The sequence below is a fragment of the Staurois parvus genome, unplaced genomic scaffold (genome assembly GCF_062004578.1).
Source record: "Staurois parvus isolate SC_StPar_1 unplaced genomic scaffold, SC_StPar_1.0 ptg000255l, whole genome shotgun sequence".
Classification (NCBI taxonomy): domain Eukaryota; kingdom Metazoa; phylum Chordata; class Amphibia; order Anura; family Ranidae; genus Staurois; species Staurois parvus.
The window spans coordinates 1,960,247-2,032,335 of record NW_028318051.1 but is presented as its reverse complement, the minus strand read 5'-3'; the positions used below and the strand labels follow the sequence as shown (position 1 = coordinate 2,032,335).

Here is a 72,089-nt window from a genome sequence, read left to right as displayed (position 1 = left end):
TAGTACCACTGGATTGGCATAAAGCCAATGTGGTGCCAATATTTAAAAAGGGGTCAAAATCTTTACCAAGTTATTATACACCTGTTAGTTTAACTTCTATAGTTCTTGCTGGAAAAAAATATTTTAAGCAACAGACAGCATGGATTCATGACAGAAGTTTGCAAACTAATCTGATTTTATGAGGTGATGAGCAAAACCTTGGACAGAGGGTTGGTCGTGGACAAGGTATACTGGGACAGAGGGGTGGTGGCCGTGGTATACTTGGACAGAGGGGTGGCCGTGGACGTGGTATACTTGGACAGAGGGGTGGCGGTGGACGTGGTATACTTGGACAGAGGGGTGGCCGTGGTATACTTGGACAGAGGGGTGGCGGTGGACGTGGTATACTTGGACAGAGGGGTGGCGGTGGACGTGGTATACTTGGACAGAGGGGTGGCGGTGGACGTGGTATACTTGGACAGAAGGGTGGCGGTGGACGTGGTATACTTGGACAGAGGGGTGGCGGTGGACGTGGTATACTTGGACAGAAGGGTGGCGGTGGACGTGGTATACTTGGACAGAAGGGTGGCGGTGGACGTGGTATACTTGCACAGAAGGGTGGCGGTGGACGTGGTATACTTGCACAGAAGGGTGGCGGTAGACAGCACTTCAGCCAAAGTGTCCATTGGTATGAGAGTTAAATCTACAGCCTTCTGCTCCATGCTCTCAATAAGCAGGTGAGCAACACAGCAGTGATTAGATCTCTTATGGGATTTGGGCACACAGGCATAGTTTGACAAAGGAAAGTCACAACCAGGATTGGGTGAAAGGCAGGACCCACCAGAGAGAACAACCTTTAGAAAAGGCTTCCATCTGCTTAATCAGTTGTGCCACATCCTTCATCAAAATAGGAGGTGTCTTGTTAGGGCAGGCCACGGCCAGATCCACAATTGAACAGACAAAATCACTCAATGGATATAAAGCTAATAAGCACTGGGGAAGGGGGCACAAATAACTTGTGAGTATGCTTCCAATCTCTATAGAGGAATAGCTGGAAAGGCAGGTGCAAAGGGAAAACCATTGAGGCCTAAGGGGGCTGCTCTGTGCAAAATCATTGTACAGAGCAGGTAAATATGTTAGTTTTGAGGTTTTTTTAAACAGTATTATTGCAACATACCTACCACAGAATGATGCACTGAGGTGCCATTGACTGTGGATGGACAAAAAAAATTGGATCTGCACCGTTTTTGCCAACAGAGCCCATCATGACACATTGGTGTGGTGCAGGTTCAATTTTCAGTCCCTTGAAGAACACTTCCCATTACAGGTATCTAAACTCTTACTTTACACAGGTGGTTTATTAATTTATATATAAATGTCATGCCCCTATAGCCCATCCACTACCCGCATTGTCATGTTAATAAACTTTTCTATCTTTGGTCACAGAAAAAAGAAAAACAAAAAAAAAATTAAAAAAAGGGGTCAACTTGATTGACCACTCAGTCTTTTTTCTGAAGTCACTTTTAGGTTTCTATTATCTTTCACTCTTCCTATTACATTTGCTACTGTTTTGGAAGTTTTCCTTGTTTCAATATGACAATATTAACCCAAATAATGACCAGACATTAACAAAGCAAAAAGTCTGATTGGATTGGCTACTGCTGAAGTTTAGCATTAACGTCTTAATCGCGTGCTAAGCTGTTTCCGGCCACATAATCACAGTCACAAGGGTGAACAGCTCTAAAAATATTATCCCCAGAAATCATTTGTCAGGGAGATTGGGAAATAGATTAAAATAAAAAAAATGTTTAATATATTGCCAACTGGATACTCTAACAGACCAGAATGTTGGCTAAACAGTAACCAGCTATTAAAGTATCTCTAGGCAAACCTTTTTTTTGGATGAAGTTTGGCAGGGTTAGGCTTTAAGTTTTTTAATGTGCCCGCTGAGGAGATTTACCCCTCTATTATATATAGTCTCTCATTGATGGTCATAAGGGGAAAATACAAATTGTTAAGAGTGTCTCCTGAACAGAAATAGAGGTGAATCTACAGACTCCACCTCCGCAACATCGCCAAAATCCGCACGTTCCTAACCCCAGAAACCACTAAACAGCTCATCCACTTCCTCATCATATCACGACTTGACTACTGCAACTCCCTCCTCACTGGCCTGCCTCGCCGCTGGCTATCCCCTCTTCAGTCCATCCTGAATACGGCTGCCAGACTCATTCACCTTTCCAACCGCCACCCCCCTCTGCCAATCCCTCCACTGGCTTCCGATTGCGCAACGGATCAAATTCAAAATCCTAACGCTGACGTACAAAGCTGTCCACCATACTGCCCCGAACTACATCACTGACCTAATATCCAAGTACCAGCCAGCACGCACACTCCGCTCCTCACAAGACCTCCTTCTCTCTAGTTCCCTGGTCTCCTCCTCCCATGCCCGCCTCCAGGACTTCTCCAGGGTGTCACCCATTCTCTGGAACTCCCTGCCCCAACCCATCAAATTATCACCTACTCTCCTTTCCTTTAGGCGCACCCTGAAAACCCACCTCTTCAGGGAAGCCTACCCCACCCCCTGCTAACTTGCCGACCTCCTCCACTCTTCCTACCATTCCATCCCCCACAGCTATCTCCTCCTGTGCCACCATCCCCTCCCTCCTAGATTGTAAGCTCGAAAGAGCAGGGCCCTCGATCCCCTCATGTTTTGCATTGTATTGGTATTGTTCTGTCACATGTTCTGTCCCCCTTTGTAATGTACAGCGCTGAGCGAACTATTGGCGCTTTATAAATACTGGATAATAATAATAATCTTTCAAAATAGACACTTGTTCCAGGGGATTTCCTATAACTTTTGCATTTTTGAGGCAGGATGTGAAGGGAAATGTGCCAATGGTGCACAGAAAACTGAGACAACAGGTAAATACAGCATGAGTATCCTAAACACAAACTACATTGTTTTGGGGGCACATTTTTAAACTTTTCAATATCCCACACATACAGCATGTACACAATCATTGCTCTGCACATAAACATGACAAAGCCTTTCTAGAGCATTAGTCAAAAATTAGAGGGAAAGAAACGGGGAAAAGGTTGCAAATGGACTTTAAAGGCACAGAAATTCCAAACATATTAGTAAAATCATTTGTACTTTAATATGACAATAACTCCTAGATTGTAAGCTCCCAGGATCAGGGCCCTCCTATCCCTCTTGTATTGAACTGTATTGTTGCTGTATTGTCTCCCGTTATAGTGTAAAGCTCTAAGCAAACTGTTGGCGCCATAAATCCTGTATAATAATAATGAAGAAACATCTTGCAGTATGCATGTTTCGTGACAATGATCGCTTCTTCAGGTGCTTAGTAGTAAAATCTAAAAGAAATATACATAAATTAAATTTAGGATATTCAGTTTTCTCATATCTATAGACATGTGCTATTGCGATTCCTTTGGGTTGAATCCTAGTATACACTATTTCTGTCTCTTTTCTTCTACTGGTGGATTTTAGACCATTGAGGTTTTGGACTAACAGCCAAATTTTGTGCGCCCCCCCTATCTGGCCTTCTGATTGGCCCCTTGCCTGGTGGAACACAGAGGAGGCCTACTCCCAGTACATGGAGGGTGTTATAGCTGTATGGTGCATATTGATATCATATGTAAGTCATTATGTTAAGATATGAATTTGCCTTTTTCTTGTATTCACATGTTGTAATTTGATATATTTAATTTATGTATATTTCTTTTAGATTCTACTAAGCCCCTGAAGAAGCGATCATTGTTGCGAAACATGTTGGGCCATTTTCCTGCAACTTAATGTCTCGCAACCCCCCCCCCCCCCTTATAGGATCCATTTGGTGGTCTTTACATCCTTAATCATTGTGTTCCTTGTACACGGTGGACTGTGGGACATTGTCTTCGGGGATAGTGTAACTATGATCTTGTAGCCTCCCTAGCAGTCTTGATTATGGCCATATTTCTGTGCTCAAAGAAGTACTTTTTTTTGCATGGAAATATGTATTTTTTTTATTGTAGGCCTGTAATTTTTAGGAATAACTCACTGAAATCTAACAAGAGTCTAGTAAACATTCCAGGTATGTTTAAATTGGAAACACAAATTCATAAATTATAATTTAATAATCATAAAAATATAATAAATTTAATTCAATAATATAATCAAACCAAAAACACTGAAATTTGAAATATAGCGCCAAGTTCGCACATCACTGAGCAAAGTCGCAAAATCGTTTTCAGTGTCTGATGAGGAATTTCCCCACGAATCATTATCACTCAATTCTGCAAGTGGTTATGATTTACTATCGCTGTTCTCTAGCCGGTCTAAAACCGCTTTTGACCTAAAGGGACGCTTTTTGGACGCCATGGACGTTTCAGTTTCCAGGCAGAAAGAAGAGTAAAAATGCAGGCAGGGCGCCGGACAAAGCACTCGGGACAAAATGTATGTGAAATGGTTTGATACAGTAATGTTTTACTATGTGAATTTAGTGAATGTCACTTTTAGAATTTTCAAATTGCCAGCCAGTTCTGTCCCCAGTACGTCCCGACATCGCAGGGGACAAAACCCAGAAGACAGATGCCGGCATCGGCCGGAGGACATTGCAGGGGGGACATAGCAGGAGAGCAGGACAAGGTAAGTGAAGAAGAGATCCCGGAGCAATGCTGCGGGGTATTCCCGAGTGTAGCTCGGGGTTACCGCTTGTGGTTCTGAAACTTTACCCCGAGTGTAGCTCGGGAATAGCGCCAGGGGGGGGTTAAACTGCAAGATGTTTTTTCATGACTTATTGTCATAATAAAGTACAAATGATTTTACTAATATGTGTTTGGGATTTCTGTGCCTTTAAGTCCATTTGCAACCTTTTCCCCGTTTCTTTCCCTCCAATTTTGGACTAAATATATAGGATGTGGCACCAAATATTACCCATTCTTTTGGAAGTGATCTGGCACCCAGATACACTCCATTCCTTTCTTTTGTTCGTTCTAGAGCATTAACGTGGAGCTTAATTTAAAAAGTAAAGATTTTCTATGTTACAGGGAAAATTTATAAATATTGACAATGTCTAGGCATTACCCTGAAAATGTATCTTGTCAGGAAAGCTTCCTGAAAGACAGCAGTGAATTTCATAGTAAGCGAGGGTGCCTAGGCACTCTTGTTTTGTAGTGGCTACTGTGTAGCCTTATAGCTGTACTGTATATCAAACTCAGACACTGTTACCTCTGACTGCTAGTCTCGGGATATTTGCTTTTCTCATGAAATCATTACTGTTCGGCTTACTTTTCTCTTTGCTGGAGACTCTGACATAAGGAAGCAAATCCCTGCCTTGACCAAGAAGGCTACCTCCACAAAGAGGCAGTGCAGAATAAAATTGTCAGTAATGGAGAATAGATCAGCTGCAGGGAGATTACAGGAAATACTGGTAAGTACTCCTTCTGTCCTCTGCCTTTTTGGGGTACAGCTTCCATAGTTCAGTTCCTCTTTTAAAGTGATTGTAAATGCGAGACATTTTTTACCTTAATGAATTCCCTGTGGAAGGGAGGCAACTACTGACCAAAAGAGGGAATAAAAAAAAATTAAAAAAAAGGAGAAGATGGAGAGGGCTCTGCAATTCCAGCTCATAACCTCAAGCCAAAATATTGCAGAACCACTCAAAGAAATTTCCCCCTGCCAAACAGCTGTGAGAGTGTGCAATGGTCATCCCACCTAAGGGAGTGGAGGTGCCCCTTTACGCAGAGAGGAGTCGTTTCCTGGCTTAGAAGACTTTGGAGTCCATTCTTCCAAAACTGGGTTCGGGATTTAGGCCAAGAGTCCGGGGGCTTACAGTTGTTGAAATGGCAGGTTTTTTTTTGTACTACGTGCTTTGACTTCTTTTTAAGTAGTAACGGGGTTCTATCTACTTTCTACAAGGCAACCCTCTCCTCCTTGTACCCCACAATCCCTGCCATCTGACACATGGCCTGCTGTATAGGTTATGCCCCTAAAGAGAGAACTCCTGCCTTCAGTGCTAGTGAACCACTGCCAAAAATACTTAGCGGTGGTGTAGCAGTATACAGAGGCTAAAATAAACATTGAACACGTCACCATTTTTCTAGGTAAATATATTTCTAAAGGTGCTATTGACATTCAATTTTCACCACATGTTGGTAACAATCCATGCAATCCATACATACAAAGAAACCAAAACAAGTTAAGGGGCAAAAAGGCATAGAAAGCCAAGACACCAGCTGAAATCTATCAGTAATAAGAAAGCAATCCTGCTCTTTGTCAGCGCAAATTAATATCAGCTGGTTCAGTCTTATCTGATGGCCTATAAAAAGGTGTTTCATTACCAAGGTGTCGCACAAGAAAAATCTCATGACAGGTTAAAAAACAGAGCTCTCTCAAGACCTTTGCAACCTTATTGTTGCAAAACATACTGATGGCATTGGTTACAGAAGGATTTCTAAACTTCTGAATGTTCCAGTGAGCACTGTTGGGGCCACAATCAGGAAGAGGAAAGAACATAATTTCACCATAAACTGGTGCTCCTTGCAAGATTTCTTACAGAGGAGTGAAATGAATCATCAGAAGGTACAATTGTAAAAAAAAATAAATAAAAAACAATTGTAATGTATTTAACTGCCATGGCCTGTATGCACGCACACCACTCAAGACTCCATTACTGAAGAAAAAGCATGTTGAAGTTCGTTTAAAGTTCACTGCACAACATTTAGATTAGCCTGCGAAATACTGGGAGAATATAGTCTGGTCAGAGGAGACCAAAATTGAACTCTTTGGATGCCATAATACACACCATCTTTGGAGATCAAATGGCACTTCACATCACCCTAAAACACTATCCCAACAGTGAAGCATGGCAGTGGGAACATCACGGTGTGGAGCTGTTTTTCAGCATACGGTACCGCAAACGTCATGTCGTTAAAGGAAGGATGAATGGAAGAATGTACCAAGACATTCTCGATAAAAATCTGCTGCCATCTACCAGGATGATGATGAAATGAAGGACATTTCAGTAAAACAATGATCCCAAACACAAAGCCAAGGAAACTCTCAATTGGTTTCAAAGAAAGAAAATAAAGCTGATAGAATTGCCCAGCCAATCACCTGACTTGAATCCAATAGAAAATCTTGGAAAGAACTAAAGATCAGAGTTCATAGAAGAGGCCCACGAAATCTTCAAGATTTGAGGAACACGTGGAAGAATGGGCAAAAATCACACCTGAGCAATGAATGTGACTAGTTTCTCCATACAGAAGGCATCTTGAAGCTGTCATGACCAACAAAGGATTTTGTATGAATAAATACATTTCAGCGAACATGTTCAATACTTTTTCCCTGTGTCATTCCATTTTATTACACAACTTATTTCTGAACTTATTTGTTTTGGTTTCTTTGTATGTATGGGTTATTACCAACATCTGGTGAAAAATTCAGGTCAATAACATCTTTAGAGATATTCACTGAGAAAAATGGTGACGTGTTCAATAGTTATTTTACCTGCTGTATATATTCTTGCTGGGAGTTTGCCTGTGGCTGCTGCTGGTTGTGCACGTTATCCAAGATGATGACTGCCAATAGGTTTCAACTCTCTATGACATAGCTGGGCCACACCAATTCCTGCAATGTCGAGACACAAAGGTTGGGCGCACAAGCAACGATGTAGCGGATAAAATCCTTTATTGGAATCCTTCACAATGTGGTAAGAACATCACAGCTCCAAGACTAGACAGAGACAGCTCCAAGACTAGACTAGACAGTAGACATTAGTCATTACTGCTTTTCATTTGTCAAAAGAATGTTTAAATAGCATGTGACAGCTGATTACAATTAACAATTGAGCTTTAACTCAGAAATAACACAGCATGCAATTAAGACAACACATCATTAAAAACATAATGCAAAAACTGAGAAATGAAAACCACCTCTGATCTGTGCCATACCCGCTGAAAAACATAAATGTAAACTCACTTAGTCAACAAGGATACACAAACACCTTCAATTTATTCAGTGTAAGCAGGAAAGGGAACTGGCCCAAAGATATAAAGAAAAAAGATATCTATCTATATATATAAAGAAAATGAAACAGATGGTACACAAGTGTCCAGTACAGGGTCTAGGTACCACAATTTTCCCCACCTGAGAAGAACAGGACTCAAACCTGATGTGACCCTTGAAGGTGAGCACTCCTACCGGAGTAGTGGTTTTCCTATTGCCATTCCTGGAAGGTATACAGACCACTGCTTAACAAATTCTCTATATCACAAAGGAAAAGTTTCACCACTCACAGGAGGGGTCCAGGACTCATCGGGGTGCTTCCATTCCAAAGAAAAGAATATCTCAAATAGCAAGTGCAGAGGAAAGGTCTTTGCAGCTGTAACATCCTGAAAGACCTAAGGCTGGGGACAGGATGATCCTCCAAATGCAGGGTAGTACACACTGCATCAGTAAGGTCTGAAACAACCTCTTGTAATTCTGAGATGAGATTAGGGCCTACAGGTGATTGAGAAAACCTTACATAGTAGATCAATTAGCAAAAAAAGGACACAGCGAGTTCATAATGACACGTTTGAAGTTTTTATTGCCACACAACAAACTTCAAATTTAATGGCAAACACTATTGCCAGGCCCAAGGCACAGCTATGGACACTAAATGTGCCCCGGCCTATGCCAATCTCTGTCTTGGGGACTGAAAGTCTTGGTTATTTGCGGAGGGGTGTCGCCAGTGTGTCTGTCCGGGATTTTATCCTGGTACAGGTACATCGATGACGTCCTCATTGTTTGGACAGGTACGGTAGAAGAGATAGGGGAATTTGTGGGAAACTCTTGGCAAACCCCTATACCTTCGCTTTACAAGTGATTGGCATCAGAAAAGGGTCACGTTTCTGGATTTGTCAATAGAAAGAACTCCACAACTGCCAATTCAAACTACCTTGAATAGAAAGCCAATAGCTACAGTTTGTTACATGCCAAAAGTTTTCACCCACGTTCCCTAGTGAAGGGCATTACCGTTGGGCAATACTTAAGAGCTCAAAAGGAACTGTACAGATTTGAAAGATTTTGAAATCGAGGCAAAGGAGCTACGAAGTAGATTCCATAGAATATAGGACAATTTGTTAACATCCGCTTACAAATGGGCCAAGGAGAGTGATCGAGAAAAGCTATTGTTTGGACAACACAAACAGGCATAAGTGGGGTCAAATTATGCTTTTAATACACAGAATTAACAGACGGGGTGGAAGTAGTATGTGCCAAGCATTGGCACCTATTATCTCAGAACCCCCTAGTGGGAAAACTGGTGAACACTAAATCAAAAGGCCCAGTCCCTTCCCTGGGAGAACTTTTGGTCCATTACATGGAGACTCCGTACTCAGCCTAGAAGAGCAGGTCTATTTAGGTGTGGACGATGTGAGTACTGCGTGTACATTGTAGAAGGTGACAGGTTGGTCTTGCCCACTGGCAGGACCTTCAGGTGCAATCGGAGAGCCACATGCGATACCACTGGAGTCATTTATATCATAACCTGCGCCTGCAGGTCGTAGGTCGGCAAGACCCTCAGATCAATACGTAGACATTTTCAGGATCACATTTATGATACTTACACATATCATTTGAGAGCCCCTTTAGCACAACACATTTGTCTGGAGCATGATCGGGATCCATCCTGTCTTAGATGTTGGGTTGTCGAAGGATATGGAGCACTGAGGGGGATAAATTAAGGCGTTCCCCTTTACAGCCACATCTATAAATTCTTTTTTATATATATATATATATTTTCATTCAGGGGGCCTTTGTCTGTTCTGATAAAGTTACTACTTTCTTCTTGGTCCATCTTGTGGTTTAATATGGGCATTACATAAGCTGTTTAAGGCATTTTTCTAATTACAAAGAAATCTGCACCCCCATGATGTGCCTCCTTTGTAGAATTGATTTAGGTTATGGATAATTTGTTGCGAGTCAACGGTATTTGGTTTAACAATTTTTTTTCTTATTTTTTGGCTTTCCAATCTCATTTGTTCCATCTTTCCTTTTTCTTTTCAAGCCAAGGTCAGGTAGACCAAGAAAGATTGAATCCCCGACAATTCTTCTGTCAGTTATGGCTGTAATCTTGGTCTACCTGACCTTGGCATCAAGAGATCCCCAAACTTTCCACTTCTTAATAGGTGATTTAACAGTACTGATTGGCATATTCAAGGATTTGGATATCTTATGTTCTTTTCCATTTTTTATAAAGTTCCATTACCTTGTTACGCAGGACTTTTGACTGTTCTTTTCTGATCCCCATGGCTCAGTATCTAGCCTAGTCAGTGCTTCCACATAAGAGCTAACAAACTCATTGACTATTTATACACTGACACTAACTGCAATTTAAAAAGCCACAGATGTGGAACATTAACCTCTAATTGGCATTTTAACCCGTGTGTGTCACCTTGTGTGTCTGTACCAAGGCCAAACATTCCAGGGTATGTAAACTTTTGATCCGGGCCATTTGGGCAATTTCTGTTATTAGGATTTAAAAAGGAGCCAAACAACTACTTGATAATAAATGGCTTCATATGATAGTTATCCTTCAATAAGAGCGCATTTTTAGTCATATTTTCAATATCAATGCCAAAATTTCACAATTTCTGCCAGTGTATGCAAACTTTTGAGCACAATTGTATGTATGGTATGCAGTAGCTGTAAGAAGTGTGAGGGAGGTTTGTGTCTACACAAGGTGTTTTTGGGTCAATATATACCCTTATTACTATTACACTTTTCCTCCTCCGGACCACACACAGATATTAGTTTATTACTTAGACGTCTGTGGCTGGATTACATATATATTCGTCTACAAACAAGTCCGTAAAGCAAAATTACACCTGATATCACCTTTAGTACAAAAAGTGTATTGGGACTAATTTGGCTCATCTATCTATGATATGCTATGAGACCCGGAGATTCAGGCATTCAACCGACATAAAATCTTGTGGTCACTCAGTTTATCCTTATCTGTCCTCTATGGCTGTCCTTTTTCTGAGAGCTCTCAGCTTTGGTATTTAATTGGTCAACTATAAAGATATAACAAATACATATATATTATTTGGATTAAATTGGATACCCAATTGATCTTGCGACATGACCCATGACACTTATGAGCATTTATGTGTTCGTGTTTTTAATTAATAAAAGATAATTGTAAGTCAATTAAAGCGGTTGGTATATACATTTTTTTTCCCACTTTTTGACACGACTCTAGAAAATCTTATTTGGGCTGAGGTATTGAGCTAAATCCATATACTTTATATAAGAATTTTTTTTGGCGTACAAAAAAATTCCCCCCCCCATATTAATAAGAGCGATACCTGGTAGGATCATATTTTCTTAATTCTGAGATGACTGCAGTGCTTCATAGACTCTTCAGAAACAGAGTGTAGGGACTCAAAGTAGATGGTCACAGCAACCAGGGGACAGGAAAGTCCAGAAGAAGGTGCTGTGGCAAGCTTAGAACCTCTGGGGGAAGTAATGTGATGAATTGGGTGAATATTGCCACAAATTCATGAGTGACTGGAGTAGAGGTCTGTCACGGCCATGTAGGAGAGTCAGCCTCACCCTGAAGGAGACTCCAATGGTTTAGACCATATGGGATCCAAGGAATCAAGATTGCAGGTGTCGATTCCATCAGAGAATATCAAGTAAATGCCCCTAAAACAGTATAGGCTAAGGTTACTCAGAGCAAACTGTCTCCTCTGGGTCTATGTGCAGACAAGTTGCACCTGCATGACAGAAATACAATTTGGCGCAAAGAGTCCTCAAGCACCAAACAAATGCAGGAAGGTGACCAGAGTCACTGTAGGCAGATAGTAGGAACAAGTCGGAAATAGAAGTTCCATGTTGTCCTTGAGGGGTAGGAGCAGTAGCAGGATACTACTTTAATGCTGATTAACAAGACAAAGATCCGCATGCATGACACCCGAATTAAGTGGATGTATGTCAGCGCTCGGTACCTCAGTCTTAACCCTTAGTACAGTAAAGCTGGTGATGGTGGGAAATTTAGAGCTGCTCAGTGGTCGAAATGATGAGGTATCGCCTGATGCTCAGGCTGAATAGCCTACTGACAGAGCAAGTCTTCAGGGACAGGGCAAATGCTGAGACAATGTGCCAGCTCTGGAACTAGCACCATGACTCCTAATCCAGTGGGGTCTGGATAAGGCACTTCAAAGCCAGGTTGAGGAAAAGGCCTAGCAAAATCTAGTAAAAAGCCTGGACTTTTCTCAACAGAGCTGAATAAAAGAAAGTCACATTTCTCTTGCAGTGTCCTATAGAGTCACCCTTGCATGCAGAAACTAGAGCCGTCTCCCTATACTGCGTGCATCCATTGAAACACACATCCCTGTAGCCTAGGATGGCAAAGCACCCCTCTGCACTTCTCCTTCCTTCATCAAGCTAACAAACTAGCTGGGGACTGCACTGTCCACTGTTGGCTCTTTCCTGTGAAGACAAGAAGTTTAGAGAAGTAGCAATGAAAAAGAGCCAGCAGCACTGGAATTTGTAAAAAATGCAAATGCTGGGGTAAAATTTTTAACAAAATATTACACTGGGTAACAGTTACTTTATTGTGCTCAATGTGATGAACTAAATTTAACCTCCTTAGCGGTATTCCCGAGTGTAGCTCGGGGTAAAATATCAGTACCAAAAGTAGTAACCCCGAGCTACACTCGGGCTTACCATGCGGCATTGCTCAGGGAGTCCCTGCAGCACTTACCTTGTCCTTCGCTCCCGCGATGTGTCCCCTGCAGCGTCCCCGGCCATCTCAACCGGCTGATGCTGGCATCCGGCTTCTGTGTTCTGGTCCCTGTGACGTCGGGACGTACGGGCGACGGAACAGGCGGCAAATTTGAAATTTTTTAAAAATTATTTTTTTTAAAATGACTATTACATAGTAAAATTACATTGCTGTTTCAATGCATTTCACATACATTGTGTCCCGAGTGCTTTGTCCGGCGCCCTGCCTGCAAACTTAGAAAAGTCCATGGCGTCCCTTTACGTCAAAAGCGGTTTTAGACCGGCTAGAGAACAGAGATAGTAAATCAGAACCACTTGCAGAATGGAGTGATGATTCGTGGGGGAAATTAGTCATCAGAAACTGAAACCGATTTTGTGACTTTGCTCAGCGATGCGCGAATTTGCCTCTGTATTTCACATTTCAGCGTTTTTGGTTTGATTATATTATTGAATTAAATTTATTATATTATTTTTTATGATTATTTATTAAATTATAATTTCGTGTTTCAAATTTTATCATCCCCGGGATGTTTAATAGACTCTTGTTCGGACAGATTTCAATGAGTTATTCCTAAAAATTACAGCCTACAATAAAAAAAAACTACATATTTCCATGCAAAAAAATGGTACCGCTTTCAGCACAAAAAAAAAAAAAAATCAGAAATAATCATACCGCCAGAGGAGGTTAAGGAGAGAGGAGGAGGAGAGAGGAGGAGGAGGAGGAAGGAGAAGAAGGAGAAAGAAGAAGAAGAAGAAGAAGAAGAAGAAGAAGAAGAAGAAGAAGAAGGAGAAGGAAGAAGAAGGAAGAAGGAGGAAGAAGGAGGAAGAAGGAGGAAGAAGGAGGAAGAAGGAGGAGGAGGAAGAAGGAGGAGGAGGAAGAAGGAGGAGGAGGAAGAAGGAGGAGGAGGAGGAAGAAGGAGGAGGAGGAAGGAGGAGGAAGAAGAAGGAGGAAGAAGGAGGAAGAAGGAGGAAGAAGGAGGAAGAAGGAGGAAGGAGGAAGGAGGAAGGAGGAAGGAGGAAGGAGGAAGGAGGAAGGAGGAAGGAGGAAGGAGGAAGGAGGAAGGAGGAAGGAGGAAGGAGGAAGGAGGAAGGAGGAAGGAGGAAGGAGGAGGAGGAGGAGGAGGAGAAAGAAGGAGTGTTTATTACTGCTTTGACCTCATCTTACCCCTGGCCCAGTAGTTCCCCTGTAAATACAGTCATGGCCGAAATTGTTGGCACCCTTGATATTTTTCCTGAAAATCAAGTATTTCACACAAAAAAGGTATTGCATTAACACATGTTTTGCTATACACATGTTTATTCCCTTTGTATGTATTGGAACAAATATAAAACAGAGGCAGAAAAGCAAATATGACATAATGTCACACAAAACCCCAAAAATGGGCTGGACAAAAGTATTGGCACCCTTAACTTAATATTTGGTTGCACACCCTTTGGAAAACATAACTGAAATCAGTCGCTTCCTATAACCATCAATAAGCTTCTGACACCTCTCACCCGGAATTTTGGACCACTCTTCCTTTGCAAACAGCTCCAGGTCTCTCTTATTGGAAGGACACCTTTTCCCAACAGCAATTTTAAGATCTCTCCACAGGTGTTCAATGGGATTTAGATCTGGGCTCATTGCTGGCCACTTCAGAACTCTCCAGCGCTTCTTTGCCATCCATTTCTGAGTGCTTTTTGACGTATGTTTGGGGTCATTGTCCTGCTGGAAGACCCAGGATCTTGGACGCAAACCCAGCTTTCTGACACTGGGCCCTACAGTGCGACCCAAAATCCTTTGGTAATCCTCAGATTTCATGATGCCTTGCACACAGTCAAGGCACCCAGTGCCAGAGGCAGCAAAACAACCCCAAAACATCATTGAACCTCCACCATATTTTACCGTAGGTACTGTGTTTTGTTCTTTGTAGGCCTCATTCCGTTTTCGGTAAACAGTAGAATGATGTGCTTTACCGAAAAGCTCTATCTTGGTCTCATCTGTCCACAAGACGTTTTCCCAGAAGGCTTTTGGCTTACTCAAGTACATTTTGGCAAACTGTAGTCTTGCTTTTTTATGTCTCTGTGTCAGCAGTGGGGTCCTCCTGGGTCTCCTGCCATAGCGTTTCATTTCATTTAAATGTCGACGGATAGTTCGCGCTGACACTGATGCTCCCTGAGCCTGCAGGACAGCTTGAATGTCTTTGGAACATGTTTGGGGCTGCTTATCCACCATCCGGACTATTCTGCGTTGCAATCTTTCATCAATTTTCCTCATCCGTCCACGACCAGGGAGATTAGCTACAGTGCCATGGGTTGCAAACTTCTTGATAATGTTGCGCACTGTGGACAAAGGCAAATCTAGTTCTCTGGAGATGGACTTGTAACCTTGAGATTGTTGATATTTTGCCACAATTTTGGTTCTCAGGTCCTCAGACAGTTCTCGTCTCCTCTTTCTGTTGTCCATGCTTAGTGTGGCACAGACAGACACACAATGCAAAGGTTAAGTGAACGTCTCTCCTTTTTATCTGCTTTCAGGTGTGATTTCTATATTGCCCACACCTGTTACTTGCCCCAGGTGAGTTTACAGGAGCATCACATGCTTGTAACATTCTTATTTATCCGCAGTTGTGAAAGGGTGCCAATACTTTTGTCCAGCCCATTTTTGGAGGTTTGTGTGACATTATGTCGAATTTGCTTTCTTTCCTCCCTTTTTTTGTTTTGTCCCAATACACACAAAGGGAATAAACATGTGTATAGCAAAACATGTGTTAATGCAATACGTTTCGTGAGAAATACATGATTTCCTGGAGAAATATCAAGGGTGCCAACAATTTCGGCCATGACTGTATCTATTAAGTCCAATATACCCTACAAGGAGGAAGGACAAACTATGGGCTAGCAAGGTTTGTTATCAGGGTGACTTTTTGTACAATACTCTCTATATACTTTCTTGCCTGGCCATTGATAAACATTAAGGATGCGTTTCAAAGAAATTTTATTTAGAAAAACATAGACTGCACATATTGAAACAGTGACACATTTATTTTAAAAAGCATTTCATACCAAGCCAAAAAGACATCAGCGCACATTTACAAGAGAAATAAGAAGTTGCGTTTATTTATAATCTATTTTCTACTAGTAAAAAAAACAAATTCTTGTGGTTCACAATTATCTTGTGTTTTCAAGTCCGAAAAATAATAATAATAAACTTCGGATTTAACTGATAGGCAAGCCATGGCTGTTACACTTGCTTGCATCATTTGTTTAAATTAATTTTCTTGCGCCCTGACATCTGGGCAATAACTTTTCATCAGAGACTGTACTGAATCGACTCTACAGAATTACTTCAGTTCTCAATTTAATAGTTTAGAACAAACTCTAACCGAGTTTTAATTTTCATTTTACAGGTTCTGTCACCTCATTTAAAGCCCATCTTCGATTAAGACATCTTGTGAGGTCACCTTGATCTTCGCAATGTAGTCCTATTAGGTCAAATATGAAGAGAAATAAAACAAAAAGCAAAAATTAGCTACCATTCCAGGAAATAAGATCTTAAAATCTATTAAAGAAAACCAAATCATCTGGCTCTAGACTCGTCCCCCATTCTCTAGAACTTTCATGCAACAGGAACCAAAACGTTCTAATGCTAAATCGGAAAAAGGAATCTTCGGGGGGGGGAAGAAAAAAAAAAAAAATTAAAAAATAATCGCTGCCAGATCTCTGCTTTTTCCGTCAATGTCCGTATAGTGGACTACAGCGTAAACTGCCTGATACAATTCCTCCTACTTGGTAGGAAAAATTTAAAGACATACCTCTGTAAAAGCTTGCACTGAATGTAACAAGTCGATTACTAGCGAGCATAGACAGATTTGCATTTAAAATCTTTAAATAATTTTGTTTTACTGACTGGGCATCATTGCATCCCTAGACACAGTCAAAAGAAAATTGCCAAAACTGTTAAAGATGTTAAGAACAGCAAAACTCTAACATAAAATTAAAGAAAAAATAAAATAAAACAAAAACAAACTAAAAAAAAAAAAAAAAAAAAAAAAAAACACTTGTTTGTGGCTTTGCTTGGTAGACAAAGACAAAGTAAAACAAAAAAAATACACAAAAAAAGCTTATGCTATTACAGGTAACATCATTCAAACATGGATTTTGGAAGAAAGGAGTACCTTGCAAGAATACCTGATTAGTATGACTGAATCCTTGATTTTTAATTTGGCATTTTCAGGGGCCCGCTTACAACACCAACGCTGCATGAGGTATGGCAGACAGCTTGAAATTATTCATAAACCCTACACTTCGAACAATCCAATTCTACAGGCTCTCGAGTTACAGAACAAACTGCATTAGAATGCAAGGCAGTAAGGCAAACGACTCCAAAACATCTTTCACAATTTAAAAAAAAAAAAAAAAACAGCTTTCATTCCTTTTCTTAACAGTTAATTATGCCTGGTTTGAAAAGTGCCTTAAAAAAAAATAAACGCGCCTCTTAAAATTAAATATTACTGCCGATGAATCAAAATGGTCTTTAACACAAGGTTATAAAATTATGATCTATGTGTTATTTATATGCCAGTAATTTATCAAGCAATTGAAAATGGAAAAAAAAAAAAAGCTAAAACATTTCTGATCGAAAGTTTAAGATTGGAGATTCTGGGATGGCTCATGTGACAAAGAGGACGCGTTATGGTGGCAGAGAGGGAGGAGAGAGATTTGGATGGGCGCGGGTCACTACGAATACAGAAAAAGGAGATACCTCTACATGTGTGATGGGGCTACAGCGCTCTCCATTCATGGCAAGGCTTCCTGTCTTCATCTGTGCATACTTACGCTGCACCGTAACATTCTAGCAAAACATAAGAGCTATAGAGAGAGAGGCACAAAAACACTTACCTCCGGCTGATCAGAGGTCAAATCAGATCAGTTTTAATTGGACTGAGTGTCACCTTCAGATTTTATGTCTTCGCTCGACCCATTCACAGAGGTCTGTGTGGGCAATTCCTTAGAGTCGGATTTGCGAGATTCGCTTTGCCCATCTCGGCTACTGGACTTGCTGCTTTTTTTGTCGTCGGAACTCCTTTTTTCTATGAATTGAGAAAACCAACAATTAAAAATGGCTTACCAAGATCATTCTTAGCTAATTTCCTCATATTACAACTGCCTCTTCATGGGGAGGACAGAGGCAAATGTACATGGGAACTAGAAAAGCTAATTTCTGGGGAAATTGTGTGAAGTGCTCTTGCCTCCACCAGTAGTCTACAAGTGCAGTGGGCGGAGTAACTGGGTGGAGTGGGCAGAGTAACTGGGCGGAGTAACTGGGTGGAGTGGGCGAGCGGAGTAACTGGGTGGAGTGGGCGGGCGGAGTAACTTGAGTAACTGTTGTGTGTTTGGAGTAACTGTGAAAAGGCTGGACAGGGCAGTCCCACTCTACCCATTCTAGTTTTGAACATTCCGCCATTCATTCCTATGGGACCAATTTCAACACAAAAACGCTGATATTTCGGGAACCATTTGACGAAACGTTCCACAAAGTAATAGCACACCAATCGGGAACAATCCGCACGTTTCGGTGTATTACTGTCTATGTAGTGTAAAAACTGTGGGAGGAGTTAGGGTGGTAAATTTGGCTATAATAAGAAGAATATATATGTGAGATAACAGTAAGTGGTCTCCATGCAAAAACACTTAATGAAGGGCGGGGTTTGCCAGAATTATCTGAAGAATTATGGGTGGAAGTCTTCGACACTTATCTAGCCCTGTTATCTCACCTAGATAAGAGGATTTCTCCAAACATACTATACTCCACTGCGTTTAAGATGGGGAAAAGAAAGAATCCCATATGTCAAATGTAATACTGCAGAGGGGTCATTTATACACTAGATTGCCAAAAGTATTGGATTCAGGTGTTCCAATCCCCTCCATGGCCACAGTTGTATAAGTAAAATCAAGCCCCTAGGCATGCAGACTGCTTCTACAAACATTTGTGAAAGAATGGGTCGCTCTCAGGAGCTCAGTGACTCCAAGCGTTGTCCCGTGATAGGTTGTCACCTGTGCAATAAGTCCATCCGTGACATTTCCTGGCTACTAAATATTCCACGCTCAACTGTTAGTGGGATTATAACAAAGTGGAAGCAACTGGGAACAACAGCAACTCAGCCACCAAGTGGTAGGCCACGTCACATGACAGAGCGGGGTCAGCGCATGCTGAAGTGCACAGTGCGCAGAAGTCACCAACTGTCTGCAGAGCCAATAGCTAAAGACCTCCAAACTTAGTGTGTCCTTCAGATTAGCACAACAACAGTGTGTAGAGAGCTCCATGGAATGGGTTTCCATGGCCGAGCAGCTGCATCCAAGCCTTACATCACCAAGTGCAACGCAAAGCGTCGGATGCAGTGAAGGGAACTCTTAAGGCGTTGGCATACCAAGACATTTTGGACAATTTCATGCTCCCAACTTTGTGGGAACAGTTTGGGGATGGCCCCTTCCTGTTCCAACATGACTGCGCACCAGTGCACAAAAGCAAAATCCATAAAGACATGAAGGAGCCAGTTTGGGGAGGAGGAACTTGACTGGCCTGCACAGAGTCCTGACCTCAACCCCATAGAACACCTTTGGGATGAATTAGAGCGGAGACTGCGAGCCAGGCCTCCTCCCCCGACATCAGTGCCTGACCTGACAAATTTGCTTCTGGAAGAATGGTCCAACCTTCCCATAGACACCCTCCTAAACCTTGTGGACGGCCTTCCCAGAAGAGTTGAAGCTGTTATAGCTGCAAAGGGCGGGGCCAACTCAATATTGAACCCTACGGACTAAGACTGGAATGCCACTAAAAGTACATGTGCGTGTAATGGCAGCAGTCCCAATACTTTGGGCAATATAGTGTACGTATGGTTTGGTATTGTAACAATGTGAGACATTTTTCACCGCAGACAGTTTTGACCAGCCCGATATTTGCACCCCGGAGCAATGTTTACTGGGTATGATAGATGAGGAATTGGAAACTGTTACAAAGCTGTTTCTTCGCCTTCTGTACTTCTACACACACAATAATCACAATCTAGTGGATCTGCTCTGACTTGGTTAAAGTGGACCTACCTTTGTATAGAATGACCTATGAAGCCCGTTGTCCCAAAAAATGTAATAAAATTTGTTCTAGATGGATAGATACACATACATAAGGAGAGGAGACACTTGACCTTAGGGCCATTTGGTTCAAGTGTTTTCTGCATATGAAAGACTAGGGTTCTGCACTGAGGGGGTTTTACCACCTATTGCCTTCTAAAGAACTCCGATGCACTCTACGCTTTAGTTCTTTGTTGAAATGCATTCTCTATAGCCGGTCTCCCCCGGACCCCTGCCTTCACTATAGCCGGTCTCCCCCGGACCCCTGCCTTCCCTATAGCCGGTCTCCACCGGACCCTGCCTTCCCTATAGCCGGTCTCCACCGGACCCTGCATTCACTATAGCCGGTCTCCACCGGACCCTGCATTCACTATAGCCGGTCTCCACCGGACCCTGCATTCACTATAGCCGGTCTCCACCGGACCCTGCATTCACTATAGCCGGTCTCCACCGGACCCTGCATTCACTATAGCCGGTCTCCACCGGACCCTGCATTCACTATAGCCGGTCTCCCCGGACCCTGCATTCACTATAGCCGGTCTCCCCGGACCCTGCATTCACTATATCCAGTCTCCCCGGACCCTGCATTCACTATATCCGCTCTCCCCGGACCCTGCATTCACTATTTCCGCTCTCTCCGAACCCTACATTCACTATATCTGGTCTCCCACAGTACACAGAACATGGAAATGCAATTATTTTAGTAAATATAAACTGCTAAATACCTTTTCTCATCAGCAGTATAAAGCAGTCTTGTGACCTCTACCAGTGTCCAGCAGAGCACTGTTTAAAGCTTTTAGGAGTTTTCTTTCTGCTCTAGGATGAAAATCCCTTGACCTCTGTCTAGACAGTGCTGATTGGCCCTGTGCTGATCCCATGCGCTCTCCCAAGAAAAAAAACAAAACAAAAAAAAAAAAAAAACACCACACACAAAACACAACACTTTTCTAGCAATACATACTAAACTGAGCATGCACAGAAAGGCTATGGTTCAGTCTGTCTTATCGGGAGATAAGACACAAACATTTGAACTAGGAGCAGAGAAGTCCAGATTAAAACGGCCTTTTTACACAATACACAGGATTAACCCCTTAGGTTCTAAAGAGTATAACAAGCATGCTTTACTGCATATACAGACTAATTTTACTGTTGTGGGTTTTGTAACACTTTAAGGTTCCATCCTGGAGATCTATTCAGTTATGGCACTGACTGCTTCTGTTACAAGAATGGTAAAAAAAACAAAAATAGCTTACCGAGAACAAGAATGACATGTAGGTCTGAAGATTGCCTCTTACACATGTCAATGGGTATCTGATATTAAACAGTCGAGGACACTGGGCGTGCTACATGTCCAAAAAAGGTTCAAAGTACACTGTAAGGGCTAGTTGACACGTGCTTCAAAATGTGACTTCGGACAAGCTTTTTTTTTTCTAAAGCGCATGGAATGCCAATCAAAGCCGTCACTAAATAAATGGTTAGCTTACAGTCCTGTTTACACATTGCTTTTGCTTTGCTTCAAACATTATACCCAATGTCGCTTTAGCGGTGCTTCAAAGTCATTCTGAAGCCTCCATAGAAGTCTATGACAAAACTCGCTTACAGCACCTACAGCTTTTATTCAGCTTTAGCTTCACTTAGTTTTGGAGGTATCCCAGGAAGCACAGGGAAACCAAAAAGCGAACCTCTCCATCCAGATTCAAAGCTAATAGAGCCACTGATAGACTTTTAATTTCAAAACGTGAAATTATTATATTGGACATAAATGAAATGTACACACACTAAGCCACACAGTGTAAAACAGCACACAGTTAACCCTTTGATCGCCCACATTAACCCCTTCCTGCCCAGTGTCAATAGTGCAGTGTCCATGCTTTTTATTAGCACTGATCACTGTATTGGTGTCACTGGGGATGCCAAGTCGCTGATCGCCACCATTACTAGTAAAAATAAAAAAATCCCAGTATATTTGCACCGCCATTTGTAAACGCTATAAATTTCACGTAAAAAAAAAAATGAATTTACAATTATTGGGATTTTTTTTGTAGCAAAGACATGTCGCAGAATACATTTTTGGCTTAAATTTATGACGAAATTTGATTTTTTTTTACTGGACATGTTGAATAGCAAAAAGTAAAAAATAATGTATTTTTTCTCAAAAGTCTTTTTTTTTTAATAGCACAAAAAAAAAAAAAAAAAAAACACGGCACAGGCGCTCAATTACCACCAAAAGAATAAAAACCGCACAGGCGATCACCAAAAAAAAAAAAAAAAAGCTCTATTTGTGGGAAAGAAAGGATGTAAATTTCAATTGGGTGCAGTGTTGCATGACCACGCAATTGTCAATTAAAGAAACGCTGCGCTGTATCGCAAAAAAATGGGGGGGGGGGGGATCCTCAGGAGGGCAAGTGGTCACATTAAACTAACAACGGTGAAAGTGATTCAAGAGAAGAATCCTTTAATAAGTTCCAGTGACGCCATGTTCTAGACCCAGACTGTACACAGCAGCTAGGCTTCTGCCCAAGTTGCCCAGCACCCTCCTGGCATTGTGTCATTTAACTAACATTACAGAGCCTCTGCGGTCCCAAAAGGCATCTCTGGCAGACAATACAATGACAGGCAGTAGACGCAACTGCAGCCGCCTATGCCAGCTTCTTGCATCTCTAGGTGACTGCCTCACTGTTGCCCCTGGCTCATTTTCTGCCCAGTTTGGAGCATTCCACGTTTTCCCACTAGCCCTGGAGCGAAAGAAATAAAAATCCTTGCAATGGCTGCAGCAGTTATGCAAATCCAGAAACACATTTAAAGAGCTGCATTACACCTCTACAAGGTAAGAAATTTGTGATTTATTTTTCTGCATTCACCAAAACAAGAAACACGACTTGTGGATGGAGAATTCTCACTGTGTATGCAGAACTGAAAGAATTAAACACTAGGGGAGACCACCGGCAGGTTTATGTCAAAGTGCTAGTATGCCCAGTATAGTAGCACATTAGGACAGACTTACCTGTCAACAGATGCCCTCCAGCGTTGCGCTGTCAGGGCTCAGGCTCTTCAATCTTCTTCTGGTCGTACTTCCGGGTTCACTATAATGGTGGCTGGGTCATGATGTCACTCCTACACATGCGCGTTGGAATCACTACATCACAGCAGATCAGGTGCCGTAAATGTACTCTGAGCTGTGCATGATAAAGGAGGCGAAGCCTGTGAAACGCGTTGCGGCCCATCCAATTGTCATCCACGGCACCAGTCAGTCGCTCCAGCTACTCGGCGGGAGCACATGGTGGAAAGCCGTACACTTCCATCACAGCAGGTCTCTCCCTACCTCCCTGCAGTGATTGTCGGCTCCACTCCTCTGCTGCACACTGCATTTTTCAGGATACTGGCTGTGGAGTATTCACATGTAAGTGCCTCCTGAATAAAAGCTCCACTGTTTGTATTCAGGCTGACCTGGCGCCCTGCTGTTTTTCCTTTTGCATGACGTCACTCCTACACATGCGCGCAGAAGCCACTACATCACAGCAGCGCAGGTGCCGTAAATGTACTCTGAGCTGTGCATGCCCAACTCCGCTGCCTGTCAGTACTTTCTTACTTTGCAAAATGTAAAAAGGTTTTAACACTAAAGTATTAAGATGTTTATGTGTGAAATAATTCATATAGAGGTTAACCCCTTCTTGCCAGCGCCTCCCGGCCCTTTAAAAGTTTCTGAAGCTGGGAGGCGGGGTTTAGGGATCACGTGACGCGTCGTCACATGATTGGGAAAGGTCCCGATCGAAAGAGGAGACCGGGACCTTTCCGTGAGTACCAAACATGTGTGCGGCCGGCGTGAATAGGTTAAAAACAATAACTAGAATAAAACTGACCCCAAACATTTAGTTTTCCTTATAGAAGATTTCCGGGCATGTTGTATTTTGTTATATTGGCCCAGCTATGTAACTGTATATATACCATATCTGGTCAATGCCCCTAAAAGCTGGAAATCTGGCTGAATGAAGTGCAGAGGTGGGACAGTGACGTCACGCTCTCTGCCTTATCCACAGAATGCTTTGCAGGCATTAAAAAAGTGAAAAGCTCTCTGTGAATGGTGTGTGCGCACCAAGCGACCGACTTCCTTTTGTTCACAATGCCTAAGACCAAACACTCAGCAGGGGAACAGGAAAAAGAAAAATCACTGAAGTATCAGTGTCTACTTCAGCAATATCTAGCTTATAGGAGCACCGGCCAGGTATGGGATATACATAGTCACATTGGTCCAAGCTGTACCAATGTATCAAACAGAAAATGCCTGTAATTCATCTTGAAGGCCATAATGTCACACAGCTGGTTATCTGTGGCCAACGGATTCCAGCGGCAAGAATCCTCTGATTCTTGCCGCTGGAATGACTGGGGCATGCAATTAGCCACAGCAGCTGTCAGCCTACCAAAGTTCTAATCGTCATTCAAGCCACTAGAGGCCTAGGCGGGAAAAAAAAAAAAAAGGCATACCTTTCTCCTTAGATCTGCGCTCACGGTCTCGGCTCCGACTCCTGTGTTTGTAAGATTTGCGTTCCTTGCTCTTTGACCTGCGCTTGTCTCTGCTGCGTGATCGATGTTTCCTTTCTGTTCGATTGTGACTGCGACTTCTCTGACGCTCTCTACTCCTGTAGAAGGAGAAATAGGATTAGTGCGATTATAGAATATAAAGCACCCAGGGTTCCCTCTAGCAGTTAAACACGTGAGCAGTACCTTGGCATCAGGTTCATGATCACAGGCAAATGATCTTGTATCACTGCTGTGCAGGCAGAGCTTGCTGATCCGCATCTATATCCCAATATAAATGCCACTTACCTGAGATGAAGTAACCAATGACTTGGCAGAGATCACATTACCTACAACCAATGGGGACTTAAACCACAGTTTTCATATAACTGTTTTTTTTTTCACACTTATCCATCATTTCCTTGTAGGATTCAAGATGTTGCTTAAAATTTAGCAAAGCACGGACTCGTTTATTATGAGCATATTGTGCATCCTTTCATACGTTGCAGTTTGATGACATAAGCCTTTATGTCAAAATAACTGAACTTCCTTAAAGCTGAACTCTGGAACAAGCAAATACTAAATACAAGATGCATATGTACACTTACTCGAATTTTAAAGTGGAACTCTACTCTGTCAATCTACATTAAGAGCTGATTCACACATGCGCAATGTGGATTGAAGCGGAGGTTTACCAAGCCCAGGACCCCCGCACCCACTACATCCGCCCCCCCACCGACCCCACTACATTCCCTTGGACCCCGCGCCCACTACATCCGCCTTCCCCCCGGACCCCGCGCCCACTACATCCGCCCTCCCCAAGGACCCCGCGCCCACTACATCCGCCCTCCCCAAGGACCCCGCGCCCACTACATCCGCCCTCCCCAAGGACCCCGCGCCCACTACATCCGCCCTCCCCAAGGACCCCGCGCCCACTACATCCGCCCTCCCCAAGGACCCCGCGCCCACTACATCCGCCCTCCCCAAGGACCCCGCGCCCACTACATCCGCCCTCCCCAAGGACCCCGCGCCCACTACATCCGCCCTCCCCAAGGACCCCGCGTCCACTACATCCGCCCTCCCCAAGGACCCCGCGCCCACTACATCCGCCCTCCCCAAGGACCCCGCGCCCACTACATCCGCCCTCCCCAAGGACCCCGCGCCCACTACATCCGCCCTCCCCAAGGACCCCGCGCCCACTACATCCGCCCTCCCCAAGGACCCCGCGCCCACTACATCCGCCCTCCCCAAGGACCCCGCGCCCACTACATCCGCCCTCCCCAAGGACCCCGCGCCCACTACATCCGCCCTCCCCAAGGACCCCGCGCCCACTACATCCGCCCTCCCCAAGGACCCCGCGTCCACTACATCCGCCCTCCCCAAGGACCCCGCGTCCACTACATCCGCCCTCCCCAAGGACCCCGCGTCCACTACATCCGCCCTCCCCAAGGACCCCGCGTCCACTACATCCGCCCTCCCCAAGGACCCCGCGTCCACTACATCCGCCCTCCCCAAGGACACCGCGTCCACTACATCCGCCCTCCCCAAGGACACCGCGTCCACTACATCCGCCCTCCCCAAGGACACCGCGTCCACTACATCCGCCCTCCCCAAGGACACCGCGCCCACTACATCCGCCCTCCCCAAGGACCCCGCGCCCACTACATCCGCCCTCCCCAAGGACCCCGCGCCCACTACATCCGCCCTCCCCAAGGACCCCGCGCCCACTACATCCGCCCTCCCCAAGGACCCCGCGCCCACTACATCCGCCCTCCCCAAGGACCCCGCGCCCACTACATCCGCCCTCCCCAAGGACCCCGCGCCCACTACATCCGCCCTCCCCAAGGACCCCGCGCCCACTACATCCGCCCTCCCCAAGGACCCCGCGCCCACTACATCCGCCCTCCCCGGACCCCGCGCCCACTACATCCGCCCTCCCCGGACCCCGCGCCCACTACATCCGCCCTCCCCGGACCCCGCGCCCACTACATCCGCCCTCCCCGGAACCCACGCTCACTACATCCGCCCTCCCCGGACCCCGCGCTCACTACATCCGCAGGGGTTCTCTCAGCCAAGCACCCCATCCTGCCTGCATGCCTGAGCTAAGAGCAGATGGATTCCAGGAAGTAAATACTACACGAATACTACTACAGTGATAGAGGGGGTGGGAGAAGAAACTGTGGAGCTTCCCTTTTTATTTCAGCTTTAGTGACCCTTGGGAGATTTGTTGACAGATTAAAAATGTATTTGATAAGCCATCAAGACAACAATCTACAATGGTAGCTTCTGTCTCAATTAGAGAGTCATCCCTGATGCATCCCTCATTGAGCCTTCTTCTGCGTGGAAGGCAAGAGCCTACAGTTAACAAAGGCCATATAACTTAAAAAGGACAGGCAGCGTTAAATAATACCCCTAGGCTACAAAGAGGCAGCTACAAAGAAGACCCCTAGGTTACAAAGAGGCGGTTACAAAGAAGACCCCTAGGTTACAAAGAAGACCCCTAGGTTACAAAGAAGACCCCTAGGTTACAAAGAAGACCCCTAGGTTACAAAGAAGACCCCTAGGTTACAAAGAGGCAGCTACAGAGAATGTCCCTTGAGTACTCAGACAGCTGCAGGAAATACCAGAGAGACAGAGCGAGAGAAAAAGTGAATACCCATAGGGCTGCCTCTGTGAACCCACTGGGTATACAGAGGCAGCGGCAAAGTACAAAAGACCTGGCATATATAGAAGAATGTGCAAGGAACAATACCCCTAGGATGCACAGAAGCAGCTACAGGAATACCTCTATTACCATACTTTCCTTCCACTGTAAAATGACAGAGTGGGGTCAGCGCATGCTGAAGCGCACAGAAGTCACCAACTGTCTGCAGAGTCAATAGCTAAAGACCTCCAAACTTGGTGTGGCCTTCAGATGAGCCCAACAACAGTGCGTTGGGAGCTTCATGGAATGGGTTTCCATGGCTGAGCAGCTGCATCCAAGCCTTCCATCACCAAGCGCAATGCAAAGCATCAAATTCAGTGCTGTAAAGCACGCCGCAACTGGACTCTAGAGCAGTGGAGACGTGTTCTCTGGAGTGACCAATCACGCTTCTCTGTCTGGCAATCCAATGGACGTGTCTGGGTTTGGCGGTTGCCAGGAGAACGGTACTTGCCTGACTGCATTGTGCCAAGTGTAAAGTTTGGTGGAGGGGGGATTATGGTGTGGGGTTGTTTTTCAGGGGTTGGGCTTGGCCCCCTAGTTCCAGCGAAGGGAACTCTTAAGGCGTCAGCATACCAGGACATTTTGGACAATTTCATGCTCCCAACATTGTGGGAAGAGTTTGGGGATGGCCCCTTCCTGTTCCAACATGACTGCACACCAGTGCACAAAGCAAGGTCCATAAAGACATGGAGGAGCCAGTTTGGGGTGGAGGAACTTGACTGGCTGCAGAGTCCTGACCTCAACCCCATAGAACACCTTTGGGATGAATTAGAGCGGAGACTGCGAGCCAGGCCTCCTCCCCCGACATCACAAATGTGCTTCTGGAAGAATGGTCAAACATTCCCATAGAACAGCCTCTCTCAACTAGAGAGAGGATTATTCACGGGTGCCTTGGCAGAATGTCTAAAATTTAGCCAAAAACTTGTATATCATCACCCCCCCCCCCCCCCCCAGTGTACCTGCTTCTCTTCCTCTCCCCACTCCGGGACCTCTTGTGGTCACGAGACCGGCTGCCTCGTCTGTCTGAGGTTTTGCTGGAATTTCGGCTACGGGAACGGCTTCTTTTACGCTTCTCTCGGTCACGGGTCCTCTCCTTTTCTTTCTCCTTCTCTTTCTCCTCCTCATCTCGTCTCCTCTTCTTTTCCTTCTCTTCCCTCTCTCGCTCTCTTTCCTTGTCTTTGTCGTCTCGTTCTTTCCTTAACCGATCTTCTCGATCAGGCTCTACCGATTTTTTTCTTAGTTTTTCCTTTGGAAAACAAAAAATATACATTATTACATGTTGAAATAAAAACATTTCTAATGCAACAATTATGCTAGAAAGTAAAGTTCTTCCCTTTTGCCTGCCGCCCTTGCGTACTTTACCCGCTCTCCTTTCCCTTATAATTACAATTGATGTATATACCTACTTGTAAATAAACTAAACACTACTTTTCAGTTGTCCTTCATTAAACTTAACCACCTTGGCTCCGGAATGTTTAACCCCCTTCATTGACAGAGCATTTTCTGCTGTCCAGCACTGTGCTACTTTAAAAAGGATAAGTTCGTCTTTTTAGAAAAAAAAAAAAAAATTCACTTTTTTTGCAGGTAAAGTGCATTTATTTTTTTTCTCTGCAGGAGCCTGTAAACCATTGCACCAGCAAATCAGCAGATCGCTGGTGCCATGCAGGTCTCCTGCAGATCTGTCAGTATATCTGCTTGCTCATACGGGATGTAAGAGCAAGCAGACATACTGACAGAAAGAATGAAAGAGCTTCACAGCACTGTGGTAGTTCGAGGACTACAAGCTGACAGCCACTAAGGCTGTCGGGACTTGTAGTCTCATTCACAGATGACTGAATGAGGGACTGTGTGGGCGGAGCCCCATGCAGCCACACTGTACACTGACACTGTATTAATGACACTGGCTGGGAAGGGGTTAACATCTAGGGGCAATCAAGCAATTAACTGGGTGTCTAACAATGTGCAGTGTGTGTTGCTTTTACTTTACTCCCTGGCTGTTTTTGTAAACACAGAACTCTGTGTGCGATTGGCTACGGCCAATTTCAGCCAAAAATCATTGCCTGAAATCAGTAGTCAAACTCATACTGTGTCCAATTACAGCATGGGTTGGGCTGGAGTGCATGCACGCGCTCCCCAAACCAGCGAAGTACAGGTACATTGTCTGGCTTCCCCTGTCCTGCCCGCCTGCAGTAAATATACTGTGGGAGGGCGGCAAGTAATGAACTACATGCCGCCCAGCCACTGTACATATACGGCGGCAGGGCGGCACTCACAGGCAAAACCACGTTTTAAGACGTGTTTTGTAAACAAATAGGGGGCGCACGCGAAGCGCCGCCACCCTATTTGTCCCGCGGATCACCGCCGCAGATGTCAGTCGCCGGGTCACAGCCGCTTGTTAGCGCCTATGTTCCGGCAATCGGCGGCAAACAGTGACAGACAGCACAGCTGCAGTAGCTGTGCTGTCTGTCACTTCCCTGTCAGCTCGAGGATGAGCTGATCGAGAAAGAAGAGTTTCTCTCGATCAGCCGTGTCCCGCCCAGTACACACCCCCGCCCCCTAGTAAAACACTCCCCTCACTCCTATAACCCTTCCCTGCAAAATAAAGTTAACCCCTTCCTCCCCAGTGCCATTAGTACAGTCAGTCAGTTTTTTTTTTTTTGCACTGATCACTGTATTAGTGTTTTTGGGGATGTCAGTGACCCCAAGTCAGTACCCCCCCAATGTCAGAATGTCCGCCGCAGTCCCGCCATAAGTCCCTGATCGCCGCCATAATTCGCTGATCGCTGCCATTATTAGTATAAAAAAAAAAAACCCTAAAAATCCCAGTGTCAGGAATCCCCGCTGCAACGGGCTCGGCGCAGGCACAGTGCACCGCCCCGTGTCAGAATGCGGGCACTGAGACCTGGCCGTCCGCGGCGAGGGAGTTCGCGCATGCGCAGTAGGGACCGTGGGCGCGCGCGTGGCACCAATGGCAGCGCAGGGCGGGATATTTAAACGGCCCTGAGCTGTCATTCAGTGCCTTCTGGTCTTTCCTTGTATCCTGTATCTGCGAACCTGTTCTAAGTAAGTTATTGACCCGGATTGTACCTGACCTCGTTGCCTTCTCCTGCCCAGACCCTTGCTTTGCCTGACCTCTCTCCTGAATGCCCCCGTTTGGATCTGACCTTCCGTTGCTGACCTGGCGTGTGACCCGACTACTCTCTGCCCGCTGCCTTGTACTGCTCCGTCCCCACTGTTACCGACCCGGCCCGTTTGACCCCGCACTTGGTCAGCCATCCATCCATCCCGACGGGATCACCCGACCTCCTCACATCAGGCTCTTCCCTGCGGGAGCCCCTGGCGAATACCGCTACCACTGACAGGCGTGCTCAGTAGCCACGACCTGGTCTCGGGGTACTTCAAGTCCATCCCCACCATCAAGGGCTCTGGTGAACACGTACCCTGGGGCTTAGATACCGTGCGCTGGGGACGCCTGGCCAGTGGAGTGCTAGCGGTACCGCCTGGTGGTCCCTTACACCCAGTATCTTTCCCGCCATTTGTAAACGCTATAACTTTCACGTAAACCAATTAATTTACACGTATTGGTTTTTTTTTTTAGCAAAGACATGTCGCAGAATGCGTTTTGGCAGAAATTTATGACTAAATTTGATTTTTGCATTTTTTTTTTTTTACTGGGACATGTTTTATAGCAAAAAGTCCAAAATATTGTTTTTTTTTCCTCAAAATTGTCAGCCTTTTGTTTTATAGCGCAAAAAATAAAAACCGCACACGCGATCAAATACCACCAAAAGAAAGCTCAATTTGTGGGGAAAAAAAAAAGGGATGTAAATTTCATTCATGTACCGTATTGCATGACCGCGCAATTGTCCGTTAAACTAGCGCAGCGCTGTATAGCAGAAAAATGGCGTAAATTGCAGTATTTATACCATAGTTTGTAGACGCTATAACTTCCACACAAAGCAATCAATATACACTTATTGGGATTTTTTTTTACCAAAAAAACATGGAGCAGAATACATTTTGGCCTAAATTTATAACCAACTTTGAGTTTACTATATATTTTTTATAGCCGAAAGTAAAAAATATTGTTTTTCTTAAAAATTTTTGGCCTTTTTATGTTTATAGCGTGAAAAATAAAAAGCACACAGATGATCAAATACCACCGAAAGAAAGCTCTATTTGTGTGAAAAAAAGGACGTAAATTTCATTTGGGTGCAGCATTGCATGACCGCGCAATTATCAGTTGAATTAGTGCAGCGCCGAGTAGCAAAAAGAGGCGTGGTCATTAAGGGGGGTAAATCCTCTGGAGCTCAAGTGGTTAAAGAGGAACCTCACTATACTGTAGCTACTAACTTTTTAAAAGTCAGGTTCTTCTTACCAATGCAGTTCCCTGGTGCTACCATCTTGGATATGGGACTAGCTGTGGCTTCTTAGGAACCACAGCCGGCTATTTGCTTGTGCCTTACTCTGACTGGTCCTGCAGCCTCTTTGGACCAGGAGGCTGCAGGAGGGGAGAGATAAAAGGAGCATCATCCTCACCTAGGCAAGGATTGCGGAAGTAGGACAGGGTACAGGGAAAAAACAAAAAACGCACAACGGTTCTCACCCCCCCCCCCCTCCCTCCAAGGCAGCAAACAAGCAGGACTTCACTTTTCAAGTGAAGTATCACTATAAGACACCCCAAAGAGAAGACATTGCATAGCCAGAGTAATTATACTGCTTGCATCATCATCATTACGGACATACCTTTAATTCCTCCACAGTGCTCTTAATTTTGGCGTAACCCATGTGCTGTTTTCCCATGAGGTGATCGTCCACTCGGGATTGAGCATCTCCGACGATTAAAAAGGCACCGCACACTTCGCACACCTCCATCTGCTTCTCCTGGGCTGCAAAACTCTCAATTGTCTGCAAAAGTTAGGAAAATCTTTTTCGGTTAGGAGAGACAGATCTCTTTTTAAACCTTTAGGTCTCTTTTAATCTGCTCTGACATTGACAGAAGCCAAAACATGTTGAATAAATCATGGGAGATTGATGACAAGTTTCAGCTTTTGTGCTATTCCCATTTCTCCTGAGGACTCCAGTGAGGAGATAGATATCCCCAATTCACTCAGATACTGCCCTTCCCTGATCGGTCCTTCTCAAAATGTAAAAAAACACTGAACATGGAGAAGGGCTGAGAGACATTACTGCAGGATAAAATACCAGCGACCAATGTAACTATGTACAGTATAAACACCGTACTTGGCCAATGCCCCTGGAAGCTGGAAATCATTTAAGTAAACAACTACTTCAGTGACCTCCACTGCTTCTGCTTGGATGAAGTGGAGAGCTTGATGTCACCACCCCACCTCATCCAATCAGAGAACACTTTGCATTCATTCAGAAAATGAAAAGCTCTCTCTAAATGGCTCCTGTGCGGAGCGGCTAACTTCCTGTGTTAGTGAGCAGGAGTGCAGCCCCTCGGAGCAAGACCCAGAAACAATTTGAGATCACTGGAGTAGCGGTCTCTACGTCAATATTTTTCAGCTTCCAGGAGCATCAGCCAGAAGCCATTGGCTCCTGCTGCTGTCAATCACAGCCAGTGAGCCAAGGAGAGGTAGGGGTGGGGCTGAGCCACAGCTGTGTGTGAATGGACACGCAGAGCCGTGGCTCACGAGCATGCCTGCTTGGATGCTTCTAGAGCAAGCTGCTTGCTGTGGGGGCACTCAGCAGGAGGGAGGGGCCAGGAGCGCCAGCAGGGGACCCAAGAATTGAAGGACGGGCTATTAAAAAAAAAAAAAAAAAAACCCACACACAACAGGACTTTAATATCACTTCAATACAGCTATGCCTGGAATTCTTTAAAAAGAAAAGTATGGCCAAAGTTTCTCATGTGGGTCACAGGAGAGCACTAACTTTTGCATACTTATGACCCAGAAACTGTCAACAGCGGGCTAAAGTCAGTTGACATCACAGACCCGCTTCTGTCTCTGAGGGGGATCCTGACGACGTTGGGATTCACCCCAACTCCTGACTGCCAGCTGGCTCAGCTTCTCAACGGGCCACTGACAGCCTGATTCAGCCACTCACGCCTGGTTCTCCATTGAGTGCTGGAGGAGCATAGGAGAGAGTGTTGACTGACAATCACCACTCTATGCTCAAAGCGGTCCCAAGAACTGAGCAATCAGTGGTCACATGATCGCTCACTTCTCCTACTAAGAAGCAGTAGAGGACTGTAGCAGGTAGGTATTAGGTGTATTTCTTTTTTTTTGTACAATCCCACACTTCATTATTGATCAGTTATACACCAGCAGATCTTTCACATATTGCAGAGGGTGGTTAGAAATCTGATGCTATTATTTTACAGAATCTGGGAACGCACAGCGACACTGCATGTTGCATGGATGCAATCTCACACCTCCTACTGTCCTGTACAGGATTACAGGAGTCACTCACCTTACAGGCTGTGCAGGACAAAGCAATTTCTACTTGTTATTCAGCACAATAGTAAGAGCAAGAAGTGGTGAACATGGTATAACATCTCTAATCAGATCTCACAGTTGCGCTTCACCACAATAATAAAGCCATCTTTCTTGCCACTGTCTTTTTTTACTGCACAGCTATAAAAACCCTTCACAGAAATGTATTAAAAAAAAAAAAAAACCACCACTGGATTGCACAAATCTGGAGACAGGATGAGTTAAGGGTATTTATAAATTACACTTCCACCCCACTCCCCCCCCCCCCCCAATCAGACATGCGGATGAGGGTAAAGTCTCAAAGGATTTGTATATTGACAACATTTAAACCTGTAGAGCATTGCACTAGATACAGATAAGTGCCGATGCCAAGAATGACACCTGAAGGTATTTTTTTTTTTTTTTTTTTTTTTTTTTAAATCCCACGAGGGACTGGAGGGTTCAATGGGAAATCACAGTCAAGGAGGCAAAATACTGACAATCCTACAGAACCCATAAAACCAGAACATCTCGGCCTTCTCAACGGATCAGACAACGGAGTGGTTGGGTAAAACTCACCGATGTGGTAGACTTGAGAAGTTCTCGCTCTTCTTTCAACTGTTCTACAAGTTTCATCATTCCCTGCGCTTCCTCCACCTTCCCCTCCGAGCCCAGCTCCTCAATCTGCTCAGAAATAAGAAAAAAAACAAAACAAAAAAAAAGTTAAAAAAAGGAGGAACGAGGCAAACCGCTAAATACATAATTGTAATGCATAGGTTTTACCCAACAAACGATCTGTAATTCTGTCCATCCATATTTACACTGCTCTGCCACAAAGCACAGTCCTGTCTGGCATACCAGGAGACCTGATTTGTCTATGCTGCAGCTCAGCATTACATGCAGTTCTTCCATCTCCCCCAGCCTGTGACAGGACAGGAGAAGCAGCAGACTGATGGGCTCATAGCGGTCACTCTGTTCTCTTCTGCCATCAGTACGATGATTGCTTTTCTCCTCTTATTAGTATGATGCACATGAGCACTGCCGCACAATTGATACCCTTGTGCCGCTTCTCCCTCTCAGTCTAAGCTCTGCTGTAGAGGGACTGCAAGAGGCTGATACCAGGAGATGGTAAGAGTCTAAGAGGCCAAAGGAGTTTTTTTTGACCCACTGGTTGGGAGGAGTACGGAGCAGCGGCCATGGGCTGGGAGGAGTACGGAGCAGCGGCCATGGGCTGGGAGGAGTACGGAGCAGCGGCCATGGGCTGGGAGGAGTACGGAGCAGCGGCCATGGGCTGGGAGGAGTACGGAGCAGCGGCCATTGGTTTTAGCAGTTAGAAGATAATTAGTGTGTTTTAGTAGGGCAGTTTCAGTGGAGTGTAGTGAGCGAAAGCCAGAGATTGTAAGGAGTCATGTACGTGATGGCCTTCTGCTGGGTCCGAGGTGCGAATGTGCGTGCCCTCTGCTGCGATTGGACACAGCACAAGTTTGGCAGCAGATTTCAGCCAATGATTTTGGCTGAAATCAGCGTTGTCCAATTGCACACAGAGTTCTGTGTTTTTGTAAACACAGAAAACTGTACAGGGAACCGCAATTTGGCTGTTTCTTTTCCCTGAAAACCAGGGAGGAAAACAAAACAAAAAAAAAAAAAAAACAGCCATATCAGAAAGTAAAAGCAGCACACATTACACATTGTTAGGCACACAGTTAACCCCATGATTGTACTGACACTGGCAGTGAAGGGGTTAACATCTAGGGCAGTGTCCTCAGCGGCAGTTAGTGACCCTCCCAGGTAGTGTCTGTTAGCGGCAGATTGTCCGCCACCTTATCACAGTCCCACTACAGGTCGCAGATCACCACTATTACAGTATAGCGTCTATAGCTGCAAAAATTCCAGTAAATCTACCAAAATTTGTTACTATTATAACTTTCAAACAAGCCAAATTATTATACACTTTTTGGGATTTTTTTTTTTTTTTTTACCAAAAAGGACATGTAGCAGAATACATTTTGGCCTAAATTTATGAATTAATTTTTTTTTTTTCTACTAGATAGGTTTTATGGCAGAAAGTAAAAAAATAATTTTTCCCCCCAAAATTTTCTGTCTTTGTTTATATAATAAAAAACCCAGTGGTGATCAAATACCACCAAAAGAAAGATAAAAACAAAAGGAAGCCTTTAGTACAGTGTTATCACTGAATACTGTATTAGTGTCACTATCAACGTCCGTATTCTATTAGCTCCCCTCCCAACCAGTGTCAGTGCTAGATTGCCCGCCACACAGTCACACTAAGTGGCTGATCACCGCCAATACTAGTATAGGGTCTGCATTGATCAGTATCTTTATTACAAAACAGAACTATACTAGTGTCCCCAATAGTATAGTGTCCCCAAAAACGCAATTTGTTTATTTTTTTTTTTTTTTAAAGGCATGCAGCAGAATACATTTTGGCCTAAATTTATGAAGAAATTTGATTTTATTGGATATGTTTTATAACAGAAGATTGAAAATAAGTTTTTTCTTTTCTATATAAAAAAACCCAGTGGTGATCAAATGCCACCAAAAGAAAGCTCTATTTGTGTGAAAAAAAATTATATATCATTTGGGTAGTGTTGTAGGGCCGTGTAGTTGCCAGTTAAAGTAGTGCAGCACTGAACAGCAAACAATACCTTGATCATGAAGTGGGTAAAACCTTCTGAAGGTTAAGTGGTTAAAGTATTAGTAATCATTAAGTAGTCATGCAGGGTAAAGGGACAGTGCTCCTGAAAAGGGTATTCCACAACTCCAATATACTTACCTTACCTGCATCCATCTCAGTTCCTTGCCACGCCCTCAGCTGGCATTTTTGGGTATGGAGGAGCAGGGCTCCCCTGAGACGATGCCCAGGCCTAGCAGCCTATTACCATTTGCATTACATTCTAATTATTTTCTCATCTCACCTGCTGTAACAGTCCCTCGATTTTATCTGTCAGGACCTGAATCTTCTCCTCATTCTTTCCGGCTGGACCAACAGACTGATAAAAAAACAAAAACACAAAGATGTTTCAGGCAGAAAAGATGACTCAGAACAAAATTTACACAACCTTTGAGTCCTTTAGAACAGAATACACATTTGTCAGAGTGTAACACAAATGACCAGCCATTATAGATCATCTTAAAGTGTAAAACCCCCAACAGTACAATCAGTCTGTAGATGCAGTACAGCATGCTTGTTATACTCACTGTGGAACCTGAGGGGTTAACCCTCTGCATTGTGTAAAAAAGGCAATTTGATCCTGTCTTCTCCGCTCCTACTGTCCCCCAAGCCATCTCCTAATAGAAGAGCCTTGGGGCAAGCTGCACATGCTCAGTTTGGTGTGTATTGCAAGAGTTTTTTTTGTTCCTTGGGAGTGCGCAAGTGATCAGCACAGGGCCAATCAATGCTGCCCACACAGAGGGTCAGGGGGGTATGCAGCCCGATAAGACAATCAATGGAGAATGAAAAAAACTCCTTCTACAAGCTTTAACCAGTGCTCTGCTGGACACTGCTAGAAGTCACAAGACTGCTCTAACTGCTGAGAAATGGTATTTTGCAGTTTATATTTACAAAAATAATTGCATTTCCACATTTTGTGTACTGTGAGAGACCACATATAGTGAATGCAAGGTCTGGGGTTTAGTAACACTTTAATCATCCAGCACAAACAGAACTCTACTGCTCCCTATAATCCTGAAAAGAAGACCCCCCTCCCCCCACTCTCTGACTGCTGGCTGTTCTAACACCAAAGCATGTAAATAGAAAAATGACCATAGATCTGGATGTTTAAAGGTGCCAATACTAGATCGTGTATAGAAGTTAATTTTATTTCATATGGGGAAAAAAAAAAAAAAAAAAAAAAAAAAAAAAGATATAAAACTATAAGAACATTAAAATGGCAGCAAGATCCCGGTTAAAAAGTGGTTTGTATGCTGGACGCATGTAAACTTTGAGCGACATGGGTACTTGTATTCCAACAGAGTTCTTCTACGCTGTACGCATATTAACGTTGGTCCATTTTTGCACATGCACGTAATGTGTTTTGCGGGGGTTTTTTTTTTTTTTTTAACTTGTTGCTGAGCAGATAAAAAAAAAAACAAAAAAAAAAAAACGCACTATGTGCTTATCTGCAGCGTCTCCACTGAAGTCTATAGAACCAAAAACGCAATATTTTGCATTTAAATAAGTCCCTGACCCTTTCCAAAAACGCACCAGGTGAAAAACGCAGAGATGTGAACCTGTCCCATAGGAAATCATGTTAAATGGAATGCTGTGTGTTTCTGTAAAATGAAGCGGAAAAAAAAAAAACACAGGTGTGAACCTAGACTAAAACAAATGTAAACATGCGGGCAGCGCAAAATAAGGTCCATACACAACCATTCAACATGGATTTTTCTTTTACCTTTATAATAACCCCCAATCACCTGCCGCTTACCTGTTATTTGTAACCATGTAATATACAAATGTAAATAACCATTGTTGATGAAGATACAACAGTGTGTCCTCTGGTAACAATAACTGATTCACTGAACAGGGGTGGGCCAACAACAGGTTTCTCTGATCTGCTTCATTAGGAGAATAAAAGCATATATGTGGCAACTGAAGCATGCTACAAACCAGAAACCAAATATCCCCCAAGGTGGGCGACTGCAGAGGAAACGTAAGGATTAAAGGAGCCCCAGAGGGTAATACTACTCCAATGAGCCGACATATGCTTTGCCTCCTAGGAAGCAAAGATTTATGGAGGAGGGCAGTATGAGGGAGTCCAAATGCCATCCAAAAGCAGCTATCCGTTAACACCAGCAACCAATTTTACATACACACAAATACAGTGAAGGAAATAAGTATTTGATCCCCTGCTGATGTTGAATGTTTGCCCCTCACAAAGAAATAAATCGGTCTAAAAATCGAATGTTCGGTGTATTGTAACAGACAGAATAGCAACAACAAATTCAGCAGAAATGCATGTCTAACAAATGATGACTGATCTGCATGTTCATGAGGGAAATAAGTATTTGATCCCCGTCACAAAACCTGACTTAGTACTTGGTGGTAAATCCCTTGTTGGCCATCACAGAGGTCAGACGTTTCCTGGAGTTGGCCCCCAGGTTTGCACACATCTCAGGAGGGATTTTGGCCCACTCCTCTTGGCAGATCCTCTCCAAGTCATTAAGGTTTGGTGGCTGATGTTTGGCAACTCGAACTTTCAGCTTCCTCCACAGATTTTCAATTGGATTAAGGTCTGGAGACTGTCTAGGCAACTCCAGGACCTTAATGTGCTTCTTGAGCCACTCCTTTGTTGCCTTGGCCCTGTATTTTGGGTCATTGTCATGCTGGAACACCCATTCACGACCCATTTTCAATGCCCTGGCTGAGGGAAGAAGGTCCTCACCCAAGATTTGGTGGTACATTGCCCCGTCCATCGTCCCTTTGATGCGGTGCAGTTGTCCTGTCCCCTTAGCAGAAAAACACCCCCAAAGCAGAATGTTTCCACCACCATGTTTGACAGTTGGGATGGTGTTCTTGGGGTCATAGGCAGCATTCCTCCTCCTCCAAACACGGCGAGTTGAGTTGATGCCAAAGAGCTCGATTTTGGTCTCATCTGACCCCAACACTTTCCACCAGTCCTCCTCTGCATCATTCAGATGTTCAGTGGCAAACTTCAGATGGGCCTGGACATGTGCTTTCTTGAGCAGAGGGACTTTGCAGGCACTGCAGGATTTCAGTCCTTGTCGGCGTAGTGTGTTACCAATTGTTTTCTTGGTGACTGTGGTCCCAGCTGCCTGGAGATCATTGACAAGATCCTCACGTGTAGCTCTGGGATGATTTCTCACTGTTCTCATGATCACTGACACTCCACGAGGTGAGGTCTTGCATGGTGCACCAGACCTAGGGAGACTGACACTTGTTTTGTGTTTCTTCCATTTGCGAATGATTGCACCAACTGTTGTCACCTTCTCACCAAGCTGCTTGGCCATAGTTTGGTAGCCCAGTCCAGCCTTGTGTAGGTCTACAATCTTGTCCCTGACATCCTTGGACAGCTCTTTGGTCTTTGCCGTGGTGGAGAGTTTTGAATCTGATTGCTCCTGTGGACAGGTGTCTTTTATACAGGTAACATGAGATTAGCAGCACTCCCTTTAAGAGACTGCTTCTAATCTCAGCTTGTTACCTGTATGAAAGACACCTGGTAGCCAGAAATCCTGCTGAATGATAGGGGATCAAATACTTATTTCCCTCATGAACATGCAAATCAGTCATTTGTTAGACATGCATTTCTTTAGAATTTTTTGTTGCTATTCTGTCTCTCAGTGTTACAATACACCGAACATTCGATTTTTAGACTGAGCATTTCTTTGTGAGGGGCGAACATTCAACATCAGCAGGGGAGCAAATACTTATTTACACACCCCCCCCCCCCCAAAGCCTGCCACTGAAGTTCTTACTTCAATAAACAGCCCAATCGCAGCTTGTTGACAAGCAGTGGAATGAGGTGAATGGAGACGGCAACAAATGCAGACAAGGCTATGTCTGTGGGTAGCTTTGGTGACGGCGAAGGTCGCAGAGGGGCAGCATTGCAGGAACATATTCTTAGATTGTAAGCTCCCGGGATCAGGCCCTCCTAACCCTCTTGTATTGAACTGTATTGTTGCTGTATTGTCTCCCGTTATATTGTAAAGCGCTGAGCAAACTGTTGGCGATATATAAATCCTGTATTATAATAATAATATATAAATCTTGTATTAGAATATTATGAACTTATCTTGAAGCTGTCTGTGTGCCCACTGGGAAGATTTCTCCTCCAGTAACCTGTAAAATGGGACACAGAGAAAGATGCAACCCTCCCCCTACTGAACCCAGATTCTCAGCTGGAGTTCCACTTTGTATTCTTAGATTTAAGTGAAATGATTCACCTCGCTGCACTGCAGAGAATTTTTACATCACCTTTTGGGGAAAAAAAAAAAAAAAGCCACTTACACCGGAAGCTTGCTGGTTTTGGGACAGAGCTAACCGTGCGTGACCCCTCCGTATCCTCCGCTCCACCTCGGCGAGCAGGCTCTGCAGATAGCGCAGGAACTCTCGCTCGTATCCCACCTTCATATAGCGAGAACTCTTCTCATACCTGGGGGAGAGGCATACAGACCTCAGTAACAATACGGCACAAGCAGCAATGGAAAGAAAACCAAAACAGAACAGCACTCACTGTTTGCGGAGGTTTTCATCATGGATCTTTTCACACGGACCTGTAAAGTAAAGAGGTGAGAAACACAAATGTCATTTCATGTTTATTAAAGCTCAACTCCAAGATCATCTCACCTCCACGATGTTTGCCGGACCTCAGAACTACCAACCATGTCTGCACTGTAGGGGCTCGTACAACCAACACATCTGAGCTTACAGAACATCTCTAATTTGGGGAGCCGAGTTGGCATCCAGGGCCGCTTATTCATTCCTGTACATATGTAACCACTCCAATGACTGGTTATAGCTATACAGCCAACAGCACCCGATAGCCTGTCACTGATTTGTATAGACTGCTGGCCATGGTGGTACAGAACACCTTTAAACACCCCAGGAATAGAAGCACAATGGATTCTGGTGCTGTGTGCAAGGGGCATCACCCTCGCCTATGTTAACCCCTTGGCGCTGGCACCTCCTGGCCCTTTAAGGGTTTCAGAAGCCAGGAGGGGCGGGACTTAGAGTCACGGTGGTCACACGATCGGGAAAGGTCCCGATCGAAAGAGGAGATCGGGACCTTTCCATGAGTACCAGCCACGTGTGCTGGGAACACGCAGGGTGCGCGCTTTCAGCGCGTCTTTTTTTAATAGAACACAAATGTGCGGCCGCTCGGCGTCTAGGCCCAGAAGCCGGGAGGCCGCACATTTGCGTTCGGCCAGCGCCAAGAGATTAAGAATTGTGGAAGTGGGAGCAGGTACCGATAAAAACTGGCACTCACTACCCCTCTCCCCAATAAAACATGTAAATCAGTTACAGGCTGGGGATGGGAGTGAACCAGCAGTACTAAAAAAAAAAAAAAAAAAAGAAAAAAAAATCAGATACTTACCAGTACCTGAAGTGCGACTCTGGCCTCCTGTAGCTGGTTCTTCTTACTGCTGCAGGCAGTGGTGTATTTAGACTTTGTGCTGCCCTAGGCAACAAACATTTGGGGCCCCCCAATGACAGAGCAAGAAAGTCAATAAGTGTGTATGTATAAATGATTCTCTCTCTCCCCCCTCCTCAGATCGTATGGACACACACACACCTCTCTCTCTCTCTCTCTCTCTCTCTCCCCCCCAAGGGCTGATCTCCCGGAGGAGGCGTGTGCAGTCATATATGATCTGATCTGTCAGTGTAGGGAGGGAGATCCCACAGAAGACAACGCAGCTCACCTCCTCCGGGTTCTTTCATCTCCGCCTCTAGGCTGCTCCCTGGTCCCAGCTCGTCAGCTACTGAAGGGAGAGGTACACAAGCATCGCTCTGCAACTGCCGTCCCCCACATCGATCCTCCTGCTGTCCGGGCCACTGCAAGAGTACCGAAGGTACCCCTCTGATGGCGGCCCTGCATGGCTCTGTCTGCCACTGCTCAAAAGGTCCCTTCTTCTGGGGGGCGGTGCTACCCACTAAAAATTGCCTCCCTAGGCAAACGCCCAGTTTGCCTTGTGGTAGATATGCCCCTGGCACTACCATGGATATGGCCTCCTGAGGAAGTTCAAACGCCAACCCCCCCCCCCCCCCCGCGCATGAACGAGCTCACGCAGCACTCTGAATGATCCTGCAGCCTCCAGAGGCAAGTAACATGTCCAAGGAGGTTGCAGGACTGAGAGGGAGGGGACATGGCATCATCCTTGCCTAGGTTGGAATTGAGGAAGTAAGAGCAGGTTCAAAAAAGTTAATCTTCACTCCCCCTCAAACCGCCCCACCCACCCGCAAACACAACCTATAAAGCTTACCATACATTATTATATTTCCTTTATATTTACCAAAAACTATATGAAGTCACACCTAAACAACACTCTCAATTTGTATCCATTTAGGCAGGTCGTCGCACTACATTCCGGACACGGTTACCTACCTAAGTCTGATCTTGTGTTTGTGAACAGTTCTGCCGGACAGAATTCACACAGATAATATTTGCACACCTGCCAAGGAGAAAAAAAAAAAAAGGAAAAAAAAACAGTTACAATGAATCCACGGTCAACATGAAAAGTGATATTCATATCCACAATGAATTCCCATTAGTTCTACAATATCAATCTGAAAAAGCTGTACAAATCCCACATACTGATTCTAGTTTTAACCTCTTCACGTCGGCGCCTCCCAGCCCTTTAAGAGTTTCAGAAGCCGGAGTTTTAGGGTCATGTGACCGCCGTGATTCGCCATCACATGATCGGAAAAGGTCCCAATCGCAAGGGGAGATCAGGACCTTTCCGGGAGTCACGGACATAAGTGCTGGGAGGGCACGTGCTCTCAGCACATATGCTTTTTTTTTTTTTAATTGCACGCAAATGTGCGGCCACTTGGCGTCAAGGCCCAGACGCCGAGAGGCCACACATTTGTGCTGGGAGTGTGCAGGGCGCGCGTGTAATTTTTTAATAATATATGCAGGCGCTCGGTATCAGAACCCAGACTCTGAGAGGACGCATATTTGCGTGCGCTCGGCATCAAGGGGTTAAAGTGCAGCTAAAAGCAAAGCATTTTATTTCATTTTGGACAGAGTGGAGAGGGATTAGAACACCTGTCAGGTTTTTATTGTTGTTTGTGCCCCTTCTTAGCGACATTCGGCCTCTGAATTTGTCCTGTTTACTGCCATCATCGAAAGTAAAAAAAAAAAAAATCCCAAATTTTGAGCTGACACTAGAAGAGCGATAGAGGAGAAATCGTCCAATGGCGACAAACTCACTTTGGAGGGATTTCCTTTACTTCCTGTTTTTGATATGGGACAGGAAGTGAAGGGAAATCTCACCAATGGGAAACAGAAGGCAAAAAAAAAAAAAACCAACAACCTGACAGCGGTTATCAGTGGTGCACCAAAATAAAAATTCTGGTGCCAAAACCGAAATGGACAGTTTTTAAAACTATATATTTTTAAATTTTTTTTGGGGAAAAAAAACACTTTAATGAACAAAAAAAACCAAAACAACCCACAACATATACCCCAGTTTTATTTGTAAAATTCGAATGATGATGTTACGGCGAGTAAACAGATACCCAACATGTCATGCTTTCAATTTGCGCACGCTTGTGGAATGGCGCCAAACTATGGCACTTAATCTCCATGGGTGCAAGAGTATAACGCACACGTTCCTGCAGTAAAAATGCCTGTGTGTATAAGTGGGTGCTGCAGCGATTGTTGGCTGGAACTGAACTGAATCAGCAAGGAAGAATGTCACCAGCACACCGAGGATCACCAATATGGGTCCAAAAGTTTTAAGGAACGATCCCATCGAAACGTTGCCTTGCTGTAACGGAGTCTCGCTGCGCCCCTTTATCAGGTCACATGACTGATGAAGGGGTCCTCCAAGACTCCAAAACGCTGCCTTGCTGTAACTATGTGATCGTTCATTAAAACTGTTGGACCCATGTTGGTGATCCTCGCTGTGCTGGTGATAATCTCCATGGGTGACGCTTTAAAAATTTCTACAGGTTACCAGTTTAAAGCTACAGAGGACGACTAGAGCTGGAATCATTGCTGTCGCTCTTAAGGTTCGCAGTCACACCTCACCTGTGGTTTGAACACTATTTACATATGTGGGCGTGGTCTATGTATGCGTTCACTGCACACAAGCACGGGCACAGTATTAAAAAATCTTTTTTTAATTATATTACTTTTTTTGCACTGTCCCTTTAAAAAAAATTTAATCACTTTGATTGTTATCACAAGAAATGCAAACATCCCCTGTGATAGAAATAATTAGTGACAGGTACTCTTTATGGAGAGATCTGGGGCCACATCTCTGCTATACAATGTAAATTAGATATAAAAAAAAAAAAAACACACAAAACAAAAAACATTGATCTAGTGCTTTAAAAAAAAAACTGAAAAAAACAAAAATTGGACTTGTTTACATGGCACCGGAACCAGAAGTGACGTAATGGCATCGCTCCGGTCCTCCAAGGGCATAGAGATGAGTGGAGGCCATCTTTCCTTCACTGATCTCTATGGGATCACTGGAATGGTACTGGAAGAACGGTAAATGTTGGCACCGTGCAGAACCCCTACAAGCGGGTGGACGAGACATGACAGGTGCTCACACACAGACATCATGTGTCATTAGGGGAGATGAACCGGTCTCCTTTGTGTGACATTTATGACTTTAATCCACCCCAAGGAGCGACGGATGGAACTTTGGGTGGTGAAGCAGTCGGCGCAGCCAGGAAATTCCCGTCTGCTGATCACAGAGCCGAGGTACAGTCATGGCTCCTTATTTTTATTTTAGGTACTTCTATAGTGCCGTCAGTTTACGCAGCACTTCACACACACATTGTACAATCACATCAGTCCCTGACCCTCAAGGGGTGTACAATCTAAGGTCCCTAACTCACATTCATACATACACATACTAGGGACAATATAGACAGGATCCAATTCACCTACCAGCATGTCTATGGAGTGTAGGAGGAAACCCACACAGGCACAGAGAGAACATGCAAACTCCAGGCAGGTGGTGCCGTGGTTGGGATTCAAACCAACAACCCGAGTACTGCCAGGCAGAGATGCTAACCACTCGCTGCCACATTATAACCATGGCCTGTTTACCGAGTATTCACTAATAAAGGGGGTGCACAGACAAACTTTTGCCCGCCCTCTCCAGTTCAGAAAAGTGATTTGTGATTGGCTGGTGCCATGGCTAAAGAGTTGGGGCAGCCAATGACAGCAGGCAGAGGATGCGATGTTTCAGGTGCAGCAGCTGTGCGCCCCTCTGTATATAGAGTGCACACCGCCTCCCCCATGCAGCCCTCTATATGCAGGGTGCACGCCACCCTTGTATACAGAGCGCCTGCCCTCCGTATACAGAGCGCGCCCCGCCTCCCCCCTCCGTATACAGAGCGCGCCCCGCCTCCCCCCTCCGTATACAGAGCGCGCCCCGCCTCCCCCCTCCGTATACAGAGCGCGCCCCGCCTCCCCCCTCCGTATACAGAGCGCGCCCCGCCTCCCCCCTCCGTATACAGAGCGCGCCCCGCCTCCCCCCTCCGTATACAGAGCGCGCCCCGCCGCCCCCCTCCGTATACAGAGCGCGCCCCGCCTCCCCCTTCATATACAGAGCGCGCCCCGCCTCCCCCTCCATATACAGAGCGCGCCCCGCCTCCCCCTCCATATACAGAGCGCGCCCCGCCTCCCCCCTCCGTATACAGAGCGCGCCCCGCCTCCTCTGTACATGGGTTGGGAATATATTTGACAAGGCTGTTAACAGGAAAGGGAGGAGATCTAACAATGACAGGTCACACCCACAAAAGGGAGGAGCCTCAATCACAAATAATTTCCTACTACTGATTATGAATGGGAGGAGCCTCACAAATCTCACCTCCCACCAGGCAACCCATAAGGAGGCGGGGCTCTAGCAAGACACACCTCCCTGTACAGTCCACACTACCATGGTGACCCCGTATTATCCCTCTCACACAGACCACGTGACACCCCCCTCCCCCCCCCCACCCCACAAGAGCCGTCTCCTCACATCTACCACAGGGACCGTCCCCCCCCGAAGTACAGAGCACAGGCCGCCCAGAGGGCCGCTCACATCCCACCGTTCAGGCCCGGGGGTCGCACACACTCACATTCTCGTCATCCCAGCGCACGTTGCTCCTCTTCTCATCCGGTGCCAGGTTCCGGTCCCGGCCCATCAACTCGTCCAGCAGCTGCGCGGCGGACAACATGGCAAACACCGGAGCTCTCCTCTCACCACCCGACCAACAAAATGGCGGCTGCGGCCTTCCTCCCACACTGCTTAGCGCGTCCCGCCTACCACGGCAGCTGCTCCTACCTCTAGGAGGGGATAAAAGTCCCGCCCACAGACGATCTTCCTCTCCTCCCGCCTGTTTTTGCTGCGTCGTGGTTCGGGCGCAGTGTAGTTGTGAGAAGGCTATGATTGGCCGCAGGCTAATAAGAGGGAGTTATGATTGGGTGGAGTGTAATGTTTGGCGCTATGATTAGGTGCTTGGAGCCTGGGGCTACGATTGGGTGCAGTGTATTGAGGGGGACTATGATTGGGTGCAGTATAACGAGGGGTACTATGATTGGGTTCAGTAAACCGAGGGGCACTATGATTGGGTGCAGTATAACGAGGGGCACTATGATTGGGTGCAGTGTAACGGGAGGCACTATGATTGGGTGCAGTGTAACGGGAGGCACTGTGATTGGGTACAGTGTAACGAGAGGCACTATGATTGGGTGCAGTGTAACGAGAGGCACTATGATTGGGTGCAGTGTATTGAGAGGCACTATGATTGGGTGCAGTGTAACGGGAGACACTATCATTGGGTGTATTCTAAGAGGACTGTGGTAAATGCTGTGGCAGTATAAAGGGGATACATTATATCTCTCTGTCCTTTCAAAGAGGAAAAAAAACATTGCCCCCCGGAGGATTTTCCCCCTCCCTGCCCAGGCTATTTTTTGCACTACAGCTATGCATGACTTTGACAATTGCGCGGTCATGCAGCACTTCACCCAAATGACATTTACATCCTTTTTTCCCACAAACTGATCTTTCTTTTAGTGGTATTTGATCGCCCGTGCAGTTTTAATTTTTTTGCATTAAACATTTTTTTTATTTTTTTAATATTCTCAAATTTTTGACAAATATTGACAAAATTTTGAAAAATATTCATAAGTTTTTTACATATAAAATGTTTGGAAAAAAAAAACTTTAAAAACTAATTTTTCCAAAAAAATTTAAAATTTGATAACACTGAAAAAATTGACAAAAGTTCCTATATTTGTAAAAAAAAATTTTAAACATAACATTTTTGAAAACATTTGACAACATTTTGAAAATAATTTTGACAAAATATAGAAAAAAGACATGTTTTTAAAATTTTACAAAAGTTAAAAAAATTGACAAAAGTTTAAAAATGTTTTATATCAAACATTTTAAAATAAAAAAAAATGCTCACATCTTTTCAATATTTTAACATTTTTTTGGAAAGTTGACAAAATTTTTGAACAATTTGACAAAAATTTGGAAATAATTTTGACAAAATTTTTGAAATTTTGAAAGATTTTTGAAAAAAATTAAAACTTTTTTGAAAACTGGAAAAATGTCTTAATTTTTTATATTTCTTTAAAAATTTTAAATTTGTGTCAAATTTTCATTTTTCAAAAAAAATTAATTTTTTTCTAACATTTTTAATTTCTTAAAACATTTTTTAATTGTATCAAATGTTTTCAATTAAAAAAACTTATTTTTTAAAAACTAATGAAAATGTTTAAAAAAGACATGTAATTTAATTTTTTACCTTTTTAAAAAGTTGAAACTTTTAAAATATTTTGAAACATTTTGGAAAATTTTAAAAATGTTTTAAAAAAAGAAAAAATTTCATCCAATTTTGAAAAAATTGTCATTAACATTTCTCAAACAATTTTGAAAAAAAATTTAATTTTCAAAAAAATTTCAAGAATTTTTATATTGAACATTTAAAAAATATTTAAAGTATTCTCAAATTTTGACAAAATTTTGAAAAAAATATTCATAAATGTTTTATATGTAACATTTTTGAAAAAAAAACAAAAAAACTACATTTTCCCAAAAAATTTAAAATTTGACAAAACTAAAAACAAATTGACAAAAGTTTATATATTTGTAGAAAAAAAATAAACATTGATAACATTTTTAAAAACATTTGACAAAATTTTGAAAAATATTTTGAAAAATATGTTGACAAAATTTTGAGAAATAGAGTAGATTAGAATAGAAAATCAAAGAACAGAACAGTATAGAGAAACAATAGAATAAAATAGAAAGATTATATATAACTGCCTTCTGAAATTTGAATTTTGAATAGAATAGAAAAGAGTAGAATAGAATAAGTTAAAAATGTTTTTGTGTTTTGCATTTTTATTCTGTGCAGCAAAAAAAAAAAAAAAAAAAAGGAGCTAAACAAAACGTAAAACTCGATAAAAACGCATCAAAAATGCGTGTAGAAAAAACGCAAAATAAACTGCGAAAAGCGCTGCAAAACAGACAAAAAGCAAACTGCATAGATGTGAAGGGAGCCTTAACGTTTCTGAAAACCTCAGATGTGAACTATGAGCAAAACAAATCCCTCTATAGCAGTGATCTGCAAACTGTGGCCCGGGGGCTGGATGTGGCCCTTTGTTTGCTTTTATCCAGCCCTTGGGGCATTATTTCCTCCACTGTCAGCAACAGTACGGCATACTACCTGCCTCTGACACTGACAGTGGGGCACTATTCCTCCCACTGACACCAATGATGGGGCACTATTCCTCCCACTGACACCAATGATGGGGCACTATTCCTCCCACTGACACCAATGATGGGGCACTATTCCTCCCACTGACACCAATTATGGGGCACTATTCCTCCCACTGACACCAATGATGGGGCACTATTCCTCCCACTGACACCGATGATGGGGCACTATTCCTTCCACTGACACCAATGATAGGCCACTATTCCTTCCACTGACACCGATGATGGGGCACTATTCCTCCCACTGACACCAATGATAGGGCACTATTCCTCCCACTGATACCGATGATGGGGCACTATTCCTCCCACTGACACCGATGATGGGGAACTATTCCTCCCACTGACACCAATGATGGGGCACTATTCCTCCCACTGACACCAATGATGGGGCACTATTCCTCCCACTGACACCAATGATGGGGCACTATTCCTCCCACTGACACCGATGATGGGGCACTATTCCTTCCACTGACACCAATGATAGGCCACTATTCCTTCCACTGACACCGATGATAGGCCACTATTCCTTCCACTGACACCGATGATGGGGCACTATTCCTCCCACTGACACCGATGATAGGGCACTATTCCTCCCACTGACACCGATGATGGGGCACTATTCCTCCCACTGACACCGATGATGGGGCACTATTCCTCCCACTGACACCAATGATGGGGCACTATTCCTCCCACTGACACCAATGATGGGGCACTATTCCTCCCACTGACACCAAAGATGGGGCACTATTCCTCCCACTGACACCAAAGATGGGGCAATATTCCTCCCACTGACACCAATGATGGGTCGCTACTCCTCCCACTGACACCAAAGATGGGGCAATATTCCTCCCACTGACACCAATGATGGGGCGCTATTCCTCCCGCTGACACCAATGATAGGGCACTATTCCTCCCACTGACACCAATGATAGGGCACTATTCCTCCCACTGATACCGATGATGGGGCACTATTCCTCCCACTGACACCGATGATGGGGAACTATTCCTCCCACTGACACCAATGATGGGGCACTATTCCTCCCACTGACACCAATGATGGGGCACTATTCCTCCCACTGACACCAATGATGGGGCACTATTCCTCCCACTGACACCGAAGATGGGGCACTATTCCTTCCACTGACACCAATGATAGGCCACTATTCCTTCCACTGACACCGATGATAGGCCACTATTCCTTCCACTGACACCGATGATGGGGCACTATTCCTCCCACTGACACCGATGATAGGGCACTATTCCTCCCACTGACACCGATGATGGGGCACTATTCCTCCCACTGACACCGATGATGGGGCACTATTCCTCCCACTGACACCAATGATGGGGCACTATTCCTCCCACTGACACCAATGATGGGGCACTATTCCTCCCACTGACACCAAAGATGGGGCACTATTCCTCCCACTGACACCAAAGATGGGGCAATATTCCTCCCACTGACACCAATGATGGGTCGCTACTCCTCCCACTGACACCAAAGATGGGGCAATATTCCTCCCACTGACACCAATGATGGGGCGCTATTCCTCCCGCTGACACCAATGATGGGGCACTATTCCTCCCACTGACACCAAAGATGGGGCACTATTCCTCCCACTGACACCAAAGATGGGGCAATATTCCTCCCACTGACACCAATGATGGGGTGCTATTCCTCCCACTGACACCAAAGATGGGGCACTATTCCTCCCACTGACACCAATGATGGGGCGCTATTCCTCCCGCTGACACCAATGATGGGGCACTATTCCTCCCATCGCTGATATTAAATTTTCTTCTCCCACTGGCCACAGTCCAACCCCCAAAGTCTGAAGGACAATAAACTGAACCTTTTTTCTCACACTATAACAGTGCAAACGATTTTCGCTTAATCAGTACAGTATTCGTCCAAAATAAAAATGAGGGAACAAGACCACGTGTGCTTAGAAATGAAAGAATACCTGACACCACTCCCGAAGTTGTATTCTGTCATACGAAGATCTTCGTAACATCTTCATAATCGATATGAGACCAGCATGCAACAAAAAACGAACGATTACCTGATGGTGTGTACTAGGCACCAGGCAAGCCACAGATGACGTTACATAGTTAGTCTGGATGAGAAAAGACAAAAGTCCTTCCAGTTCAACCTTAAAAACATAAGTTATAATCCTACACCCACAGTTGATCCAGAGGAAGGCAAAAAACCAGCAAAGCACGATCCAATTTGCTCCTGCAGGGAAACAATTCCTTCCTGATCCCCCGAGAAGCAATTGGATATTCCCTGGATCTACTTTACCTAGAAATGTTATCCAGTTATATTCTGTGTATCCAAGAAAGAATCCAGGACTTTCCTACAGCAATCCACTGAGCTGGCCACAACCAACTCTTGAGGGAGTCTATTCCACATTTTCACAGCTCTTACTGTGAAGAAACCTTTCCGTGTTTGGAGATTACATTTCTTTTTCTCCAGATGTAAAGAGTGCCCCCTTGTCCTCTGTGATGACCTCAGGGTGAATAACTCTACACCGAGTTTACTATATGAACCACTGATATATTATACATGGAGATCATATCCCCCCTTATGTATTATACATGGAGATCATATCCCCCCTTATGTATTATACATGGAGATCATATCCCCCCCTTATGTATTATACATGGAGATCATATCCCCCCTTATGTATTATACATAGAGATCATATCCCCTCCTTATGTATTATACATGGAGATCATATCCCCCCTTATGTATTATACATGGTGATCATATCCCCCCTTATGTATTATACATGGTGATCATATCCCCCCTTATGTATTATACATGGAGATCATATCCGCCCTTATGTATTATACATGGTGATCATATCCCCCCTTATGTATTATACATGGAGATCATATCCCCCTTATGTATTATACATGGAGATCATATCCCCCCTTATGTATTATACATGGAGATCATCTCCCCCTTATGTATTATACATGGAGACCATATCCCCCCTTATGTATTAAACCTGGAGATCATATCCCCCCTTATGTATTATACATGAAGACCATATCCCCCCCTATGTATTATACATGGAGAACATATCCCCCCTTATGTATTATACATGGAAATCATATCCTCCCTTATGTATTATACATGGAGATCATATCCCCCTTATGTATTATACATGGAGATCATATCCCCCCTTATGTATTATACATGGAGATCATATCCCCCCTTATGTATTATACATGGAGATCATATCCCCCCTTATGTATTATACATGGAGATCATATCCCCCCTTATGTATTATACATGGAGATCATATCCCCCTTATGTATTATACATGGAGATCATATCCCCCCTTATGTATTATACATGGAGATCATATCCCCCTTATGTATTATACATGGTGATCATATTCCCAGTATGTATTATACATGGAGATCATATCCCCCCTTATGTATTATACATGGAGATCATATTCCCCCCTTATGTATTATACATGTAGATCATATCCCCCCTTATGTATTATACATGGAGATCATATCTCCCCCTTATGTATTATACATGGAGATCATATCTCCCCCTTATGTATTATACATGGCGATCAAATCCCCCCTTGTGTATTGTACATGGAGATCATATCCCCCCTTATGTATTATACATAGAGATCGTATCCCCCCCTTATGTATTATACATGGAGATCATATCCCCCCTTATGTATTATACATGGAGATCATATCCCCCCTTATGTATTATACATGGAGATCATATCCCCCCCTTATGTATTATACATGGAGATCATACCCCCCTATGTACTATACATGGTGATCATATTCCCCGTATGTATTATACATGGAGATCATATCCCCCCCTTATGTATTATACATGGAGATCATATCCCCCCCTTATGTATTATACATGGAGATCATATCCCCCCTTATGTATTATACATGGAGATCATATCTCCCCCTTATGTATTATACATGGCGATCAAATCCCCCCCTTGTGTATTGTACATGGAGATCATATCCCCCCTTATGTATTATACATGGAGATCATATCCCCCCTTATGTATTATACATGGAGATCATATCCCCCCTTATGTATTATACATGGAGATCATATCCCCCCTTATGTATTATACAAGGAGATCATATCCCCCCTTATGTATTATACATGGAGATCATATCCCCCCCTTATGTATTATACATGGAGATCATACCCCCCTTATGTATTATACATGGTGATCATATTCCCCATATGTATTATACATGGAGATCATATCCCCCCCTTATGTATTATACTTGGAGATCATATCCCCCCCTTATGTATTATACATGGAGATCATATCCCCCCTTAAGTATTATACATGGAGATCATATCTCCCCCTTATGTATTATACATGGCGATCAAATCCCCCCCTTGTGTATTGTACATGGAGATCATATCCCCACTTATGTATTATACATGGAGATCATATCCCCCCCTTATGTATTATACATGTAGATCATATCCCCCCTTATGTGTTATACATGGAGATCATATCCCCCCCTTATGTATTATACATGGAGATCATATCCCCCCTTATGTATTATACATGGAGATCATATCCCCCCTTATGTATTATACATGGAGATCATATCCCCCCTAATGTATTATACATGGAGATCATATCCCCCTTATGTATTATACATGGAGATCATATCCCCCCCTTATGTATTATACATGGAGATCATATCCCCCTTTTTTATAATACATCGAGACCATATCCCCCCTTATGTATTATACATGGAGATCATATCCCCCCTTATGTATTATACATGGAGATCATATCCCCCCTTATGTATTATACATGGAGATCATATCCCCCTTATGTATTATACATGGACATCATATCCCCCCTTATGTATTATACATGGAGATCATATCCCCCCTTATGTATTATACATGGAGATCATATCCCCCTTATGTATATATACATGGAGATCATACCCCCCTTATGTATTATACATGGTGATCATATTCCCCGTATGTATTATTCATGGAGATCATATCCCCCCTTATGTATTATACATGGAGATCATATCCCCCCCTTATGTATTATACATGGAGATCATATCCCCCCTTATGTATTATACATGGAGATCATATCTCCCCCTTATGTATTATACATGGAGATCATATCTCCCCCTTATGTATTATACATGGCGATCAAATCCCCCCCTTGTGTATTGTACATGGAGATCATATCCCCCCTTATGTATTATACATGGTGATCATATTCCCCGTATGTATTATACATGGAGATCATATCCCCCCCTTATGTATTATACATGGAGATCATATCCCCCTTATGTATTATACATGGAGATCATATCCCCCTTTTTTATAATACATCGAGACCATATCCCCCCTTATGTATTATACATGGAGATCATATCCCCCCTTATGTATTATACATGGAGATCATATCCCCCCTTATGTATTATACATGGAGATCATATCCCCCTTATGTATTATACATGGACATCATATCCCCCCTTATGTATTATACATGGAGATCATATCCCCCCTTATGTATTATACATGGAGATCATATCCCCCTTATGTATATATACATGGAGATCATACCCCCCTTATGTATTATACATGGTGATCATATTCCCCGTATGTATTATTCATGGAGATCATATCCCCCCTTATGTATTATACATGGAGATCATATCCTCCCCTTATGTATTATACATGGAGATCATATCCCCCCTTATGTATTATACATGGAGATCATATCTCCCCCTTATGTATTATACATGGAGATCATATCTCCCCCTTATGTATTATACATGGCGATCAAATCCCCCCCTTGTGTATTGTACATGGAGATCATATCCCCCCTTATGTATTATACATGGTGATCATATTCCCCGTATGTATTATACATGGAGATCATATCCCCCCCTTATGTATTATACATGGAGATCATATCCCCCCTTATGTATTATACATGGAGATCATATCCCCCCTTATGTATTTTACATGGAGATCATATCCCCCCTTATGTATTATACATGGAGATCATATCCCCCTTATGTATTATACATGGAGATCATATCCCCCTTATGTATTATACATGGAGATCATATCCCCCCCTTATGTATTATACATGGAGAACATATCCCCCCTTATGTATTATACATGGAGATCATATCCCCCCCCCCTTATGTATTATACATGGAGATCATACCCCCCTTATGTATTATACATGGTGATCATATTCCCCGTATGTATTATACATGGAGATCATATCCCCCCTTATGTATTATACATGGAGATCATATCCCCCCTTATGTATTATACATGGAGATCATATCCCCCTTATGTATTATACATGGAGATCATATCCCCCCTTATGTATTATACATGGAGATCATATCCCCCTTATGTATTATACATGGAGATCATATCCCCCCCTTATGTATTATACATGGAGATCATACCCCCCTTATGTATTATACATGGTGATCATATTCCCCATATGTATTATACATGGAGATCATATCCCCCCTTATGTATTATACATGGAGATCATATCCCCCCTTATGTATTATACATGGTGATCATATCCCCCCCTTATGTATTATACATGGAGATCATATCCCCCCTTATGTATTATACATGGAGATCATATCCCCCCCTTATGTATTATACATGGAGATCATATCCCCCCTTATATATTATACACGGAGATCATATCCCCCCCTTATGTATTATACATGGAGATCATATCCCCCCTTATGTATTATACATGGAGATCATATACCCCCCTTATATATTATACCTGGAGATCATATCCCCCCCTTATATATTATACCTGGAGAACATATCCCCCCTTATGTATTATATATGGAGATCATATCGCCCTTATGTATTATACATGGAGATCATATCCCCCTTATGTAAATAACATGCAGATCATATCCCCCCTTATGTATAATACATGGAGATCATATCCCCCCTTATGTATTATACATGGTGATCATATCCCCCCTTATGTATTATACATGGAGACCATATTCCCCCTTATTTATTAAACATGGAGATCATATCCCCCCTTATGTATTATACATGGAGATCATATCCCCCCCTTATGTATTATACATGGAGATCATATCCCCCTTATGTATTATACATGGAGATCATATCCCCCTTATGTATTATACATGGAGATCATATCCCCCCTTATGTATTATACATGGAGATCATATCCCCCCTTATGTATTATACATGGAGATCATATCCCCCCTTATGTATTATACATGGTGATCATATTCCCCGTATGTATTATACATTGAGATCATATCCCCCCTTATGTATTATACATGGAGATCATATTCCCCCCTTATGTATTATACATGTAGATCATATCCCCCCCTTATGTATTATACATGGAGATCATATCCCCCCTTATGTATTATACATGGAGATCATATCCCCCCCTTATGTATTATACATGGAGATCATACCCCCCTTATGTGCTATACATGGTGATCATATTCCCCGTATGTATTATACATGGAGATCATATCCCCCCCTTATGTATTATACATGGAGATCATACCCCCCTTATGTACTATACATGGTGATCATATTCCCCGTATATATTATACATGGAGATCATATCCCCCCCTTATGTATTATACATGGAGATCATATCCCCCCTTATGTATTATACATGGAGATCATATCTCCCCCTTATGTATTATACATGGCGATCAAATCCCCCCCTTGTGTATTGTACATGGAGATCATATCCCCCCTTATGTATTGTACATGGAGATCATACCCCCCCTTATGTATTATACATGGAGATCATACCCCCCCTTATGTATTATACATGGAGATCATATCCCCCCTTATGTATTATACATAGAGATCATATCCCCCCTTATGTATTATACATGGAGATCATATCCCCCCTTTTGTATTATACATGGTGATCATATCCCCCCTTATGTATTATACATGGAGATCATATCCCCCCCTTATGTATTATACATGGAGATCATACCCCCCTTATGTATTATACATGGTGATCATATTCCCCATATGTATTATACATGGAGATCATATCCCCCCTTATGTATTATACATGGAGATCATATCCCCCCTTATGTATTATACATGGTGATCATATCCCTCCCCTTATGTATTATACATGGAGATCATATCCCCCCTTATGTATTATACATGGAGATCATATCCCCCCCTTATGTATTATACATGGAGATCATATCCCCCCTTATATATTATACACGGAGATCATATCCCCCCCTTATGTATTATACATGGAGATCATATCCCCCCTTATGTATTATACATGGAGATCATATACCCCCCTTATATATTATACCTGGAGATCATATCCCCCCCTTATATATTATACCTGGAGATCATATCCCCCCTTATGTATTATATATGGAGATCATATCCCCCTTATGTATTATACATGGAGATCATATCCCCCTTATGTAAATAACATGCAGATCATATCCCCCCTTATGTATAATACATGGAGATCATATCCCCCCTTATGTATTATACATGGTGATCATATCCCCCCTTATGTATTATACATGGAGATCATATTCCCCCCTTATGTATTATACATGTAGATCATATCCCCCCCTTATGTATTATACATGGAGATCATATCCCCCCTTATGTATTATACATGGAGATCATATCCCCCCCTTATGTATTATACATGGAGATCATACCCCCCTTATGTACTATACATGGTGATCATATTCCCCGTATGTATTATACATGGAGATCATATCCCCCCCTTATGTATTATACATGGAGATCATACCCCCCTTATGTACTATATATGGTGATCATATTCCCCGTATGTATTATACATGTAGATCATATCCCCCCCCTTATGTATTATACATGGAGATCATATCCCCCCTTATGTATATTACATGGCGATCAAATCCCCCCCTTGTGTATTGTACATGGAGATCATATCCCCCCTTATGTATTATACATGGAGATCATATCCCCCCCCTTATGTATTATACATGGAGATCATATCCCCCCTTATGTATTATACATGGAGATCATATCCCCCCTTATGTATTATACATGGAGATCATATCCCCCTTATGTATTATACATGGAGATCATATCCCCCCTTATGTATTATACATGGAGATCATATCCCCCCCCTTATGTATTATACATGGTAATCATATTCCCCATATGTATTATACAAGGAGATCATATCCCCCCCTTATGTATTATACATGGAGATCATATCCCCCTTATGTATTATACATGGAGATCATATCCCCCCTTAAGTATTATACATGGAGATCATATCTCTCCCTTATGTATTATACATGGCGATCAAATCCCCCCCTTGTGTATTGTACATGGAGATCATATCCCCCCTTATTTATTATACATGGAGATCATATCCCCCCTTATGTATTATACATGGAGATCATAACCCCCTTATGTATTATACATGGAGATCATATCCCCCCTTATGTATTATACATGGAGATCATATCCCCCCTTATGTATTATACATGGAGATCATATCCCCCTTATGTATATATACATGGAGATCATACCAACCTTATGTATTATACATGGTGATCATATTCCCCGTATGTATTATACATGGAGATCATATCCCCCCCTTATGTATTATACATGGAGATCATATCCCCCCCTTATGTATTATACATGGAGATCATATCCCCCCTTATGTATTATACATGGAGATCATATCTCCCCCTTATGTATTATACATGGAGATCATATCTCCCCCTTATGTATTATACATGGCGATCAAATCCCCCCCTTGTGTATTGTACATGGAGATGATATCCCCCCTTATGTATTATACATGGAGATCATATCCCCCCCCTTATGTATTATACATGGAGATCATATCCCCCCTTATGTATTATACATGGAGATCATATCCCCCCTTATGTATTATACATGGAGATCATATCCCCCCTCATGTATTATACATGGAGATCATACCCCCCTTATGTATTATACATGGTGATCATATTCCCCGTATGTATCATACATGGAGATCATATCCCCCCCCTTATGTATTATACATGGAGATCATATCCCCCCTTATGTATTATACATGGAGATCATATCCCCCCTTATGTATTATACATGGAGATCATATCCCCCTTATGTATTATACATGGAGATCATATCCCCCTTATGTATTATACATGGAGATCATATCCCCCCTTATGTATTATACATGGAGATCATATCCCCTTATGTATATATATATGGAGATCATATCCCCCTTATGTATTATACATGGAGATCATATCCCCCCCCTTATGTATTATACATAGGAACATATCCCCCCTTATGTATTATACATGGAGATCATATCCCCCCCCCCCTTATGTATTATACATGGAGATCATACCCCCCTTATGTATTATACATGGTGATCATATTCCCCGTATGTATTATACATGGAGATCATATCCCCCCTTATGTATTATACATGGAGATCATATCCCCCCTTATGTATTATACATGGAGATCATATCCCCCTTATGTATTATACATGGAGATCATATCCCCCCTTATGTATTATACATGGAGATCATATCCCCCTTATGTATTATACATGGAGATCATATCCCCCCCTTATGTATTATACATGGAGATCATACCCCCCTTATGTATTATACATGGTGATCATATTCCCCATATGTATTATACATGGAGATCATATCCCCCCTTATGTATTATACATGGAGATCATATCCCCCCTTATGTATTATACATGGTGATCATATCCCCCCCCCTTATGTATTATACATGGAGATCATATCCCCCCTTATGTATTATACATGGAGATCATATCCCCCCTTATGTATTATACATGGAGATCATATCCCCCCTTATATATTATACACGGAGATCATATCCCCCCCTTATGTATTATACATGGAGATCATATCCCCCCTTATGTATTATACATGGAGATCATATACCCCCCTTATATATTATACCTGGAGATCATATCCCCCCCTTATATATTATACCTGGAGATCATATCCCCCCTTATGTATTATATATGGAGATCATATCCCCCTTATGTAAATAACATGCAGATCATATCCCCCCTTATGTATAATACATGGAGATCATATCCCCCCTTATGTATTATACATGGTGATCATATCCCCCCTTATGTATTATACATGGAGACCATATTCCCCCTTATTTATTAAACATGGAGATCATATCCCCCCTTATGTATTATACATGGAGATCATATCCCCCCCTTATGTATTATACATGGAGATCATATCCCCCTTATGTATTATACATGGAGATCATATCCCCCTTATGTATTATACATGGAGATCATATCCCCCCTTATGTATTATACATGGAGATCATATCCCCCCTTATGTATTATACATGGAGATAATATCCCCCCTTATGTATTATACATGGTGATCATATTCCCCGTATGTATTATACATTGAGATCATATCCCCCCTTATGTATTATACATGGAGATCATATTCCCCCCTTATGTATTATACATGTAGATCATATCCCCCCCTTATGTATTATACATGGAGATCATATCCCCCCTTATGTATTATACATGGAGATCATATCCCCCCCTTATGTATTATACATGGAGATCATACCCCCCTTATGTACTATACATGGTGATCATATTCCCCGTATGTATTATACATGGAGATCATATCCCCCCCTTATGTATTATACATGGAGATCATACCCCCCTTATGTACTATACATGGTGATCATATTCCCCGTATATATTATACATGGAGATCATATCCCCCCCTTATGTATTATACATGGAGATCATATCCCCCCTTATGTATTATACATGGAGATCATATCTCCCCCTTATGTATTATACATGGCGATCAAATCCCCCCCTTGTGTATTGTACATGGAGATCATATCCCCCCTTATGTATTGTACATGGAGATCATACCCCCCCTTATGTAATATACATGGAGATCATACCCCCCCTTATGTATTATACATGGAGATCATATCCCCCCTTATGTATTATACATAGAGATCATATCCCCCCTTATGTATTATACATGGAGATCATATCCCCCCTTTTGTATTATACATGGTGATCATATCCCCCCTTATGTATTATACATGGAGATCATAATCCCCCCCTTATGTATTATACATGGAGATCATACCCCCCTTATGTATTATACATGGTGATCATATTCCCCATATGTATTATACATGGAGATCATATCCCCCCTTATGTATTATACATGGAGATCATATCCCCCCTTATGTATTATACATGGTGATCATATCCCCCCCTTATGTATTATACATGGAGATCATATCCCCCCTTATGTATTATACATGGAGATCATATCCCCCCCTTATGTATTATACATGGAGATCATATCCCCCCTTATATATTATACACGGAGATCATATCCCCCCCTTATGTATTATACATGGAGATCATATCCCCCCTTATGTATTATACATGGAGATCATATACCCCCCTTATATATTATACCTGGAGATCATATCCCCCCCTTATATATTATACCTGGAGATCATATCCCCCCTTATGTATTATATATGGAGATCATATCCCCCTTATGTATTATACATGGAGATCATATCCCCCTTATGTAAATAACATGCAGATCATATCCCCCCTTATGTATAATACATGGAGATCATATACCCCCTTATGTATTATACATGGTGATCATATCCCCCCTTATGTATTATACATGGAGACCATATTCCCCCTTATTTATTAAACATGGAGATCATATCCCCCCTTATGTATTATACATGGAGATCATATCCCCCCCTTATGTATTATACATGGAGATCATATCCCCCTTATGTATTATACATGGAGATCATATCCCCCTTATGTATTATACATGGAGATCATATCCCCCCTTATGTATTATACATGGAGATCATATCCCCCCTTATGTATTATACATGGAGATCATATCCCCCCTTATGTATTATACATGGTGATCATATTCCCCGTATGTATTATACATTGAGATCATATCCCCCCTTATGTATTATACATGGAGATCATATTCCCCCCTTATGTATTATACATGTAGATCATATCCCCCCCTTATGTATTATACATGGAGATCATATCCCCCCTTATGTATTATACATGGAGATCATATCCCCCCCTTATGTATTATACATGGAGATCATACCCCCCTTATGTACTATACATGGTGATCATATTCCCCGTATGTATTATACATGGAGATCATATCCCCCCCTTATGTATTATACATGGAGATCATACCCCCCTTATGTACTATACATGGTGATCATATTCCCCGTATGTATTATACATGGAGATCATATCCCCCCCTTATGTATTATACATGGAGATCATATCCCCCCTTATGTATATTACATGGCGATCAAATCCCCCCCTTGTGTATTGTACATGGAGATCATATCCCCCCTTATGTATTATACATGGAGATCATATCCCCCCCCTTATGTATTATACATGGAGATCATATCCCCCCTTATGTATTATACATGGAGATCATATCCCCCCTTATGTATTATACATGGAGATCATATCCCCCTTATGTATTATACATGGAGATCATATCCCCCCTTATGTATTATACATGGAGATCATATCCCCCCCCCCTTATGTATTATACATGGTAATCATATTCCCCATATGTATTATACAAGGAGATCATATCCCCCCCTTATGTATTATACATGGAGATCATATCCCCCCTTAAGTATTATACATGGAGATCATATCTCTCCCTTATGTATTATACATGGCGATCAAATCCCCCCCTTGTGTATTGTACATGGAGATCATATCCCCCCTTATTTATTATACATGGAGATCATATCCCCCCTTATGTATTATACATGGAGATCATATCCCCCCTTATGTATTATACATGGAGATCATATCCCCCCTTATGTATTATACATGGAGATCATATCCCCCCTTATGTATTATACATGGAGATCATATCCCCCTTATGTATATATACATGGAGATCATACCAACCTTATGTATTATACATGGTGATCATATTCCCCGTATGTATTATACATGGAGATCATATCCCCCCCTTATGTATTATACATGGAGATCATATCCCCCCCTTATGTATTATACATGGAGATCATATCTCCCCCTTATGTATTATACATGGAGATCATATCTCCCCCTTATGTATTATACATGGCGATCAAATCCCCCCCTTGTGTATTGTACATGGAGATGATATCCCCCCTTATGTATTATACATGGAGATCATATCCCCCCCCTTATGTATTATACATGGAGATCATATCCCCCCTTATGTATTATACATGGAGATCATATCCCCCCTCATGTATTATACATGGAGATCATACCCCCCTTATGTATTATACATGGTGATCATATTCCCCGTATGTATCATACATGGAGATCATATCCCCCCCATTATGTATTATACATGGAGATCATATCCCCCCTTATGTATTATACATGGAGATCATATCCCCCCTTATGTATTATACATGGAGATCATATCCCCCTTATGTATTATACATGGAGATCATATCCCCCTTATGTATTATACATGGAGATCATATCCCCCCTTATGTATTATACATGGAGATCATATCCCCCTTATGTATATATATATGGAGATCATATCCCCCCTTATGTATTATACATGGTGATCATATTCCCCGTATGTATTATACATGGAGAACATATCCCCCCTTATGTATTATACATGGAGATCATATCCCCCCCTTATGTATTATATATGGAGATCATATCCCCCCCTTATGGATTATATATGGAGATCATATCCCCCCTCATGTATTATACATGGAGATCATATCTCCCCCTTATGTATTATACATGGAGATCATATCTCCCCCTAATGTATTATACATGGCGATCAAATCCCCCCCTTGTGTATTGTACATGGAGATCATATCCCCCGTAATGTATTATACATGGAGATCATATCCCCCCCCCCCTTATGTATTATACATGGAGATCATATCCCCCCTTATGTATTATACATGGAGATCATATCCCCCCCTTATGTATTATACATGGAGATCATACCCCCCTTATGTATTATACATGGTGATCATATTCCCCGTATGTATTATACATAGAGATCATATCCCCCCCTTATGTATTATACATGGAGATCATATCCCCCCCTTATGTATTATACATGGAGATCATATCCCCCCTTATGTATTAAACATGGAGATCATATCTCCCCCTTATGTATTATACATGGCGATCAAATCCCCCCCTTGTGTATTGTACATGGAGATCATATCCCCCCTTATGTATTGTACATGGAGATCATATCCCCCCCCTTATGTATTTTACATGGAGATCATATCCCCCCTTATGTATTATACATGGCGATAAAATCCCCCCCTTGTGTATTGTACATGGAGATCATATCCCCCCTTATGTATTGTACATGGAGATCATATCCCCCCCCTTATGTATTTTACATGGAGATCATATCCCCCCTTATGTATTATACATGGAGATCATATCCCCCCTTATGTATTATACATGGAGATCATATCCCCCCTTATGTATTATACATGGAGATCATATCCCCCCCTTATGTATTATACATGGAGATCATATCCCCCCTTATGTATTATACATGGAGAGCATATCCCCCTTATGTATTATACATGGTGATCATATCCCCCCTTATGTATTATACATGGAGATCATATCCCCCCCTTATTTATTATACATGGAGATCATATCCCCCCTTATGTATTATACATGGAGATCATATCTCCCCCTTATGTATTATACATGGCGATCAAATCCCCCCCTTGTGTATTGTACATGGAGATCATATCCCCCTTATGTATTATGCATGGAGATCATATCCCCCCCTTATGAATTATACATGGAGATCATATCCGCCCTTATGTATTATACATGGAGATCATATCCCCCCCTTATGTATTATACATGGAGATCATATCCCCCCCTTATGTTTTATACATGGAGATCATATCCCCCCTTATGTATTATACATGGAGATCATATCCCCCCTTATGTATTATACATGGTGATCATATCCCCCCCCCCCTTATGTATTATACATGGAGATCATATCCCCCCTTATGTATTATACATGGAGATCATATCCCCCCCTTATGGATTATACATGGAGATCATATCCCCCCTTATGTATTATACATGGAGATCATATCCCCCCCATATGTATTATACATGGAGATCATATCCCCCCTTATGTATTATACATGGAGATCATTTCCCCCCTTATGTATTATACATGGAGATCATATCCCCCCTTATGTATTATACATGGAGAGCATATCCCCCTTATGTATTATACATGGTGATCATATCCCCCCTTATGTATTATACATGGAGATCATATCCCCCCTCTTATTTATTATACATGGAGATCATATCCCCCCTTATGTATTATACATGGAGATCATATCCCCCCCCCTTATGTATTTTACATGGAGATCATATCCCCCCTTATGTATTATACATGGAGATCATATCCCCCCTTATGTATTATACATGGAGATCATATCCCCCCTTATGTATTATACATGGAGATCATATCCCCCCCTTATGTATTATACATGGAGATCATATCCCCCCTTATGTATTATACATGGAGAGCATATCCCCCTTATGTATTATACATGGTGGTCATATCCCCCCTTATGTATTATACATGGAGATCATATCCCCCCCCTTATTTATTATACATGGAGATCATATCCCCCCTTATGTATTATACATGGAGATCATATCTCCCCCTTATGTATTATACATGGCGATCAAATCCCTTCCTTGTGTATTGTACATGGAGATCATATCCCCCTTATGTATTATACATGGAGATCATATCCGCCCTTATGTATTATACATGGAGATCATATCCCCTCTTATGTATTATACATGGAGATCATATCCCCCCCTTATGTATTATACATGGAGATCATATCCCCCCCTTATGTATTATACATGGAGATCATATCCCCCCTTATGTATTATACATGGAGATCATATCCCCCTTATGTATTATACATGGTGATCATATCCCCCCCCCTTATGTATTATACATGGAGATCATATCCCCCCTTATGTATTATACATGGAGATCATATCCCCCCCTTATGGATTATACATGGAGATCATATCCCCCCTTATGTATTATACATGGAGATCATATCCCCCCCATATGTATTATACATGGAGATCATATCCCCCCTTATGTATTATACATGGAGATCATATCCCCCCCTTATGTATTATACATAGAGATCATATCCCCCCTTATGTATTATACATGGAGAGCATATCCCCCTTATGTATTATACATGGTGATCATATCCCCCCCTATGTATTATACATGGAGATCATATCCCCCCCTTATTTATTATACATGGAGATCATATCCCCCCTTATGTATTATACATGGAGATCATATCTCCCCCTTATGTATTATACATGGCGATCAAATCCCCCCCTTGTGTATTGTACATGGAGATCATATCCCCCTTATGTATTATACATGGAGATCATATCCCCCTTATGTATTATACATGGTGATCATATCCCCCCCCCTTATGTATTATACATGGAGATCATATCCCCCCTTATGTATTATACATGGAGATCATATCCCCCCCTTATGGATTAATCATGGAGATCATATCCCCCCTTATGTATTATACATGGAGATCATATCCCCCCCATATGTATTATACATGGAGATCATATCCCCCCTTATGTATTATACATGGAGATCATATCCCCCCCTTATGTATTATACATAGAGATCATATCCCCCCTTATGTATTATACATGGAGAGCATATCCCCCTTATGTATTATACATGGTGATCATATCCCCCCCTATGTATTATACATGGAGATCATATCCCCCCCTTATTTATTATACATGGAGATCATATCCCCCCTTATGTATTATACATGGAGATCATATCTCCCCCTTATGTATTATACATGGCGATCAAATCCCCCCCTTGTGTATTGTACATGGAGATCATATCCCCCTTTTGTATTATACATGGAGATCATATTTCCCCCTTATGTATTATACATGGCGATCAAATCCCCCCTTGTGTATTGTACATGGAGATCATATCTCCCCTTATGTATTATACATGGAGATCATATCCCCCTTATGTATTATACATGGTGATCATATCCCCCCTTATGTATTATACATGGAGATCATATCCCCCCTTATGTATTATACATGGAGATCATATCCCCCCTTATGTATTATACATGGAGATCATATTTCCCCCTTATGTATTATACATGGCGATCAAATCCCCCCTTGTGTATTGTACATGGAGATCATATCCCCCCTTATGTATTATACATGGAGATCATATCCCCCCTTATGTATTATACATGGAGATCATATCCCCCTTATGTATTATACATGGAGATCATATCCCCCCCTTATGTATTATACATGGAGAGCATATCCCCCCCTTATGTATTATACATGGAGATCATATCCCCCCTTATGTATTATACATGGTGATCATATCCCCCTTATGTATTATACATGGAGATCATATCCCCCTTATGTATTATACATGGAGATCATATCCCCCCCTTATGTTTTATACATGGAGAACATATCCCCCCTTATGTATTATACATAGAGATCATATCCCCCTTATGTATTATACATCGTGATCATATCCCCCCTTATGTATTATACATGGAGATGATATCCCCCCCTTATGTATTATACATGGAGATCATATCCCCCCTTATGTTTTATACATGGAGATGATATCCCCCCCTTATGTATTATACATGGAGATCATATCCCCCCTTATGTATTATAGATAGAGATCATATCCCCCTTATGTATTATACATGGAGACCATATCCCCCTTATGTAAATAACATGCAGATCATATCCCCCTTATGTATTATACATGGAGATCATATCCCCCCTTATGTATTATACATGGTGATCATATCCCCCGTATGTATTATACATGGAGACCATATCCCCCTTTATGTATTATACATGGAGATCATATCCCACTTTATGTATTATACATGGAGATCATATCCCCCCTTATGTATTATACATGGAGATCATATCTCCTTTTATGTATTATACATGGAGATCATATCTCCCCTTATGTATTATACATGGAGATCATATCCCCCCTTATGTATTATACATGGAGATCATATCCCCCTTATGTATTATACATGGAGATCATATCCCCCCTTATGTATTATACATGGAGATCATATCCCCCCTTATGTATTATACATGGAGATCATATCCCCCCCTATGTATTATACATGGAGATCATATCCCCCTTATGTATTATACATGGAGATCATATCCCCCCCTTATGTATTATACATGGAGAGCATATCCCCCCCTTATGTATTATACATGGAGATCATATCCCCCCTTATGTATTATACATGGTGATCATATCCCCCCTTATGTATTATACATGGAGATCATATCCCCCTTATGTATTATACATGGAGATCATATCCCCCCCTTATGTTTTATACATGGAGATCATATCCCCCCTTATGTATTATACATGGAGATCATATCCCTCTTATGTATTATACATCGTGATCATATCCCCCCTTATGTATTATACATGGAGATCATATCCCCCCCTTATGTATTATACATGGAGATCATATCCCCCCTTATGTTTTATACATGGAGATGATATCCCCCCCTTATGTATTATACAAGGAGATCATATCCCCCCTTATGTATTATAGATAGAGATCATATCCCCCTTATGTATTATACATGGAGACCATATCCCCCTTATGTAAATAACATGCAGATCATATCCCCCTTATGTATTATACATGGAGATCATATCCCCCCTTATGTATTATACATGGTGATTAGAGATGAGCGAAGTATTCAAAAATTCGATTCGACTGATTCGGCGAATTAGTGGAAAAATTTCGATTCGAGTCGAATATATTCGCTGTGAATTTAACTTAAAAAAGGGTGTTTCTAGGCTTCAGAGAGACTTAATATTAGTGCACAACACTGTACCTTTAATTTAAATGCCCTTGGAGTCTGCTGGGGAAGAGAAATAATACTGTCAGTCAGTATGACATGCAGATGAGTGCCGTCGATCTTAGAATCACCGCACTCTTCACTCATTTGGGCAGTCACGGGGCCAAAACCAGAGTGTGGAGCCACAGTGTGGCGGTGGAGGCAGCAGCAATGGGAGGCCATACAGCACCCTATGACAAAAATGGAAACCACCAGCAGTGTGAGGAGACCTGAAAGTGGCACATGGCAGAGTGTGGCGATAGAGACAGCAGCAATGGGAGGCCGTACAGGGACCCATGACACACTCTGGACCTGGCAGCAGCATGAGGAGGCTGTACAGGGGCCCATGACAGATTACGGGCCTGGCAGCAGCATGAGGAGTCGGTACGGGGGCCCATGGCAGATTACGGGCCTGGCAGCAGGAATGGGAGGCCGTACAGGGACCCATGACACACTCTGGACCTGGCAGCAGCATGGGGAGGCGGTACAGGGGCCCATGACAGATTACGGGCCTGGCAGCAGCATGAGGAGTCGGTACGGGGCCCATGACACACTCTGGACCTGGCAGCAGCATGAGGAGGCGGTACAGGGGCGCATGACAGATTACGAGCCTGGCAGCAGCAACTTGGACAGGAGGACGTTCAGCTTCTGCACCGTCGGGTGCGTGCTCGCAAACTGTTGTCTCTTGGAAACGGATTCCAAGAAAGACTGCTGACGGAATCCGTGAAGAGGAGTAGCAGGAGAAGGAGCATCTGAACGAGCGGAATATGCCAACAAGCGACAACAGGGGCCCATGACAGATTACGGGCCTGGCAGCAGCATGAGGAGTCGGTACGGGGGCCCATGGCAGATTAGGGGCCTGGCAGCAGCTATGGGAGGCCCGTAATCTGCCAGCACCCTATGACAAAAAATGGAACCCACCAGCAGTGTGAGGAGACCTGAAAGTGGCACATGGCAGAGTGTGGCGATGGAGACAGCAGCAATGGGAGGCCGTACAGGGACCCATGAGAGACTCTGGACCTGGAAGCAGCATGAGGAGGCGGTATAGGGGCCCATGGCAGATTAGGGGCCTGGCAGCAGCTATGGGAGGCCCGTAATCTGCCAGCACCCTATGACAAAAAATGGAACACACCAGCAGTGTGAGGAGACCTGAAAGTGGCACATGGCAGAGTGTGGCGATGGAGACAGCAGCAATGGGAGGCCGTACAGGGACCCATGAGAGACTCTGGACTTGGCAGCAGCATGAGGAGGCGGTATAGGGGCCCATGGCAGATTAGGGGCCTGGCAGCAGCTATGGGAGGCCCGTAATCTGCCAGCACCCTATGACAAAAAATGGAACACACCAGCAGTGTGAGGAGACCTGAAAGTGGCACATGTTTGGGGCATGATTCATGGCGGATTTAGTCAGTTGTGTCAGGAACTGGTGGTTTGAAATCCAGACTAATCCACGCCTGATTCATTTTCACAAACGTGAGTCTCTCCACACTTTGGGTGGACAGTCGTGTCCTCCGCGGAGTTGCAATACCTCCTGCCGCACTAAACACGCGCTCCGATGCCACGCTACTGGCCGGGCATGACAGCCTTTCAAGGGCAAATTCAGCTAGTTGGGGCCAAAGGTCAAGTTTCGTTGCCCAGTAGTCAAGGGGATTGTCTACCTCGGTTGGCAGGGTGCTGTCCAAGTAGGCCTAAGCCTGTTGTTTGAGGTCCTGCTCCAGGTCCACCTGATGCTGCTGCTGCTGCGGCTGGTTAGTAGTTTCCTCACTGCGCTGGTGAAGAAAGCTACTCATCATCGACTGCAGACTGAGGCAGCCGCTGCTGGTGGAGCTGCCACTGCTCCTACCACCCCACCCCTCCCCTGCTGCCATGGCAGCGGAACGCGAGCGCACAGGGCCCACAGTGTCTGAGGATGGACGTTGGCGCAGACAGGCAGAGACCAGCTGACTACATAGGTGGTTTTTATAGTACGTTATTTTGGCCTCCCTCTCAGCAGGTGTGAAAAAGGCCACCATTTTTGAACGGTAGCGAGGGTCCAACAAGGTGGACAGCCAAAAGTCATCCCTCTGTCTGATGGTTATTATTCGGCTGTCGCTACGCAAGCAACCGAGCATGCTATGGGCCATTTGTGCCAAGGAATGCGAGGGACTCCCTGCCTCCATCTCCACAGCATACTGCCACGGTGCGTCTGGGTCCTCTGTCTCCTCTTCCTCCTCCTCTACCAGATGCTCCTGCTCCTCCACTCCTGTCCGCTGAGTGGAAAAACCACCCATTTCACTCAATAATTCCTGAGCACCAATGTCCTCCTCTACCTCCTCCTCTTCTTCCTGTCCTGCCCCCACAGGGGTCATGTGGCGTTGAGATCTGTGCGCCACGTCTACCGCACCCTGACCAGCCATTGTTAACAGCATTTGTTCCAGGACGTGCAACAGAGGAATGACGTCGTTCATCCCATAGTCCTGCCGACTCACGAATAGCGTGGCCTCCTCAAAGGGCCTGAGCAAGCGCAGGTGTCACGCATGAGCTGCCAATGGCTGACATCTAAGTTACACAGGGAGTACCTTTATCCGCTTTTAACATCAGGAAATCTGTGATGGCCTTTTGCTGTTCGTAAAGGCGGTCTAACATATGTAGGGTTGAATTCCACCTTGTTGCAACGTCACAGCATGAGGAGTCGGTATAGGGGCCCATGGCAGATTAGGGGCCTGGCAGCAGCTATGGGAGGCCCGTAATCTGCCAGCACCCTATGTCAAAAAATTCAACACACCAGCAGTGTGAGGAGACCTGAAAGTGGCACATGGCAGAGTGTGGCGATGGAGACAGCAGCAATGGGAGGCCGTACAGGGACCCATGACAGACTCTGGACTTGGCAGCAGCATGAGGAGGCGGTATATAGGGGCCTATGG

At 43.3% G+C, this 72,089-nt stretch overlaps 1 protein-coding gene across 1 annotated transcript; it reads right to left on the bottom strand.

Annotated features, from left to right (window-relative positions):
- Nucleotides 1–15,762: 15,762 nt before the first annotated feature.
- Nucleotides 15,763–46,551, bottom strand: LUC7L3 (LUC7 like 3 pre-mRNA splicing factor). The gene is made up of 11 exons (XM_089681005.1): nt 46,314–46,551; nt 42,610–42,676; nt 40,741–40,780; nt 40,515–40,659; nt 36,463–36,537; nt 34,106–34,210; nt 31,833–31,994; nt 28,046–28,332; nt 24,350–24,504; nt 17,639–17,829; nt 15,763–16,221 (listed from the first exon to the last, which is right to left on the bottom strand). Exons 1-10 carry the CDS (start codon nt 46,410–46,412, stop codon nt 17,672–17,674), a joined length of 1,293 nt encoding a protein of 430 aa, XP_089537131.1. The 5' UTR covers nt 46,413–46,551; the 3' UTR covers nt 15,763–16,221; nt 17,639–17,671.
- Nucleotides 46,552–72,089: the final 25,538 nt, after the last annotated feature.

Coding starts and splice junctions, on each gene's coding strand:
- LUC7L3 (XM_089681005.1), bottom strand. CDS start 46,412: ATGTTGTCCGCCGCGCAGCTGCTGGACGAGTTGATGGGCCGGGACCGG. Junction 34,211..36,462: donor TCGAGGGACTGTTACAGCAG/GTGAGATGAGAA, acceptor ATTTCTGAGCAG/ATTGAGGAGCTGGGCTCGGA. Junction 17,830..24,349: donor GCGCAGATCTAAGGAGAAAG/GTATGCCTTTTT, acceptor CTCAATTCATAG/AAAAAAGGAGTTCCGACGAC.